The sequence below is a fragment of the Chenopodium album genome, chromosome 8 (assembly GCF_948465745.1).
Source record: "Chenopodium album chromosome 8, dcCheAlbu1.1, whole genome shotgun sequence".
In the NCBI taxonomy this organism is placed as follows: domain Eukaryota; kingdom Viridiplantae; phylum Streptophyta; class Magnoliopsida; order Caryophyllales; family Amaranthaceae; genus Chenopodium; species Chenopodium album.
This window is the reverse complement of record NC_137841.1, coordinates 61,504,154-61,576,242: the sequence shown is the minus strand read 5'-3', so window position 1 is coordinate 61,576,242 and position 72,089 is coordinate 61,504,154. Positions and strand designations below refer to the sequence as shown.

At 34.9% G+C, this 72,089-nt stretch overlaps 1 protein-coding gene, 1 long non-coding RNA gene and 1 pseudogene across 3 annotated transcripts; all 3 read left to right on the top strand.

Annotated features, from left to right (window-relative positions):
* Window positions 1–15,634: 15,634 nt before the first annotated feature.
* LOC145643123 (protein IQ-DOMAIN 2-like) lies at window positions 15,635–18,433 on the top strand (annotated as a pseudogene). Its single transcript, XR_014115742.1, has 4 exons — window positions 15,635–15,649; window positions 16,424–16,653; window positions 16,962–17,081; window positions 17,352–18,433. The product of XR_014115742.1 is annotated as a protein IQ-DOMAIN 2-like (transcript).
* An 8,287-nt stretch (window positions 18,434–26,720) lies between these two features.
* LOC145641927 (uncharacterized) lies at window positions 26,721–35,713 on the top strand. The gene is made up of 5 exons (XR_014115590.1): window positions 26,721–26,964; window positions 28,493–28,658; window positions 32,338–32,419; window positions 32,881–33,001; window positions 34,050–35,713. It is a non-coding gene; the product is annotated as an uncharacterized LOC145641927 (long non-coding RNA).
* Window positions 35,714–41,017: 5,304 nt separating this feature from the next.
* LOC145641926 (calcium-dependent mitochondrial ATP-magnesium/phosphate carrier protein 1-like) lies at window positions 41,018–51,074 on the top strand. Its single transcript, XM_081692958.1, has 8 exons — window positions 41,018–41,296; window positions 41,432–42,958; window positions 46,640–47,057; window positions 47,784–47,928; window positions 48,118–48,233; window positions 48,318–48,396; window positions 49,877–50,110; window positions 50,438–51,074. The coding sequence occupies exons 2-8, from the start codon at window positions 41,785–41,787 to the stop codon at window positions 50,777–50,779; spliced, it is 2,508 nt and encodes an 835-aa protein (XP_081549084.1). The 5' UTR covers window positions 41,018–41,296; window positions 41,432–41,784; the 3' UTR covers window positions 50,780–51,074.
* Window positions 51,075–72,089: the final 21,015 nt, after the last annotated feature.

The window sequence follows — 72,089 nt, the reverse complement described above, 5'->3', positions numbered from 1 at the left end:
TCTACCTGGAGTACCTTGCCTGATACAAATGAAAGTTCAGTACCTTCTCTGATACAAATTGCAAAGTTTAGTACTCTGTAGTGTATATCACTCAATTTAAAAACTGCAAACGTCAACAAAATGTCAATCCTACGTGGATAAACATGGATCCACAATTCTTGTTTTTGCTCATTTGATTTTGTCTGAAAATTTCTTGGAATCCCAAATTCTTATCATCATAATATCCTCACCACTTTATCTAGTAATAAGTACTTCTCTTTCTTCTCCTTTAATACATTAGATAAAAAATATGATAATTTGTAATAATTAGTGTTCTTCAATTTGCTGGAATTAATAGTTGGATTTAAGCTATACCCTTTTGTTTTTCTTGAATTTCAGGTGTACCCATTTGTTAATTTGTCAACAAAAGTTGATTTTTGCAGTTATAAAGCATTATTTCTCGGTAAAAATGGAAGTTTTTTGTTCATAGGATCCAAGTAATCTGTTACATTTAGATTGAATTGCATAAATTTCTTCAATCTTTGCTGAAATTAATTGGGTTTTTGCTATTTTGTTTGTTTTCTGCTGGGAAGATCTCATTTTGTATTTGATGTTGAAAAGTGTTTGCTGATTGAAGTTATTTATTGATTTGTGAAGGGTTTGTAACTTGTGATTGTTGAATTTTAAGAAAATTGGGTATGCAAAATGAAAATACATATTTTATTATGATTAATAATTTTTATAAATATCAAATTTCATAAAACATTGAAATTACATTCCCGTAACTCTTGTTGAAATAATTACACCAGCCGAACCATTCAAACCAAGTATCCAACCAATCAATTAAATTTTTTTCCTCAAATTTTGTAATATTTGAATGAAAGTAGTTATACATTTTAAGAAAAATAATTTAATACAAATAAGAGAACTTGATGAATAAAGTCATGTATGCACCATTCAAAAAAAAAAAGGGTATGCAAAGAGAATTATAAATAATTAGATAAATTCCCGTTGAAAATTGAAGAGTAAAAAGACCATTTATTTTAGTTTTCATATTCAATTGAATTGAGAAAGAGAATGAATTTAACTAACTGAAAATTGTAATGAGATACATTTTGAAAAATAAAATTACCAAAAACGGGGATACAATTTAAATTAATGACATTTTTTTTTGTTAATCAAATTCGCTTAGGAAAGTGAATAATTTGGGCAAAAAATTAGGGAAGAAATACGTTGACCAAAAATGTCATTTGATATTTTGGAATTCTACTGCACTATTGTAGTGTTGTACAGTACACACTTCTTGTTTTCTTTATTTCTTTTTTCTTAAAAATATATATACATAGTATTATTTAGTACGAAGTATATTTTTCTGGGGCCTTGTATTGTATTAAAGCTAGACTTTTTAACAAGGGGCCCAGGGCAGCCGCCCTAGCTGCCCTCCCCTTGCTACGGCCCTGAATAGAGGGGATTAAAGATTTAGGGTTTTAGGGATGGTGTCTCATGTCTGGGAATGACCCTGTTGAATCATTACTTAATTCAATTCAAGTTGTTAAAGATGCTTTTTCGCCGCTAAAAGCGGGTTTTAGAAAGGCTACTAAGGAGTTTGAGTTAACTTGGTTGGGAAAGAATGGCAATCGAAATGCTGAACTTTTAGGGCAGTTGAATGGTTCTAGCAGTACTGGTGTCAGTAGTAAGAACAGCAAACTTCATTCATCTGTGTCAAAGAAGAAAATTACCCCTTCCCATGGTAGTTCTAATGAGGATAAGAGAAAAGGAAAATCGATAAAGCTACCAATAAAGAGTATATTGGGCATGTTTTCGCCAAATTGTGCCAATGCTGATCCTAAGGTCAATATGTTAAATGAAAAGCAAAAAGAAAGGGAGTGGGGAAAAAAGGAAGGTTCGTGCTTGAACTGTTTGCAGTTTGCTATGACATGGTCGATGTTTCTCAATGGTTTTGCACAGGCATTTCCCACGCCTTTTAAATTAGGACAGAAATGGTGCTCAAAGACAAGTGATGAGGGAAAGGGTTCGTGTGTCCGTTCGTCAAAATCATCAGATTTATGTGACTTAAAGACAAATGAGCCAAAAAAAGGGTATGTTTGTTATGATGTTGCCAAGAGAGGAAACAAAGTGCAATAAAGGGAAGCATTTAAGCTTCGAGCTGGTGGTAGCTCTCATTTTTTATCAGATAACACAGAGTCTGCAAAAGCTTGATCATGCTGCTAAACAAAATGAGGAAAGGTTTTATGAACCGTCATCACCCCCACCACAATTCCCCTCTCACTTGGATCACTAGAAGACAGTGACTAGTATCTTAGAGGGTAAGAAGGCAAATATGAATGTCTTTTTAGGAAATTTAAAGTTTGCAAGAGTAGGTGGAGGCGTGGAGCATCATCTACCCTTGTTGGAGTTACATCTCCAGTGAAAGAAGATGGGGATGATAGTGTGTCTACTACTACTAGTGAGGAATCATGAGGCTTAACAGCTCAAAAATTAGCCAGTGGGCTGCTTAATATCCCTCTTTCCAATGTCAAGCGCTTGAAATCAACACTGTCAACCATTTCAATTTCAGAACTCATCGAGTTGGTGCCTCATCTTGGACGCTCTTCTAAAGACATTCCTGACAAGAAAAAGTTGTTTTCTGTGCAGGACTTCTTCAGGTACACTGAGGCTGCAGGTATGTTCAAATTATCTATTTACTGCTTCAATTATCAGCCACACATTAAATCCTTTTGCATTTTATTTTTGTTTCCCCATTGGTGCACGAAGGGTTAAACTATAGTTTGTGACAGTCATAGATGCATTTGAGCTCTTATTTTTCATGTTTGGATCTAGTACATACAAACCCACACAAAAATCTTAGTTACATCAATGAGAAAGGATGATGCTTAAGTTGGTCTTATTACAAGTTTTGTTGCCTCGTTTGGTGATTTCCTCTCTACGACGAGGGAAGGAGCAAATATGAAACTATGAAAGTACACTTAAATGCTTTGGTATCACTTGGACAAGGTTATGGATCATGAAGATTGTGAAACTAGGTAAAGGCGATTTAATAAGTGTTATTACTGCTACTATTGTTTTTGTAGGTGTCAATGAATTTTCTGCCTAGGTAGTGGGCCTCTATTGGCTTGTGGTGGTTTTTTTTTTTTAATTTTGTGATCTAGAAGGGGCACATCAGGGTTGTCATTTATATGAAGCATGGGGATTCCTCATTGGTTCCTATCCAATGATTTGGAGGAATTTCAAATTAGTTTTGTAGTTTTTCAAATCATCGAGTTCATCTATATGCCTAGATTACTCTAAATGAATAGAGTGTTGTTGATATTGATGTATAGTAATTTGAAAACTGTGATTACTATCAAAATTTTTGCTATCTTGGCAGATTGTGAGTTTTCTTAATGCTTTCCCAGTGTGAGGTCTGTTTAAGATATAATACTTGTAGAAGGTTCTTATATGGTTTTTGAAGTCATGGAAGTATATTGTTCGTTAAGTGAGTGGAAATGGGCGTACATATTGTTGGTGGGACCATGATATACTTGTTCAGTCTTGCTTGCTCAGTATCCCTTTTGCACCACTCATTGTAGTTTATAGTGAGTGGAAAATCATGAGGTTTGTATAAAGGGTGGGGAACCTATGGCAGATTGTTTGGTAAATTTGGATCTAATCTGTAGGCTTGTTTCTCTTTAGGCTCGAGGAATGAGATCTAGATATCACAACTTTAGGAGATTGTGTTTGAATTCTTTGAAAACATCTCTGTAGCTCTGTGGGATTCCTTGTGATTGGGAACTAGGGAGCTCACATAATTAATGGATGTCTAGTAGTCTTACTCGTTTGTTGACATTTCATATCATACATATTGGATTAGAATTTATTTTATGCCTTCTCCTCCAAACCTTATACGAGTATAAACTATAATGACTTTGTGAACTACTTAAAATGCTCACTGATTTCTAGTTACTAATCTTTTATTGAAATCAAAGGTTTTTGAAATGGTAAAGGCTTATGAGGGGTTGGGGGAACTATGTTAGTTATAGATGTTCTCAATTTTAGTATAAAATTGTTGTTATTGATAGGCCAAGCAAATCTTTTCTCCAATAAGCATGTTGTGTATAGCTGGTGGAAAGACTATTGAGGAAATGGTTAAATTCCAATAAGTATGTCATAGATTACCTGTACTTTATGTTGCAACTTGCAAGTTTGCATCTTTCATGTATAAAAACGGCTATTTGAGGTGGTGACTGCATGTTAAACTTCCTCTGATTTTTTAGCTGTACCATATGGGCTTTTTTCACTATTTAGATTCACCATCTTTGATTATTTATATTTAGGGAAATATTGTCATGTGGGATTTTATTGAATTCGTCTCAATAGAAGTCCAAAACCAACAAGAAATTCAGTGAGGAAAGTAAGAACTCTGAGGTTGTTATTTCGTCTGAGCAAGTTACTGCTCCTCCTCCATCTGTACCTCTGAAAGTGCAGCTGGTACTCAAGAAGGGGGGGGGGGGGTTGAATTGAGTACAGGGCAGTGTTAAGAATTATTGGATTTTCTTCTCTATTTATGTAGGGGGACCAGGTGATGAACTGGTCCTGCAGCGGAAACAGAAAATTCAATAAATAATCAACACAAAGATTTAACGAGGTTCAGCTCAACTCTGAGCCTACGTCCTCCACTACCCTAATTACTTTTATTAATCAACTCTGAAAAACAAAAGCAATTACAAATGATCACACTCGTGATCCCCACACCTAACTCTAGGTGTCACTTCGCACTTGAACTCACAAGCACTTGCACTCACACTCGTAAATGCTACCCAATCACTAACCTCTTAGTGATTCAATACAAACCCTTTGTTTCCCTCTAAATGCTTCCACTCAAAGCTTACAAGAGATAATTACAAAACAATTCTTACTGTGTGCATAAATAGTTTGTAAGAGATGAACTAACTATTTCCCTTAGAGTGTATTTCGAGCTTTCAAAGATAGAGAAGTTTTTCAGAAAAGCTCACTCGAAATTCTGATCGAGTTTATGCTTTTATAAGGTTGGGAGATGAATTCTTTCGTGATCTTTTCAGATCATAACTTAGGTAAATAGAATATCTTTTATTTTGTAAATAAGAGATATTCTAAGATATTATTCTACTTTCCATAAATGGGTAGAATAATATATTCTAAGTTATATGCGAAATAATTCATCTCCAACTCTGCATAAACTGAATCAATTAGTTTAGTAAATATTCTCTAAGGATAGGAAATATATATTCCAGAAAATATTTACTGAACTAATGTCCAGGTTCATGAAACAAGCTACGAAGCAGCTGTTTCCTAACCTGTTAGTGTCCTAGAGATCAGGTCAACTTTTCCTGATCTCTACAACACTAAATATTCTAAGTAAGGGATACAGATAGCTCACGTACAAACATCCATGCACACTTAACATTATAAAGACTACAAAGATCAACTATCCTAATCTGAGAGACTTCATAATCTTCAAGTCTTGACGGCCTTCCTTGATAGAACATTCTGATACATATTTCTTGAATGCTTTGATTCAAAAGGACTTCATATTGCCTCAAGTACTTGGGATAGCTGTTCCTGTTCAAAATGTCAGTTGATATGATATAAAACCAACAAGAACCAGCTAGTCAGCTGTTTGTCATCACTCAAAACCTTAAGTGACTCAACAAATTCCCCCTTTTTGATGATGACAAACACTTTGAAGTTTCCTGCACCTGCACGTTAGTGAGAAACAGCAAAGTAAAGAAAGTTCTAATCTACACTTAAGAAGACAAGACTTTCTACTAGACTTTCTACACAAGGGATATCTTGTGTAAAAGACTTATGACACTGATGACTGACCAGGATAGCCATCTTTATTTAAAAGAAACAACTTGTTTTTGGATTTTTGGAAAAAGACACTGAAACAGTTAGTTAATCTAACTGTTCCCTCTATTTTAACTTGTTTTTGTGATTAACTGACTCAAGGAAATAAAAGACTCAATCTAATTGTCTAACAAGGCCTTTTCAGAAACTTCAACCTGCTTTTCCCCCTTTTGGCATCATTAAAAAGCATTCAAAAAATAGAATTGCACACCAAAATATCGCAAGGAAGCCAAAAATCAGTAGTTTCAACCACTGATCAATCTCAATGCTGCAGGTTAGCACAAACAGGTTATTCAATCACATAAAACAGAAAAAGCTTAAAACTGTTCAGGATTACACACCAGAAGGTTAGAAACATAATAGAAACCACACTGCATGAAAAACAGTCTAGCAGTGTGGGGGAACATCAAATATTATGGCAGTTAATGGAAGGGGAGGGGGAGACTGAAGTGATCATTCATCATCATCTTCATCCTCTTCTTCATCCTCTGGGTTGATCTCCTCCTCGAAGTCAGAACCTTCCTCAGCTGTCTTTTCTTCTTCCTTCTTCTCCTTTTCCTCTGTCTCTTCTTCTTCTTCCTCATCAGATTCATTTTCCTCTTCTTCAGAACCCTCTCCTTTTTCAGCATCAGGACCCCTCTCACTAGAGGATTCCTCATCATCCGTCTCAATGATCCTACAGTGTGTAGAGTCAAACTGCATCCCAGACTCTGGGGGCAACAGGTGATCAATCACCCTGCAAATAGTGAGGAATTTCCTGTTGTTCATAAGCTTATCAAGCTTCCTTTCTTCTTCAGCCTGCACTAGACTGGTAGCCAACTTTATGATCCTCTCATCCTGCCTTTCCAACTTGGCAAGAAGCATTGCCACATCCTCAGGAGTGATTTCCTCCTGGTTCCCTGCATCCCTTGGGCTACTTTCTTGACCTACAAAAGTCAGCCTCTTTCCAGAGTAGTCAATCTTCTTTTGAGTGAGTACTTTCTTGGAGAACAACTGAAGACTCACCACCTCACCAGAAAAAGAAAACTTGGGATTCTGCTCCTTGATGATTTTGCAGATAAAGGAACCATAAGGCAGGGAGTTGTGGGATGAAGCATGGCAGTACAACATGTGCTCCATCATTAGAGCTGGCAGATTAACCTTAACCTTTTTCAGGATCAGATAGATCAGGACCATGTCCATGATCCTAACAGTACCTCTGCCTTGACCCTTGGGCAGAAAGACCTTCAAACACATGGAGTGCAGAACCAACATAATTGCCTCCCTAAAGTCACTAGGGGAACCAGCTTCTTCCTTCTTTCCAAACAAAAACTGAGTAACCTCCTCAGGTGTTACTCCTCCCATTTGGGGCCACCCATCACTGCTATATCTACCAAAACCATCTCTAGGTATACCCAGCAACTCAGATAAAACAGACTCAGAAACATGGACAATACTACCAGAAACAGTTGATGCCACAGACATATCAATGTTTTGCTTCAGATTAACAAAGAACTGACGAACAGGACCAACAAAAGCATCATTTAAATCATTAAACAGAGACATCCATCCTTGGAACTCAAGAAGTTCCTTAACTTGACTCAAAGCAGGAATATCAAAATATTCATTCTCAACACCACAACCAGATAACACAGTCCTAGAACTTAAAGAAGTTGCACCAGTACTGGGGTTAACAGGTTGTTTACCTTTAGCAGCCTTGGAGATACGGGAAACAGATGATGTTGCTTTCCTTTTCTCTCCTCTCTTAGGCTCAGATGGTGTAGTCTCCTTCTCTTCTGAGCCCTTAATGACCTTTGAAGCAGCCCTAGTCTGCCTTTTCCTTACAGAACCAGTAGTGGTACCAGCAACCACCTTGGTCACCACTACATCTAGATCCTCCTCCATCTTCTTGTCCTCCTTCTCCTCATCCAATCCTTCATCAGCCAGTTCCTCTAACTGTTTTTCAAGTTTCTTGGCTATCTTTTTAACAGGTTCCCCCTCAGAAGGTGATTTGGGGTTTGAAGAAACGGTTTCAGTTATTTGAGTGAGGGTTCCGATGGATTTCTCTTTTGGGGCCTTTTTGGATTTGGATTTTTGTGGAGAAGGGGTTAAAGTTTTAGTCTTTGATGGTGAAGCAGGTTTTTCCTTCAAGACATTCTCGTTTGAAGGAGTTTGTCTCAAGGGAACGGCCTTGATGGGTTCAGAGGGGTTGATTTCTGGTGTTGCTTGTGAAGGAGTCTGCTCAGAGACGTTCATAAGAACATCCTTGATTGTTTCTTGAGATTTTGACGAGGGGGAACTAGCCAAACTTGCTTTGGAACCTCCTTTCCTTCCTCCTTTCCTTCCAGTTCCAGCCTTTCTCACCATTGTTGCTTGTCTAAGCTTCGAAGAATTGATCTTGTAGAGAGAGAAGTTGAGAATTTTTGATGAATGATGAATAATCACGGAGCAAGGAAAGGGAAGCAAATATATAGCAAGAGGAATTATAGAGACAATCAGAAATAAAATCAGAGGATCAGAAGATATTTGGAAGTTATTTTAATTTGGAAATAACTTCCATAAATGAACAACTGCCCATAATTGCAACTGTCAGAACAAATTGCCGTTGGAGGAAAATAACTGCCATATTTAAAAGATTTTAAAATCAAATAAGAATATAAAAAAATATTTTCTCACGGTTTAATTTGAAATTAATTTCAAAATTAATCCGTTTGTATTTGCTGCTGTTTCCTCTGCTGGTAGGGTTACTGAAACAGTTGCTTATCTGTTCAATATGGCCTTCAATCCTGAAAGTGATTAGCTGCAATATTGCTCACATAGAGATAAGCAATTAACATTGAGATAATAGACAGATTGCAAATGTATGATGCACGCACACATTTAAAGAATACTTAATTAGCCAATCATTGGGGAAAACAGCTGAGAGAGGTCTCTTAGTTTGACCTAGTCAGACCTAACATGACTCTAAACTTGTAGAAAGACTCTTTACCCAATGGCTTAGTGAAGATATCTGCAATTTGTTCTTCACTGTTGCAAAAACTCAGCTCTACAAGACCTTTCTCAACATTATCTCTTAGGAAATGATGTCTTATCTCAATATGCTTTGTCCTGGAATGCTGCACAGGATTCTTAGAAATGTTAATAGCACTTGTATTATCACATAAAATAGGTACATTTTCATAGAAAATACCAAAATCTTTCAACTGGTTTCTTATCCACAACAGCTGGGAGCAGCAAGCTGCAGCAGCTATGTATTCAGATTCTGCTGTGGATAAAGCAACAGAATTTTGTTTCTTTGATCCCCATGAAATCAAGCAGGGACCTAAGAAATGTGCCATACCAGATGTGCTCTTTCTGTCTACTAGGAATCCAGCATAATCTGCATCTGTGTATCCTAATAGTTCAATTGAACCACCTTTGGGGTACCACAAGTACAGATCATCTGTTCCTACTAAGTATTCTCTTGACAGCCTTTAAGTGAGATTCTTTGGGATTGCTTTGAAAACGTGCACACAATCCCACAGAAAACACTATATCTGGCCTACTAGCTGTCAAGTAGAGAAGAGAACCAATCATACCTCTAAACAGTGTAGCTTCCACACTCTCTCCTTTATCATCACTGTCTAGCTTTGCATTTGTAGGTATTGGAGTTGCATATGATTTACTGTCTTGCAATCCATACTTCTTGATTAGTTCCTTTAGATACTTCTGTTGATGTATCATGATCCCATCAACTGTTTGCTTGATCTGCAATCCTAGGAAGAATCCTAGTTCTCCCATCATGCTCATCTCAAATTCACTTTGCATCAGATCTGCAAACTCACTACACAAAATTTGATTAGTAGCACCAAATATTATATCATCTACATATATCTGTACTACAATCAAATCAAAATTCCTGGTTTTGATAAAGAGGGTCTTATCAACCGTTCCCCTTCTATAGTCATGTTCCATCAGAAAGTTGGACAGCCTTTCATACCAAGCTCTAGGAGCTTGTTTAAGACCATAGAGTGCCTTGTCCAGCTTATATACATGATTTGGGAATTGACTATCAGCAAAGCCAGGGGGCTGCTCAACATATACTTCTTCTTTCAAATAACCATTAAGAAATGCTGTCTTAACATCCATTTGAAAGAGCTTAATGTTCTTATGAGCAGCAAAGGCAATCAAGATCCTTATTGCCTCAAGTCTAGCTACTGGTGCAAAGGTTTCATCATAATCAATGCCTTCTTGCTGATTATAACCTTGCACGACCAGTCTAGCTTTGTTTCTGACTATAGTACCCAGATCATCCAATTTGTTTCTGAAGACCCACCTGGTACCTATGACTGACCTGTTCTCAGGTCTTGGCTCAAGATGCCACACTTTATTTCTTTCAAATTGATTTAATTCATCTTGCATAGCCAAAACCCAATCAGGATCTTTTAAAGCCATCTTGTAGTCAGTTGGTTCTATATTGGATAAAAATGAGAAAAATGCACAAAAGTTTTCATAAACTGCTCTCCTAGTCTGAATGCCTTTACTGATATCACTCAGAATTTGTTCAGTAGGATGAGAAGATTTATATTTAAAAATGCTAGATCTAGGTGCATTCTCATTTAATCCATCAGAACCATCATGCATCCCTGGTTCATTTGTGCCATCAAATTGGTTTTGCACAGATGGACCAGTATGCTGAGATGTTCCCCCTACCTCTCTTACCTGGGTGGAAAACTTGTCCTGAAAGTTTTCTGTTCCCCCTGAGGTGTTGCTTTCTCCATTTACTTGGGGACCTTCATCTCCATCCTCATGAGTATCTACTTGTTGAGGATCTCCTTCATTGTGACCAAGTCCTTCACCAGCAGCATCTGGTGAACCAGTATGTGAACCTGGTTTTTCTAAGGAAACATCAGTTGATTCTCCTGTAAAATACAAAAGTCCTATCTCATCTAAGTCATCAACCTGCACATTCTCACAACACATATTAAATTCATCAAAGACTACATGAACACTTTCTTCAACACACAAAGTTTTCTTATTGAATACTTTATATGCCTTACTGTGAGAAGAATAACCAAGGAAAACAGCTTCATCACTTCTTGGATCAAATTTATCCAAGCTGTTCTTACCATTATTATGCACATAACACTTACAACCAAAGGTTCTGAAGTATGCTATGTTTGGTTTCCTTCCTCTAAGAAGTTCGTATGGAGTCTTCTTCATTTGAGGCCTTAACATCAACCTATTTAACATGTGACAAGCTGTATTTACAGCTTCTGCCCAAAAAGACTTGGGGAGACAACTCTCAATGAGCATTGTTCTTGCCATTTCTTCCAAAGTCCTGTTCTTCCTCTCAACTACTCCATTTTGTTGAGGAGTTCTTGGGGCAGAGAAATTGTGAGAAACTCCATGTTCCCTGCAGAACTCTATGAAGCTAGAGTTATCAAACTCTGATCCATGATCAGATCTTATGGCAGCCAGTTGATGATTGATCTTGTTCTGAACCTGCTTTACTAATACAATAAACTCATCAAAAGTTTCATCTTTAGAAGACAGAAATAGAGTCCATGTGTATCTGGAATAATCATCAACAATGACACACACATATCTAGAACCATTTCTACTTTGGACTCTCATGGGTCCACATAAATCAATATGAATAAGTTCTAGAGGTCTGCTGGTACTGATAGTTTTTTTTGGCTTAAAAAAGGATTTGACTTGTTTCCCTTTAGCACATTCTTCACAAACTCTATCTGCTTCAAACTTGATGTTAGGCAGGCCTATCACCAATTCTTGAGACCTGAGTTTGTTAAGAAGTCTAAAGCTGACATGTCCCATCCTTTTATGCCAAAGCCACTGGTCCCTATCAGAAACATCACTCAAACAGATGGACTTGTTCTCAGGGATTTGGTTTAAATAAGTAATGTAAACGTTTTCATGTCTGAATCCCCGGCAGACAAGTTCATTTGTTTGCAAATTCACTATGTGACAAAGGTTGTCTTTGAACTCAACTTTATTACCTTTATCACATAATTGTGAAATACTCAAGAGATTATGTTGTAAACCATCAACATAATATACATCACTAATAGCATGGGAAAGTGACTTACCAACCTTACCAATTCCAAGAATGGTACCTTTGCTGTTATCACCAAAAGTCACCTTTCCCCCTTCATGAGCTGTAAGTGAGAGAAACTGTTTCCTATCCCCTGACATGTGTCTTGAGCAGCCACTGTCCAAATACCAGTAGGTATTGTCTCTCACTTCAGCCTGCACAGGAAAAATTCAAACGTTAGTTTTAGGAACCCAAATCTTTTTGGGTCCCTTTCCAACAACAGATTCAAGCAAGTCTTTTCTAACCCAAATCTGTTTAACATTTTTCTCATTTTTATCCAATCTACTTTTCCTGTCTTTACACTCATATTTCTTATGGCCATTCTTGCCACAATGATAGCACACATGCATGTCTTTTGCTAAGACATACTTACCTTTCTTATACTCCTGTAACCATGTAGTATCTCTGGGAGACCAGTTCCTCCTGTTCCCCTTCCCAGTATAACCAAGTCCCCTTCTACCACTGTTTCCAGCAGTTAAGGTTAACTGGTTCAATGAGTTCTGGGATTGGAGGACTTTATCCATTCTCTTCTTAAATTCTATGAACTCTCTGTCCTTTAAGTTCATTTTCTCATGCAGGGATAAATTCTGGTCAACAACCATCTCAAAGTCAAGCTTAGCTCTTTCAAGCTCAGCTTGCAATTTTGAAATACTTGAATCATGCAAAACTACAGAATCACATGAATTAGTCTTTCTAAGCTGGGCTAACTCAACCTGCAAGCTACAAATTTTAGCTTCACATTCATCATGCATATTACTAGAAACAGTTTCAGAACCAGTACTTTTGCTGTCCTTAACTAGGACATATGCTTTATATAGTTTCTCTACATCATCAACTAACAAGTTGAATCCTTCTAACAGTTTAGACCTATTTAGAGCACTTGCCCTAGATTTTATACTATCAAAGTCGTACAAGTCATCATCACTATAATCAAGCACGTTAATGACACAACTTGTAAACTGTTTCTCACATTCATCATCACTGTCATCACACAAACCCATATCAGATTTTATTCTCTGAATTTCAAGTTTGCTTTGATCTAAAGCAATCTCTAGTTCAGCCACTTCCTGCTTCAAGTTAGCACAGACACTTTCCAACAAATCACAACTTGAATTAGCAATATCATATTCTTTAGACTTTTCTTTAAACTTTCTCTTAAAATCATGATAAGCAATTCCAAGTTCTAAACATTGATCTAAAGCACTACTAGCACATTCCATCAAGTTTTCTCTATCATAAAAGAGCATATCCTTTTTGATCTGATCAATGTTTACCTGATGTTGATCCAAGGGGTGCTTCTTTGCCATGAGGCAGTGGACATCTGAGCTGGTTCCTCTGCTGTTCCTGGTACCTTCTTCTGAACTTTGATTCAGTATTGCTGTCATACATACATCTGACTGACTTGAATCATCTCCCTCTTCATCACTGTCTGTATCTCCCCAGACAGCAGCAACCATGGCCTTTTTGTAGGCCATCTTGTCTGCTTCCTTGGACTGGTTGTCCTTCCATTGAGGACAATTCTTCACAAGGTGTCCCTTCTCACCACACTTAAAGCATCCTGTTGCAGAGAAGTTGTTAGATTTTTTATTTGATGCATTATTAAACTTACCCTTGATGAATTTTCCCTTCTGGTTTCTGAAACTTCTTTCAAACCTTCTAGCCATCATTCCTATCTCATCATCCTCATCTTCGACTGTTCCCTTTAGAGCAATTCCTTTTGCTGGTACCTTCTCTGACTTAGATCCAACCAGCATTTCATGGGTCATGAGGGAACCTATCAACTGTTCAACTGAAAGAATTGAAAGATCCTTTGCTTCATAAATGGTTGTAACCTTGGGAGTCCATTCACCTGTCAAACTTCTCAAAATCTTTCTAACAAGATCTTCATCAGTAAAGCTTTTACCAAGAGATTTTAAATCATTTACAATAGTCATGAATCTACCAAAACAAGTATTAATATCTTCATCCTTAAACATATTAAAAGATTCATATTTTGACATAAGTAAATCAATTTTAGACCTCTTTACCTCACTGGTACCCTCAAAGGCAAGTTCAAGGGTATCCCAGATCTCCTTGGCAGTGGTGCATGCTGAGATCCTGTTTGTCTCATTCTCAGCAATGGCCTGTTGCAGTATCGACATAGCCTTAGCATTTTTCTCCAGCTTTTTGTAATCAGTGGAGATGTATTCATCTTCAGTCTTTGGGACTAGCTTCCCTTCTGGATCAGACTTCTCAATGGTCAAGGGACCATTCTTAACAACCAACCAGCATTCATAATCAATGCCAATGATGATGTTCTTGATTCTGTTCTTCCACCATGCATAGTTCTTCCCATTGAACTTTGGTGTCTTGTTTTCATATCCCATAGCATTCATTTCCTGAGTACTCATGATCTACTTCTCTAGGTGTTACCCTTACAAGAAGCCGAGGCTCTGATACCAATTGAAAGTGCAGCTGGTACTCAAGAAGGGGGGGTTGAATTGAGTACAGGGCAGTGTTAAGAATTATTGGATTTTCTTCTCTATTTATGTAGGGGGACCAGGTGATGAACTGGTCCTGCAGCGGAAACAGAAAATTCAATAAATAATCAACACAAAGATTTAACGAGGTTCAGCTCAACTCTGAGCCTACGTCCTCCACTACCCTAATTACTTTTATTAATCAACTCTGAAAAGCAAAAGCAATTACAAATGATCACACTCGTGATCCCCACACCTAACTCTAGGTGTCACTTCGCACTTGAACTCACAAGCACTTGCACTCACACTCGTAAATGCTACCCAATCACTAACCTCTTAGTGATTCAATACAAACCCTTTGTTTCCCTCTAAATGCTTCCACTCAAAGCTTACAAGAGATAATTACAAAACAATTCTTACTGTGTGCATAAATAGTTTGTAAGAGATGAACTAACTATTTCCCTTAGAGTGTATTTCGAGCTTTCAAAGATAGAGAAGTTTTTCAGAAAAGCTCACTCGAAATTCTGATCGAGTTTATGCTTTTATAAGGTTGGGAGATGAATTCTTTCGTGATCTTTTCAGATCATAACTTAGGTAAATAGAATATCTTTTATTTTGTAAATAAGAGATATTCTAAGATATTATTCTACTTTCCATAAATGGGTAGAATAATATATTCTAAGTTATATGCGAAATAATTCATCTCCAACTCTGCATAAACTGAATCAATTAGTTTAGTAAATATTCTCTAAGGATAGGAAATATATATTCCAGAAAATATTTACTGAACTAATGTCCAGGTTCATGAAACAAGCTACGAAGCAGCTGTTTCCTAACCTGTTAGTGTCCTAGAGATCAGGTCAACTTTTCCTGATCTCTACAACACTAAATATTCTAAGTAAGGGATACAGATAGCTCACGTACAAACATCCATGCACACTTAACATTATAAAGACTACAAAGATCAACTATCCTAATCTGAGAGACTTCATAATCTTCAAGTCTTGACGGCCTTCCTTGATAGAACATTCTGATACATATTTCTTGAATGCTTTGATTCAAAAGGACTTCATATTGCCTCAAGTACTTGGGATAGTTGTTCCTGTTCAAAATGTCAGTTGATATGATATAAAACCAACAAGAACCAGCTAGTCAGCTGTTTGTCATCACTCAAAACCTTAAGTGACTCAACAACCTCCCCCTCCTCCTTTGCCTTCAACTGTTGAGACTAAATCAAATGAAATCGACGATGGTAATGATCAGAACAAGCATGCTTATTCAGTTGTAGTTGCCACAGCTGTTGCTGAAGAGGAACTGTTGCAGCAGCCCAAGCTGCTGCTGAGGTTGTTCGTTTAACTAATATACCCCACTTTGTGGGAAAATCAAAAGAGGAAATTGCCGCTATTAAATTCAAACTGCCTTCCGAGGATATCTGGTATAACTTATTTTCTTGTGCATCTCATATTCTGCCCTTGTTATCTTTATGGTGTTTAATCTTTTAGCCCTGGCCTGCCTCTATGTTTCAACTTTACCAAATTATTGGAAGATGTATCATTTATGGGTTTCATCTGTTTATGGCGCGAACATGTGTTTATTAAAAGTGGATGCTTTCAGTGATTGTGGTGTGCATCTAGGATACTATTGAGACTTCGTCATATGTTTTAACTTCATGATGGATTATAATTGAGATCACCTTACAAAAGTAAGGATGTGTTAGTAATGTAGGATTTTAGCTTGGAAGGTTTGTTGAATTAACCTGGAAATATTGTTTCCAATAGATGCATGAAGAGTAAGTGATATGATTGTTATTATTTGTGTGATTCACCAAGTTTACTGCTTTGTGTGATTGAGAATTTATTTCGAAGAAAATATGCTCTTCCTATCATATTATTTGTTTCGAGCAATGTGTAGAATGGGGCATTTCACATTTTAATTTGGTGAAACTAAATGTGGAAATTATGTGCATCAAATGCATGTGTTGATATTCAGTATTTAGTCTTATCTGATCAAAAGAGCTTGTGACCAGGCAAGGAGAGCACTACAGGCTTTAAGAGGGTTGGTGAGGCTTAAATCATTGATCGAAGGGCAGTCTGTGAAGAGACAAGATGCAAGCATGCAACAACCCTAAGGTGCATGCAGACGCTTGCCCATGTGCAATACCAAATTCGTGCAAGGAGGATGAGGACGTCTGAGGAGAACCAGGCTCTTCAACGGCAACTGCAGCAGAAGCATGAGAAAGAGCTTGAGAAATTGCGAGTAAGTCTGTTTATATTATTAATTTACTACGGAGTAAGATAACAGGAAATCTGTGCACCTTAAGGATTCAAATTTCATGCACAAAAATAAATGAAGTTTGAAGTTCAAACTTCTCCACACTAAAAAAATAATAAGTATGGTTGAGGTCATAAAAATGTTCCAAATTCTTTACGACGAGTTTGACATGTATTTTACATTAGCAAGAGTTGTGTCCTTCAAGGAAAGAATTTATGAAGTTACATGAAAGTCAGACAAGTAAATTTTTTTTGATGAGGCTTGGAAGTCAACTAACTTATATCTCATTTCAGATGGATGAAATATGGGATGATAGCACTCAGTCTAAAGAGCAGCTTGAAGCCAGTATACAGAGCAAGCAGGAGGCTACTATGCGAAGAGAAAGAGCATTAGCTTACGCATTCACTCATCAGGTATTATAATGTATTCAAGATTATGTTTCAATTGTTTGGATGTTAAATTTTGTCTTGTTTTATTTTTTGGGAGAAAAAAAATGGAAAAGCATTGATGTCTAGGCATGTCATGTAAGATGTATGAATTTAGTCTTGGTGGATTTGAATGCATTTTGATTTAGATAGAAACATAGTCCTCCTAAAACTCCTAATTCTTTTGTTCTACATGTTTAGAAGTCTACTAAATTGTTTTGGTTTAATTGACTCAATTGGATTTTCTACTTTTGGCAGCAACTGAAGAAAAACAACAAAAATTCAAACCCAACATTCATGGACCCAAACAATCCTCAATGGGGCTGGAGTTGGTTGGAACAGTGGATGGTTGCCCGACCATAGGAGGCAAGAAGTACAACATTGGATAAGGAAACTGACTAAGGCTCTGTGAAGAGCTTCCGTACACTCTCTGTTGCAGGTGAAATAAACCGAGTATATGCTTTCGAGACCTTAGTGTCGACAAGCCTTCCCTAACTGGTCAAAGGTCAAGCCGGCCTCCTAGCCGCCAGTCTCCTTCAACCACTGGGCGTGCCCCATCTTCAGGCCCAGGATCCAGAAAACCAAGACCCGAGAGCCCAAGGGCAAATGGATGGGCCCCAGAAGACGACACGAAGAGCGTGATGAGCATCCATTCAGAACAATACAGGAGGCATAGCATTTCTGGCTCATCAGTGAGGGATGATGAGAGCCTTGCAAGCTCTCCTGCAGTTCCGAGCTACATGGCACCAACAAAATCCGCTAAGGCCAAGACAGCTTCCAAGTCCCTTGTGGATAATTGAAAGTAATGGTACCCCACCCGATTCAAAGTCGATATCTGTGGTTGGGGGGTCTGCCAAGAAGAGGTTGTCTTTCCTTGCCTCTCCAGGTCCTCGGAGGCATTCAGTCCCTGGGAAATTCAAGAGCACACCAATGATTCATACTGAGATAGCTGTCGGTAATGGTGAGAGCCGATAGGATAATTACATCAGGATCAAGACATCACAGTGAATTCGGCTGTTACCACAACGTAGGTTCTCTAAATTGTTATCTTCTGAGTTTGAAGTGCAAAAAGGAAGGAAGATTGAATAAGAAAAGGACTGCTGTAGGGGATTGTTTTGGCAATTATTTTTATTTGTTGTTGATTTGTTGTTCTTTCTACACACATAAGAAGAGATCTTTCCACTAGTGTCTTATATTTCTCATCATTAGGGAGTTTCATCTAATTTAGTCAAAATTTGTATTGTAATAATTTATATAAATTTGTTTCTTTTCACATTTTGTCCTGAACCACAATTTGTTGTTTATTCGATGTATGTTGTAACTGCAAATTTTTATGGAAGATAACTCAAATTGCGCTTCTTGAAAGGATGTACCCTGAAATATATGTATGTCTTGCTTATGGCTTTCAGTAGCATGCAGTAGCTTTGCACAAACAAAGCATTTCACCACAACTTGTGTGACGGTCTCTGGTTAGGAGTGTACATAAACTGCCCGGACTAGAAACCGGACCAGAATATTCAAGTCTGGTTTCGGTCCTATAAAATGGTCCTGTCTGGTTTTTGGTCCGGTTTGAGTTTTAGCCGGATTTTTCTAGTCCAGACCATAAAACTTTTTTTTTTTTTTGGGTATCTAGTTGTGTGTGTGCGCGCAACGCGCACACCCCCCAATTGTGCAAATTTTATTTAGTAAAATGATGTTGTTGTAGATTTATTATGTATTAATTAATTAGTTTATGATTATTATAAGTTATATATGCTAAACAATTACTATACGATTAATTTTTAACTAACATAAAATCATAAATAGGTTGTTCTTGAATTATTTTACGAAAGAACTTTAGGCCCTTTTTGGTTGGGAGGTATTTAGGGAGGAAAAGTAAAGAAAGCTAAAATATGAATTCTTATGTTTGGTTTTAAAAAATTGGATTTGATAGGAATTGATGGAGAATAGAAGGAAAATTTCCTTTATAAAATCTTCCCTTTTATTTCTTTCCAAAATTGAAGGAATTTGAGAGGAAAGAAAGAATTTAAATCTATTAAATTTAAAATTAGTTTTTCCTTCCCTTTCCTCCCTTTATTAATGTCATACCTAACAATAGATTCCTCTCAATTTCCTTATTCTATTAATATAAAACCAAACATTGGATGATACAATTTCTTTCATTCCTTTCCTTTCCCTTCTCTTCCCTTTTTTTCCATTCTGTTTCTTTCCCTTTCTTTCCTTTACTAATATTGAACCAAACAAAGCCTTAAGGGACTTACCAGTAGACTAAGTTGAAATCTGACCTAGCTAGTTAGCTAAATATGCTATTCTAAAAGTACATGAAATGCAAGAAAATGCTCTTTTCTTTTCAACGAATACTCACTCGTGGTTTGCAAATTTCTACCTCCATAGAGTTTCACAGGTATGAGAAAACATATATATCTCAATCTCATGATATGATGTACCCTCTCCATCTTTTTATCTTATTTCTCGGTCCAACAAAAGGCAAAAAACACAACTTTAAATTGTTTTCAGCTTTATAACAAAAATGTTTACTTTCAATAACAAATTGTTTAAAATCGAAGACGGTATAAACGTATTAAATTAGCGAATGAAACATATTAATTAATGAAATTATGAGAAAAAAAAAACATGAAAAAGACTATTATACTCATAAGCAATTTTGGCGATGGCACAGTCTTCTCTAGCATAGTTATTATTTATGTATACATAACACATTTATTCCAAAAGATGAATCAACCATAATATAGTCTGGTGTAGAAAGTATGTTAAGCAAGGACATGAAAATAGGTTTGTAATAGATAACTCGTATAGGTAGCTCGACTTTAGGGATAAACATGGTTAAAGGAAAAATGATTAAAAATTGTCGTGTATCCTGGCCTCTCTTTCAAATTCCTTCCTTTTACTTTACTTGCATAATTGTTTTGTTGATAAGAAAAATTATGTCGTAATTGAATGCTTAAATCTATTAAAGGAAGAAAAAACATAACATTTTATTAACTGATTTCTTTACTGTAGTTAAATGCAAAGGTTTGCATAAGATATCATGCATTTTCAAAGCCAACACACCATTAACTAATACAACAAAAGCATTATGAGTGCAAAATGGGAATTGCAGTCATAGAGTTATAGTTCTAGAATCTACAACAGAGTTCTTAAAGAGCACCTGAGCTAAAATCCATCTAATAAACCAACCAAAGTGACTTCTACGGTTAGAGATCAGAAGAGTGTGTTCGTATTCACTTTCAAAATAATACTATATAAATGAAGCTTATCCTCAAAAAGTAATTTAACGAAATGCTAGACATTACACACATAAATACAAATTGTTACAGTAAAAGAATGAAATTTTCATGTAAAAAGCTTAACTTGTTGGAGCAAGGACAACAAACTAATAACAATTACTATGTACATCATGTACATATAAGATATGCAAAGATATAACTTGTACAACCACATTAAGAAAAAAGTAATCCCAAGTTACGAATGACATAGATTTTCTAAAATTGTGTTCTTTCATTCTTTAATAATCCCTCCGTCCTTTTATCACATGTCTGTATTTCTTTTTTGGGTCATCAAAATTAAGTGCATGTTTCTATTTATAGGTTGTACTTTTTTACAATATTATTCTCTTTTTGATGATTTATCACCTTTTTTCTTTTTCTTTTTTATACTTTAACATCAATTCCCAATACTTTTACTCTCCTAATTCCCAACCACTTTTTCTTTCTCTCTATCTTTCTCTAACTCCACATGCATATTTATACTCCTAATTATTAGTTTTAAGAAATCTTTATTTTTCTTGATTACCGTGCAAAATGAAAAATAGGCATTTAATAAAGGAACGGAGGGAGTACAAGTTATGAAATACCTACAAGTTATGAAACATAAAAAAGAAGAGCAAAGTGAAAAGAGACAGAGATTGATGTATCCATTTTATATAGTATTTTACCCCCGTCCCTTGGTCATAATTAGTAGTGTTTTTGGCTCTTTAGAGCCACTTTTATTACTAATTGGTGTTTTCTAGTGTTTTCGTAGGTTTGGTTGACTTTTGCAGGGATTTATGCTTTTGGAGTATTTTCCCGAGATATTTAGGAGCAATCACGAGCATTGGAAAAGCACGACCAGATTTTATAGCCCAGGGCCGGTTAGAGTCATCGAACCGGTGATTAAGGGCTCGGTAGAGGTGATACCGGGGCATTTGGACCGAGTATTCAAGACCCAAAGAGGAAACCCAGATTGGCCCGAAGAATTGGAGCCCAATCGAAGTCCTAATAGTGGCCCAAATGATCCGCCCGGCCAAAAAGGCTGGCGCCCGGAGGCGCGCCCGGTGACGCGCCCGGCCGGGCGCGAGATTAGCTATTAGAGATAGGCGCGCCCGATCGGGCGGTGCCTCGCCCGATCGGGCGCGTGTATATTTAGGGGACGATTAGCGTCGTTTTAATTTGTTTTAGTTTAGGATTTTTGTACGGAGTATAAATACTCCTCCGTAATACGATTTGAGGACCTCTTCTTTTTCTCTTAATCCTTTCTCTTAGACTTTCTCTCTCTACTTAGACTTTTCTCTCTAAACTTTCTCTCTAAACCTTTGTTATTATTTCTTTGATTAATTTCAGATTTATTTTGGTAACGATTTCTCTTCCCTTAATCTTAGTTATTTATTTTATTCCTTTGATCATGATTTATTTTATTCCTCTGTTTAGTTTATATTTAATAATGTGTGAGTAGTTTAATTTCTAGGGTTCTTGGGGATCTAATAAATAATATGAAGGGGTAAATTATTGTTGATGATTATCAATGCTAGATTAATTTCCTATTGATTGATTTAATGCTCTGTGACTAGATTAGGCCTATCTTTTATGCATGAGTTTGACAATATTGATTCAAGAATCGAGAGATGAGAATTAATGTTTAGGTCTAGTTTCAATAGGCGAGTTAATTTATAAATGGTTAAGTCAAGAATCGAGAGATGAGATTTAATACCGATAAATTAATTGTGTGATTGTAATAAGTAGCGAGAGCCCTTTACAATTTGGTTAATTGATGCATTGATGATTGACTATTATTGATTGTTGGTATTGCATGATGATTTCTTATTGGATTTTTTTAATGTTTTACAATTGCGGCTTGTAAAAGTATAGCAATATTAAATTGATGAATCGAGCAGATGTTAATTTGATATTAAAGGCTATTTTCAATAAGAACTTAGATCTAGTAAATTGCGAGAGCCTATTAGATCTATGTTGGTTAATAAATTGCGAGAGCCTGTTAATCATGTTATTTATGCAATGTCAATGATTGATTACCCTATTTTATCCCGGAGTATTATTTATTGGTGAACCTATGCCCTAGATCCCTTTATATATTATTTTCTCCCTATTCTTACTCTTTTTAGTTTAGTTTCTTATTCATTCATAAATATTGGTTACTTAAATAATTTAGATTATAATATTTAATTAGGAGTAAAAAGACTTGTTTCCCTGTGGAGATCGACCCTACTTCCCTATCTACTTTAGTTAGTGATTTAGGTAATTATTTTTGATTAGGGGATACGACTTTACCCTGTCAGAGATCGAGGTAGAGAAAGGGAGAGTTTTGGAAGGCGAAAAAATTAAGAAACATAATTAAGAATTAAGGAATCCTATTCCCATTTGATAGGTGAAACATCCATCAAAATATATTTTTGTCTATTTAAATAAGAACAAAACTTATAAATTGAGGAACATTACACATTTCCACCAAAGAAATTAAAGCAAATCTCCTAGACTTCATTGGTACTGTCAATCAGTTCTCTTCATATAGCAATAACTTCCAACAATAAATATCTTATGTCATGACTCGAGTAATCTTTTCCCTATTCCTACGCATAGAACACCTGCTTAGTATGATGCTCCCTCTCACACTATTAAGGTTGATTACTACTTTGTGAAAGTGGTCGTTTGGGTGGACATAGAAAGGGTGGTGATTGTTTTTTATGAAGCTAATTGGCTAACGTTTAACTCTGTATTATATAATTAGGACGTTCTAGTGATTAAGAGTTCACGACTTTTGAAATAAGCACATGTTTTTAAAGAAAGACATAAACCTTTGTTAGTAGAAGTTGTTTTGTTATTATTTTTAGGGGAAAGAATTGTGGAAGGGTTAGGAGCTTTACTAAATTATGTAATCAAGATTTGTCAAATTGAACATTATTTAAATTAAAGAAAAATTTGTACCTGTTAAATTCAGGTTAAGTAGGATATATAACTTTCGGATAAACAAAATAGAAATGTGATTTTATCGAGGTCAAAGAAAGTATCTTAAATGTTGACACTTAATTCATTTTATATTACTTGCAACTTAAGTCTTGACCATGAATTTTGAGAAAGAAATTAGGAAGGCAAATTGACACTTGTAAAAATGGTTTATTGGATTTCTTCATTTACTATCTCATACTCCATATCGCTTTCTCAACATGTGTGGAATAGAGCTTCATAAAGTATTAGAATATAAACATTAAAAAAATAAAAATAAAAAGGTTAAATACTTGTATTGTCATGCATTTTTTACATTACATATTTAGAAATGAATTTAATGGTTAAACACATCAGTTAGTGTTAGGGCTGTAAGTGAGCTGATACGTTTGTGAACAACTCGCGAACAAGCTCGGTCAAAACTTGTTTATTAAGTATTGAATGAGCCTGAACAAAAATATGAGGCTCGTTAAGTAAACGAGCCCAACTCGAACACCTTCGTGCTCGGCTTGTTAATGTTCACAAATACTCGTTCATAGCTCGTTAAAAACTCGTACATATGATCGTTCATATGCTCATTTATAACTCGTTCAAGATCGAAACAATTAATTTCACTGTTTTATTTATTCTTAAAATAATACAATTTTAATATAGAACCAAATCAATTATAATCAATTATCGTATATAATCAAATTAGCCATGTTAATAATACGGAGTATCATATAAAATTAAAATATATGGAGTATTATTGTTAAGAAAATGAATAGTATATTTGCTCAAATTTCTCATTTATAATATCAAATACTTATTACTGCCTATCTTGTTGTTATGATGAATATCATCAAACGACTTTTCTGATTGAAGTATACTTATAATTTTTCGAAGTTGATTAATATTAGCTTAATTGAGCTCGTTCACGTTCGAGCCCGTTCACATTAGAGCTTGTTCAAGCTCGAGCTCGAATCACAAACGAAAAAGCTCAAGCCGAGCTCGAACAAGGCAAAACCTTAATGAACAAAGCTCGAACACAAAATTATGAAGCTTGTTCAAGCTCGAGCATGTCCGAACACTTGAAATCTTTATCAAGCTTAGCTCGAACAAGTAAAAACTCGACTCGGCTCGGATCGTTTGCAGCCCTAGTTAGTGTTGCATATAAAACTTAAGATGTTTTTTGGACTCTAGTTACCACGATGATATTAATATGGTATCACACATTTATATACCCATTCAAGATGCATAAAAGTTGTTTAATCCCTCCATATAAGAATAAGTGCAATAATTTGTCTTATATGTTACTTCGTATTTGGTATGTAAATGTGTATTTTCATAATATCAATTTTATTTATAATTTTCTCCAATAAACAATAAATAATATAGAGTACATCAAGTAATGACTTATTTTTCATACATTAACCGACACTTCATACATAACAGTTAAACTATTGCACTTATTCCAGAACGAGTAAGGGTAAGAGAACAGACCCCGAGAACTATTTTCTTAAATGAGCCCGGAAGGCCAAGAAAGGGATTTCAGGGCCCTGAAAGAGCAATAGGTCTAAGATGCATCCATGTGCACCTATTTTAGATGCAACATCAACCCACAAGCCCAATTTCAAACGTGCCCCATTAAAAAAGCCCCAAACCAAAATGAGCCCACCCAAAAAATGAACATATGTTATTACAGCCCACTCAACCATCACTTTCAACGGCTATTAATTTTTTTTAAAAAAAAACGTCACTCTTAAATTTAAATTTCTGAAATTTATTATTCATCTCTTTGATTTTCTCCCTCTAACAATCAAACACAATTCACTCTCTCTTCAAAACAACCATGAATATTTGTGATGAGATGAAAAATCAAACAAATTCTCCCTAAAAAGGCAATTTAATGTAAATTTTACTTAATTTTGTTTGAATTTATATGTTTATCACTTAATTTTAAATTTTACTTAATTTTGTTTGAATTTATATGTTTATCACTTAATTTTGTTTGGATATTGTTTTTTTTTTTTTTTGAAACCTGTTTGGATATTGTTCGATACTCTATTGTTCGAAATATTCTTATGTTCATATTTTGAATACTTATGTTCACTTTCTGAAATACATATGTTCATATTTTTTATGCGTATGTTCACTTTCTTAGATGTTTATGTTCATATTTTGAATCCTTGTAATCTTTCTGAAATGCATATATTCACTTTCTAAATCCATATGTTCATATTTTTTATGTATATGTTCACTTTCTAAAATGCTTAATTATGTTCATACGCATTCAAAAATGAACCAATGCATATGTCACATTTAATACTTATGATGCATATGTTTCATAATCATATTATTTTTTATTTCTTCAATTTTTTATGTTCATAATTAAATGCCTTATATTCATAATAATATTTTATTTGTTCATGATGTAAATATTCATAGTAAATATTTGTTGTTCATGAAATATTCTCATTAAATCTGTTTATGCATATGTTTTCTTTATTAAATACATATGTTTATATTATTTACGCATATATTCACCTTTTAAATGCTTATATTCACTTTAAGGAAACAAATGCTTACGTTCATATTTTGAATTGTTATGTTTACTTTATGAAATACAAATGTTCATATTTTTTATGCCTATATTCCCTTTTTGAAAAGGTAATATTCACATTTAAGGGAACCTATGCATATGTTCATATTTTGCATGATTATGTTCATTGATAAAAAAAAAATGTAGAAAATCATATGAAATTAATCAAAATTAATCAGCTCATAAGAAATAGAAATTTATACATAATACATCAAATTGATCGAACATAACCAACAATCAGATGAAATTGAATAACCGATCAATCGAAACTAATCGAAGCTAACCTAAAATCATACAAAACACAATTACAATTGAAACTAACAAAAAAATCTAATTACAAATCGCAAAATCAAGCAACTAACCTGCATTGACGATGCCTTCGTCGAGAACAACCAATTCCATATTTATCCAATCGAAACAGATGCAATCGCAAAACAGAGGATAATTTTTCCAGAAAAAAACAGAGGAAAAAGAAATTAAAGAAGGAGAATAAATGTAGATTAAATTTTCCATGAAAAAAACAGAGAACAAACTATAATAATGAAAATTTTTATGGAAAACTTTGATGAGAATTAGGAAATATAGGAGAAGAGAGAGAATTGGAAAAGAAGAAACCAAATTTTTTTAAAAGGAAACTAAGAAACTTGAGCGGGAAGAAACATTAGAGAACACTAAATAGGTGGGCTGCGTTTCACATAGTTTCTCCTGCGTTTTGAGCAGTGACATCTATTTCTAGGTGTAGGAGGTTACACCTAAGAATATGAGGTGTAGGAGGTTACACCTAAGAATATGTGCTGAAAGAGATCTTAATAATTTTTTTGGGCCACACTACTCACGATTGTCACAAATTTAATTGATGCCCATCAAACAGACATTGGTAGTTTGACAATTGACATTGAACTTTCTAGCACAAAACTCGAAAAATAAAATCAAATTTTAGGCCTAATTCTGTTTCCCAGAAACACAATATATGAATTTTACGGAGTACAATTTTACAAACCAAAGACTGCAAATCCAAAGCTTTTGTTTGAATAGATTCATCATAAACTAAATGGTTAGTAATCCCTTTTCATTTAATCCTTTTCTTTTTTTTGTTAAATTTTTTAGCTGCTTTTGTTGCAATTTGAATTGTTCGTTCAATCAATTGGTAATGAATTATGATAGATAAATTTGCAGCTGTTTGATAAATTGTTGTGATTGTAAGTTAAAATTAATGGGTTCTTCATGAATTTAACTTCTGCAGAAGATTTGTGGAGGGTTTTGTGTAGTATTTTAACTGTTTGTTGCTTTGTTTTGTAGGGTTTTTGTTAAAAACATCGTTTTTTTAGGGGTTATAAGAATTTGGTTGATTTGTTTGTGGAAGTTTTATATTGGGATTGTTCTTCTTCTGTTGATTTGGGTATTTTTTCTCGGTTTTCAATTGGTGTCAACTTGTTCTGTTTTTGTTGATGTGGGGTTTGGGGTTTCCCTTCCCATTTTGGGTTGAATTTGGAATAATTAGTTTTGTGCCTGCAACTCATGTGTAATTTATGAGAATATTATGTAAATTGTACACTTATTTTGATCTTGTCGATGTTATAAGCTGTAAATTTAGCTGTAAACCTCGGATTTTCTGTTGAAGTAGTTGAGGTTTGAGTTGAATGAATTGTGAGCTTCTGCTCTAATAGCATCAACCACATCAAGTACAATCTCCACCTCACTACGTTCGATCAGGTAGTGAGGGGTATGCAATATTAGTTTTGGGAGAGGGGTATGGCATCAGTGGATTCGGGTCGGTCAGGTTGGACCGTGAAGGGAATAGAAATCATACCCATAACCAATTCTTAAACAAATGGAGAGAATAAGAAAGAAGGACAAATCTTGTGAAAGGCATTATAGGCTGTATGATTCTACAATTGCTATGGGTTTTACTACTTTATAATCATTTTTATTTGGGTTCAAGGACATAGGAACGAATTGTATACTTGCTGTCTTGATTAGCTTAGTACATATTCAGTATATCTGTTCATTGCAAAGTAACCAAAAACTTTGATCGCTGGTTATATCTGCTTAGCAGTATGGTTACTGAACATCTTGTGCTACATTCCCTATTTTGTGATGAAGATATTGATTTTTACTTGAAAGACACTTCGACGAAATAGATTATTGAATATTCAGTGTAAGAGAACCTATTTTAAATATAACAATTGTTGTTGTTTGATAAAAGTAAGGGTTTCTTGCATTATATAGATCTTTCTGAGTCTTGGGTTTTTAAAAGTAATGTTTTCCTTTTTTGTTCTTATATCATGCTATTAGCATTTTGAAATTTTGTGCTTTCATGTGTGAAGTTTCAAAGCATGCTCCCGAAATTGTTGTATACTATTTATATAGTTTGAAGATTGAACTTGTTGAGCGACTGTGTTGATTAGAATATATGTGTCTGTCATGGATTCTTTGGCAGCTGGGACTTGTGTACTCTTGAAAATTCCATCGTAATGTGAACCTTTTGGACATTGGTTGTTTGAGATTTGAAGTTATTGCCCCTCGAGAAGCATTCTTATTGTGAACTTTAGAGTTTGATATTAAATGCTGAATGTTTCCAGGCAGCTCCTTTAATTGCTGGGATGACTGTTGCCGCTGCTGCTCTTGCTGGTAGATATGGAATTCAAGCTTGGCAAGCATACAAGGCACGTCCATCAAGACCTCGAAAGTTTTTTGAAGGTGGTTTTCAACCCAAGATGACCAGGAGGGAAGCGGCTCTTGTATAAGGTAGTTGTGATAACTTTTAGATTATTATGCTATTAAAGGTTTGCTTGCATGGGCTAATAAGTTTCTATCACAAATTTTATAATTAAGCAATGGTGCTAAGGTCTGTGCACATTTAGTTAGCTGAACATTAAATCTAATGCAAGTTTAAAAATTAGCTGAAAGACTGAAAACGTACCAGTAAGCTAGATTATTGTAAAAATTACATTGCTAACTAATTGTCTAATGTTATTTACCCTATTTTTCTTTTTTTTTTCCCCTTTCACATTGTGAAGTTTTTAACTAAGCAATGGTGCATTGGTACTAAGGTCTATGCATGACTAGTTAGCTAAAAATCTAGTACAAGTAGAAAAATTAACTAAGCAATGGTGCATTGTCTAAGTTAATGTACTTTGCAAAACTAATTTGTCTAATGTTATTGTAAGCTAGGTTATTGTAAAAGCTACTGTACTTTGCAAAACTAATTGTCTAATATTAACTTAACCTAAAATGTAGGGTCCAAAAGGGGCAATAAATTAATTTGCTGCTAGCTTAGTCTAGTTTTGAACTCCCTAGATCAAAGCTTTGCTTTATACTCCCTTCGTCCCATAATATAGTTTTTGTTTTCCTATTTTGGAGAACCAAAATGTTGTTCTTGTTTCTATTTTTGGATAGTTTGTAAAGACTATTATGCCATCACCTTTTTTTTTTTTTTAACTTTATTCATTGTACTTCCTAATTTACCTTTAAATTTTACACATGCCTTGTACTTTTTCCCACTTTGTCTCTCTAACTTTTGTCTATGATGGTACTTTTCACATTTATTAATGTACTTTATCCACTTTCTTCTCCTATTTCTTAAATACTTTGAAAAACACAAACAAGAACTATATTATGGGATGGAGGGAGTACTTTTTAATATCTACTAGCAGAGCTCAATTCAATAAATTAAAAAAAAAATCTTTAATTTAGCTATGTCATCATTTTACCTCATTTTATATGAGCTCTTGTTACATTGTGAAGTATATTTAGGTTTCTCAAAGCTCTATTCAAAGTTCACTATAAGCTAAGTTCGGATAGGAGAAGTTTAGAGTTGATACTTAATAAGTTCAGAAAAAATAAGTTTGTATAACTTCAGATAATATAAGTTTAGGGCTGATAAGTTTAGAGAAGATAAATTTAGTGAAATTCAGGTGAAGGAGACATTGCTTTAAGTTATAACAGCATGACTTATCATCATATAGAATTATAGATGTAGAAGATAATGTTGTCAATATAGTCCTTTTATTCATTAATTCTTGCAACAATTTAACTACCACACATACACTCCTTTCTATAAATTTATGCAACTGTATATTAATTAAAACTATAAGCAACATTGATATTAGAAAGTCATGTATTGAGTGAGATTAGTCTAACAACATATTTCACAATAATATTTGGTTTTTAATTATATCTATATTAGTAAGAAAATGTAATCAAAAGTTAAACTATTGTAAGTATCTAAGTATACAGGGGGATAGTGTTAGTTATGTACTAAGAATATTCTAATAAATTCACAGGATTGCTATTCCCCCCCCCCCCTTCTCTTTTTCTTTTTCTTTTTTTTTTTTTTCCCTTTTCCCGAAAGTCAAAATGTTCTTCCAATTTATTTTAGGACTGGGTTATTATCCCATAAGTATCCATGTTGTTTCAAAGAATACTACAAGAAGGGGGGGTTGAATTGTAGTATGAGAGTTTAGCCAAACTTTTTGCGGAATTAAAACTAAGTAAGCTAAAGGAACAGAAAGATTAACTGAAGGAACTAAAAGATGCAAGAGAGATTTTTACATGGAAAACTCCTTGGCCCTAACAAGGAGAAAAACCACGACCACTTGGGATTTTGGGAAAAGAATCTTCACTAGAATAGGGCAAATGGTCCTATTACAAACTAAAGACTCAAACTTCAAGTTCCTCTACGAACTTGAAACCCCGAGGAACAAGTCACCCAACTTGTCACTCTTCTCTTCTCTTTCTCTGTTCTCTATTCTCTTTCTCACTTCTCCTTCTTACTTCTCTTTCTCATACACAAAAGTTCACTCAAACTTTCCCATTCCCCAAATTACAACTCGAAAGAAAAAAAAACTCTAGTATAAGAACATTAAGAACACTCTAATTAACTTGTGTGGAATTGACACTTGACTCGAATAAAAGCTAGAAAACTTGTGTGAGCAAGGTTGAGATTTTTCAACAGAAATCAATAGCTATTTATAGATTGCAAACGCCTTGGAAAATCATCTTTGTGCAGCAACACCACTACGCCACTACTCCAACCCACTAAGAAGATCATGTCCCTTAAATTAAGGAACCATGAACTCCTTAATGTGCAAGGCCATGCCTTGAAGAAGAACATGGGGAGTAAGCCGCAAGATAAGGAAAACATGGTGATTTTATTTTACAAAAGATATTTTCGAAAATAATAAAATCCTTTTGCACAAGATATTTTCGAAAATCAGAAAATAAAATAAAATCTTTTTAGTTGAGAAAAGATAGACGTTTAACACTTTAACCAATTTCCTAATTTCTAGCATGCACAATATTTTCTCCTAAGACCAATTCCACACAGAATTTTTTAGTGTAATTAATTTCTTATACTTACACATATCCTAAAATATAAAAATATATTTAGTCTTCATGTCTTCTGATGAAGCTTCTACTCCGATGCTTCCTGTTCCTTGGAAGGAACTTCTCTTCTCTGATGAAGCTTCTTCTCTGAAGCTTCTGTTCCTTAAGGGGAACCTTCTTTTCTCAAGTCTTCATTTCTGAAGCACCAGTTAGTTCCTGCAAAGGAACTCTTCTTTATGGATAGCCTGTTCTGGTCTTCTTGTTCCTCATGGTATCTTTACAAGACGCTTAATTCTCCTGGTCTTTACAACTGAGTACACACTTAAACAATCAAGCACTTATTAGTTTGTAAGTAAGTGAGGTTGTGTCATCATCAAAATTATTAAGTCCAACAATCCATCACTAATTTGAGTTTTACATTTCAACCATTAAGGTAATGTGGCCGGCTTGGTTTTAAAAAGCGCGCCTCGGGCCCTCTGGGAAATGGGCTTTAGCTAGTCGAGGCTCAGACACCTACGGAAGGCGCGCGTCTCGTGCGCCTTGGGTAAGGTGCGCCTTTGCGCCTCGAGGAAAATAACTAAGGTTTAAGTTATATTTTGAAGAATGGTGGACGTTTTTTCAAATTCAGACTACCTTAGATATACATATATCATTATTTAATTTATTATGAATCTTTTTAATTGGTATCAAGTACAATCAAAGTAAAATATAATTTGAAATAAATATATAAATACATGCGCCTTGCATACAAAAGGCGCGCGCCTTCGCCTTGCGCCTCGCGCCTCGCGCCTTCGCCTTGCGCCTCGCGCCTAGGCTGCAAGGACCATTTGCGCCTTGGTGCGCCTTGCGCCTTTTAAAACTAAGAATGTGGGTAGATCCAAAATTTAACGGTTTAAGTAGTTTGTGGCCTAGTATGTTGAGAGGTGTGAATTTGAAATGTTCCGATTGTTCCCCTGCTTGCCTATCCTTTTGTGCTATTTTATTTTGTCAGCTTGTTTCGTCTTATATAGAAATTCTCCAGAATTTTTTCATTCTTTTGGAGCTCTCAAGAATGATTCAACATCTGATCATTTATTAATTTTTTCATTATATGTGACAGTTTCCCTGGCCAAGCTGCCTGTGTGAGATTTTCTTCCCAGGGAGCTCCAGCTGCATCTGCTGCTCCTGCTGAGGAAAACAAGGTTTGTTCTTGAATTTATTTGCACTTCTTTAGTTGTCTTTGAAACAAAGATGGTTGTAACATGTGATGCACTAGGGTAAGAAATGGTACTAATTATACTTGCTATGGCTGTTGACAAAAACAAATAACTTTGTATAATTTACTGTTTACTCATCAAAATCCTGTGAGATTCAATTAGTCACTAAATAAAGAACCTGCATGATCTATAGAATTCAAATGATAACAAATGAGCAATATGAATGAAATTACACGTATGATTTTGTATATGTTCTCTTCTTTCATGATTAAAAGAAAGTTAAAAAAAATGGCTTTAAATAAAATTGTTTATAAGATAACTGGTTTTAATCTGAAAGTGCTGCAATCTCAATGTCATTTTTTTATGGCCTATGGTTTTTTCCCCTTTGTCACTGTTTGATAGTATTATGGTTCTCTTATGAAACCCTTTTTTTTGTAAATTTGCAGGAAGCAATGGCTGAAGATGATGACGATGATATGGTTCTCTTTGGTGATGAAACCGAGGAAGAGAAGAAGGCTGCAGATGAGAGAGAGACAGCTAAGAAGGCATCTGAAAAGAAGAAAGAAAGTAAGATTTGTCTTTCGAATTGTACCTAAATTGTCTTAGATTTTTGTGCTTTGCTGAAGAGACGAATCATGTGCATTCTATCAGCATTAAATTTTCGAGCGTTACACCTGGATAATGGGTGTTATGCATGATCTAATGCTAAAGTAATATCCTTCTCCTGAGACTTTTATCCTATAGCGGAAGAACTATAGTCTTTCCCTTTAGAGATGGGAAAATTGTCTTTTTTATTTTTATTTTTTTTTATGTCATATATATGCAGAATTAATCTTTAGATAATGCTTTATAACACAGAGGTTGGTTTATCAAACTTTTTATCTGGAAAATACTGTGATCGGATAATAATTGAATCTAATTGCAGAAGAGATTATGACCATATGAGTAATACTGTTTGGGAGTTCATCCAGATTTTTTTCTGCTGGACATACATAATCCATGAAATATAGGTATAGCTGAGAGCCTGAGACCATGGACATACATAATTCATACACATTCAAGTTCTGTCTTATAATTTAATTGATTCTTATTATTTTATAGTTCAATATTTTGAACTTGTTAGTGCTGACTTAGTGAAATCCAAGATCTTAATTAGCACATAAGTTACTGAAGTTTACATGGGAATATGGGATGGTATTCATTATGGTGATTTGCTAGAAAACATTTAACTTCAAACCTGTCTTCAATCAAAGTGTTTCATTAGTCCAATGAACTTAAATTATTTTCAATAGCTTTTAAATCAATACGAAACGACTGCCCTTGTGCCTCTCAATTTCAACTCAGGGCATACAGCTTGCCTGGTAGTAAATACAAGAAGTCTCTGATCTGGAATAACCTATGCTTTTTATAAATTAGAATAGAAAATTATCTGATAAAGGCTATTGTTTCGTATAAGGTGTAAAACAACATACGAAGTATATCATATTATGCACTACTAGGTACTACAACAAGAAAATTCCATCAAATGTCATGAAGTTGTGTAAGCATAGTAATGTCGGCAGATGATATGCTTATGTAATTTAGCTATTACATATTCCATGACATATACATACAGGAAGCTTCTGGGCATTCTCTTCTATTGGTGCCATTGAAGGAATCAACGCGATCAATAAGAAAGAACTCATCACTCAGAGCAGGAGCTTGTAGATTAAGACAAGGATGATGATAGTTGTGATGGGGGTTACATGGACAACGCGTTCAAGCGGGTCATAAACAATGGTTGGTGGTGAAGCTAATTACCCTTACAGTGGAAGTGGTTCTACCTGTACTACCAAGTACCAACAAGGTCCTACTCAGTTTTCATCACGTTCATGCGATGTTAATGTCAATGATGTGAGTTTTTTGCTAGCAAGCTACATTACTCAAACTTGGGTACCCATGTCAGACATGAGTATCCAAGGGTTAGCTCGCTATATAATTAGAAGTTTGTAGGATATTGGTCCCAAATGAAAAAAGAGAAATATAGAGGGATAGGGTCTAGGGTCTAAAGTATAAGGTCTAAGGGAGAGTAGGAAGAGACATGCCTGGGAAGAGAGTAGGTTTGGTGGACTGGTGCAGGGACGCAGACAGCCTTTCTTTGATTGGGTTATGCAGTGTGTAAAGCCATTGAGCGAGGAAGATAAGAAATGGGTTATGGTAATTTCCCAAGCTACTTGGGGAGCTCGAAACCATGGGGTTTATTAGAATGATTGGACTGATCCAAAGGAGATTGTTCAATGTATATGCTTGGTTTAAGCTGGTTTGGTTTGGTTTAAGATGGCTACAAAAGGTTAAGCCTGTCATCCAAGAATGCATTGAGAAGTACTCGAATGAGAAGTAAATGAGAAGTTAAAAGGTCCTTTATCATTGAGAAGTTGAGAAGTACCCAAGTGAAAACTTGGGTTAAGCCTGTATATTGTGGAGCTTAAGAAGTAAATGAGAAGTTTAGAGGGTTTTTTTTTTTTTTTTTTTTGGACAAAATGAGAAGTTGAGAGTGGATTTTACAGCAGAATCAGGAACAACATGGGTACCGGAAACACCATACTTGAAGAACTTAACAGGATGCCAGAAAACAGGAACTTTGAATTAGTCTATATATATGCACGGTTTAAGCTGGTTTGGTTTACTTGCAGTGGAAAGTTTAATTTGGTTATGGGAGATGAGAAATCAACGATAATTGTGATGTAGAATAATTATTAAATTATGGGTAGAGAGAGAACTATTCATACCAGGGGAGTAGTAAATATTGTTCGATCTATGTAAATTTAGTTTAGCTTTCTTAATTAATTTAATAATTTTCTTATATGCACTAAATTTTCTGCAAACAAAAGGGTAAATTGCATAATGGAACATTATCAGCCACAACTAATCACCATCATGGAAGAGAAGAAGACAAGACTAAGCTGGATTCTCATTCATACTGTTAAAAACTTTTATAATGCATTTTAATGATTGAGATTTTGTGTTCTTTCTTGTGCAATGAATTTGAGTTAAGGTGTCATAACTATGATGAAAGCATATTAATCTTGACCGAAGGGGACCAGTGTCTCTACTCTTACACCACATGGAGGAGCTGCATGTAGTGACATGCAAGGGATGAGGGATGTTGTGAACGGTGCGAGGTCATAGTATTCTATCTATTCATAGAGTGATCGTATTTATTCGTACGATAGATACAGGATATGTACTCTCTTTTTATTCTATATATAGTTAATAAAGAAGGGTGACTTTGGTTTGTTACATGTACAGATATACTTGTATGTATTTGTTGGGAGTTATGTCTATGTAATTTTTCTTTGATCTCATATATATTTATTTACGGAGTACTTAACTTGTAGATTTTTTTAATGACGGAACTTAAATTGTAGTTATTGAATTAGCAATTTAATGTTTACTCTTGGTCTCTTGGAGTTACGGTTTCTGAGTGAATCAGTTTGTCTATAATGAAATATTAACTGAGATAGTTAACATGTCCTTTGGATTACTTTTATGACATTATTGATTTGCAAGAAATGACATTTCTTTTATACAAGTATCAAATATAGATTTTCAATTCGTTTTTAAGCTTAAAAAAAATCCTTTCAGACTTGATCGTTTCTAAGGTTTAATTCTTGAGGTGGGTCACTTTGTGATGGGCTAAAAATACTTCTAATACATGATCATTTGGGCTTAATGAAGATATGTTGCTGTTATTTATTTTATATTGGGTCTAACCGATTTTTAATCCAAGGTATGATTACTAATATTGGCTTTCCGTTATAATTACGAGTTAAAAAAACACATTTTTGGTTTCGGATTATCATTTTTTTTTACCCATTTTATATCCTCAGTCATTAGAAATTAATCATAAAGTCTCATTTATATATTCATATTTATAAAAATATATAATTGCTAAATGTTTAATAACCAAGTGCGCATAAACTTACTCATGAAATTTACTCTAATTTTAAATGCAATTCAATTTATCAACATGTACGTTCACTAATTAATCTACATTTTTTCATAATTAACTAAATAAACTTACAAATTAGCCAAAAGAAGACACACTTCCGATCTCACACACTAGCAACACTACATTACTTCGCGTGCGTTGAGCGCGTAGAACCGCCCTAGTTTCCTAAAAGTTTTCACTAATTTAGTAATTTTATTTTTTATTTTTTATTTTTATTTTTTTGAAAAATTGTTAATTATTCCTTCTGTCCTTATTTTTTTGTTGGGTCAACTTTACAAACTTTGCGCATAAATTCTCATTAATCTATAAGGCTATAAGATATAATAGCCAAGTGGGGTCTTGTTGGATTCGTCGCATTATATATTTATGTATGTATATTTTTTTATACATATAGAAATTGAGTTACATACACTTTAAGACACGTCTTAAAGGTTGTAAAAACTCAAATGGAGCAAAAAAAAAAAAGACGAAGGGAGTATTACTTAAATAATGACCCATGTCAATTACAAATTACAAAATTACTACCCTTAAAACTGATAAATTATTACGATTGCTACCCCTAATACGGAGTATTTAATTAACATGTACTCATATAGTCATATGACCACATTTAATCTTATGTATAATAAAGCGCAAACATTGGTCAAAGTGGTGCATAAGCGGAACACTTAAATAAGGGGAGGGAGTATCATGTTATTATTATTATTATTATTATTATTATTATTATTATTATTATTATTATTATTATTATTATTATTATTATTATTATTATTACTATTACTACTATTATTACTACTATTATTATTATTATTATTTATTTATTTATACACATATAAAGGATGTTTTTGGCTTTGGGTCTATTCACATTTACTGAATTGAGCTGAATTGAACTGATTGAAACTGAACTGAACTGAACTGAAGTGAATATTTTATGAGAGAGGGAAATTAGGAGCTGAATTGAACGGAACTGAACTGAAATTAAGTAAATGTGAACAGAACTTTAGGCCCCGTTGTTAGAGCTGCTCTGCTCTGCTCTACTCTGCTCAAATAAAATCTAATCTGTTATGCTCTGCTCAAAAGAAATCTGCTCTACTCGGCTCTGTTCTGCTCTGCTCGGCTCTGCTCTGCTCTATTTTCAAAAAATAATTAATAATAACAACAATAATAATTAATATTAAATAATAATAATTAATAAATTATATCATCAATACAATATTAATTATTATTATTGAATATTAATTATTATGGTTGTTATTAATAATTATAATACTTATTAATATTAAAAAAAATAATTTTAATAAATATTAATATTAATAATAATTAATATTTATTAATCATAATAATAATTAATCATAATAATAATTATCAATAATAATATTTAATAATTCAAACTATTAAGAATTCATATTTAATAATATTATTAATTAATAATTTCTATTAATTATAATAATTCTTTCAAAAAAATAAATAATAATAATAATAACAATTTCTTTTATAAACATTTGATGTTAGAATCACATTGTTTATGTGGGTATTGATTGTTAGTTTATTGAATTGAATTATTTTTCAAATCTTTTCATACATTTTAAGATTTTAAACAGAAAAGAGGTTGTTTTCAAGTAGTACCTTGTATATTATTATTATTTTTTGTAGTAGGAGTAGGAGCAGCAGTAGTAGTAGTAGTAGTAGCAACAGTAGTAGTAGTCGCAACAGTAGTAGTAGTAGCAGCAGTAGCAGTAGTAGTAGTAGGAGGAGGAGGAGTAGCAGTAGCAGGAGCAGCAGTAGTAGGAGCAGGAGTAGCAGCAGCAGCAGCGGCGCAGCAATAGTAGCAGTAGCAACAACAGCAGTAGCAGCAGTAGTAGTAGCAGTAGTAGTAGCAGTAGTAGTAGCAATAGTAGTAGCAGTAGCAGTAGCAGTAGCAGTAGCAGTAGCAGTAGCATAGTAGTAGTAGTATTTAACAACATTAATAATAGTATTTAATCTGCTCTGCTATCTTGAAATCTGCTCTGCTCTGCTCAGCTCGGCTTGGCTCTGCTATACTGAAATCTGCTCTGCTGACCCCTGCTCTGCTCTGCCCTGCCCTGCCCAGAAGCTCAAAAGAATTAGGCCTTAGTCTTGAAAGGGATTTTCAAAATGTTAATTTTGTAGGATCTTTTACTTAAACTATATTGTACTCCCTCTATCACTTTATTTTTGCCCTATTTGACTTTGTGCGGTGTCCAAGATACATGTTAAAATGTTTATATCTCCATTTTCATATGCGTAAAAATTACTACCTCCGATTTTTATTAGTTGCAACTTTGGGGTATTATTTGTGAGAGTTTTTTTCACCATATAATCCTGAGTTTTTTGTTTATTCACCATATACCCATGAAAATTCAAATTCACCATGTACCCCTAAGTTGTTACAATAATTCACTATATACCCCTAATAAAAATAAGATAAGTGGAATTTAGTTAAATGTACCTCGAAACCACCTTAGATCTCTCCCCCTCATCCCAAAACCACTCATCTCCTTTTTCCAGCTCCCGAAACCAGTCCAAATCTCTATAACTATATCCGTCCATATCGACCATATGATTGATTTTGAGGATAAGTAAAGGAAATTTAGGGTGGTTTTGGGGGTGGGAAAAAGAATGTGGGTGGTTTCGGGGGTTGGGGAATGTACTTAAGGTGGCTTCGATTAATAATTAACTTTAATGATTGACCAAATTGACAATCATTAGTCATTAAGGGTATATGGTGTATTTTTGTGAAAACTCAAGGGCATATGATGAATTTAAAAAAGTTCAAGGGTATATGGTGAGTAAATAAAAAACTTTGGGGCATATGGTGAAAAAACCCGTAAAATATTCCAAAGTTGTAACTAAAAAAATCGGAGGTAGTGTAAAAAGTTGATATTAATTAACTTTACAATGAGACGAACCAAACAAAATCCCACATGACTAAATTTCCTTCTATTGAACAACGGGAATTTGTGGTAAAAGTTTTTAAAGTTTGACTCACATTTTGGCAATGGAGCAAAAAACTAATATATAAAGCTAAACTTTTAGCCAGGTGACGAGACAACGACACTTGACGTTCCAATTTTTCGCCAAGTATCGCGCCACGCATGATAGAGTTATATAGAATTAAATTTGTAGGATAAAAAAGTTAGTTTAGAATTCTATTAAATTTTAAGATAAAATTTTCGATAAAATACCAATATTTCATATGTACAAATTGAATTATAATTTTATTCAAAAAATAATTAGATTTTAACGCTCATAAATTATCATATAATTTTTTTTTTGTATCATAATATTTTTTTGGAGCGAAGGAATTAGTTCAAAATGTACCACACCCATCATTTATAATATATTCTAATCAATTAAAATAATATACTTCAGAATCTAATGTAATTTTATTACTGTGTGTAGACCTGTCAATCGGGTCGGGTCACGAGTCATTTCGGACATGGTCAAAAAATATTTTTCACCAATATTATTATTATTAGTCCTACTACATTACACATCAATTCCTCAGTAATTTTGTATCAATGATATGTTTTAAAATTTGACATATAGATTAAAAATTTATCTTAAAATTCAATAAACAACTCGGGCATCGCACGGGCACAAAACTAGTATATATATATGTAATCAAACATGTGCATTGAAACCAATAAAAGTAGAAAAAACAATTTTTGGACAACAATAGAATGAGTCATTGTGTGGTTGTCATAATTAAAGTTGTCAAAAATTGGTCAAACCGACATGATACGAAACCTAGCTGAATAAACCTCAATTTAAATCTCGATTTGTAAGATACAATAATTTAGCATGATTTAAATGTGAAATAGATTCAATCTAACCCGACTTGATCGAACTTGATTCAAACAACCGAATTGACACTGACCAATCCGAATTGGACCCATTACAAATTCTTAAATGGATCTGGTTCACACTAATTTATTGTGGACCACTAACATTAGAGAAAGTATGGTTGTTTTATTAATAAAAAAAGGGTCACTATAATTAAAAAAAAGTCACTGTATTGAAATAAAAATCATTTTGGTAATATATAGGCCTAAGTGGTTATTTTTGTAATGAAATATTTTATATATTGATCAATATGAATAATAAAGGCCACTATGTTAAAATTAGGGTAATAACGTCGTATTTCAAGTTCACAATATTATTAAACGTTGTAGTAGTTTTAATAAAGATTACTAGGTTAAAAATAAGGTTACTATGTTAAAAATAATGATCACTATGTTTAATATAAAGTCAGTTGCGTACTTGCGTGTGTATAGAACTCGGGTCCACAATAAATAATATTATTGAGGACTAGGTCCGCGCAAGTCTTTTGGACCTATAGTCCCTTATTAGTTATTACATGTCTTATCAAATTATGGATCAATCACACAATGGATAAACATGGAGCCATGGAGGTTAGAGTGCTGCTGAGAATTAAAAAACTGCAAACGTATAAAATATTTACACTTTCATGTCAATCCTACGTGTCATCTCTTCATGTTTACACTTTCATGTCTATCCAATTATCCATAAATATAAAATATTTTTCATGCTGGAATTAATTGGGTTTTTGCTATTTTGATTTATTCCAGCATGAAAATTGAAAAATAGCAAAAGAAAGGTGGAGAAAAATAGAATTGAAAAAATAAAATAATATTTCCTTCAAAAAAAAAAAAGAAAGAAATAAAAATAAAAAATAAAAACAAATTAACGCCCAAAAAAGGGCTAATCTCTCTCACTCCCAGCCACCACAATTCTTGTTTTTGCTTGTTTGATTTTGTCTGAAAATTTCTGGGAAATCCCAAATTCTTATCATCATAAGATATTCTCTCTCATATCTTCAACTTTATCTAGTAAGTACTTCTCTTTCTCTCTCCTTTAACACAGTAGATAAAAAAATTGATAATTTGTAATAATTTGCGTTCTTCAATTTGCTGTAATTAATAGTTGGATTTAAGCTATACCCTTTTGTTTTTGTTGAATTTCAGGTGTACCCATTTTGTTGATTTGTCAACAGAAGTTGGTTTTTGCAGTTCTAGAGCATTATTTATCGGTAAAAATGGAAGTTTTTTGTTTATGGATCCCAGTAGTCTGTTACATTGAGATTGAATTGCATTAATTTCTTCGACCATTGCTGGAATTAATTGGGTTTTTGCTATTTTGTTTGATTTTTGCTGGGAAGATCTCATTTCTTGTATTTGGATGTTGATGTTGAAAAGTATTTACTGATTGAAGTTCATTAATTTATTGATTTGTGAAGGGTTTGTAACTTGTGATTGTTGAATTTGTAATTTCTGAATTCTGGATTAATAGAGGGGATTAAAGATTTAGGGTTTTAGGGATGGTGTCTGGGAACGACCCTGTTGAATCATTACTTAATTCAATTCAAGTTGTTAAGGATGCTTTTTCGCCGCTAGAAGCGGGTTTTAGAAAGGCAACTAAGGAGTTTGAGTTAACTTGGTTGGGCAAGAATGGCAATCGAAATGCTGAACTTTTAGGGCAGTTGAATGGTTCTAGCAATGCTGGTGTTAGTAGTAAGAACAGTAAACTTCATTCATCTGTGTCAAAGAAGAAAAGTACCCCTTCCCACGGTAGTTCTAATGAGGATAAGAGAAAAGGACCATCGATAAAGCTACCGATAAAGAGTATATTGGGCATGTTTTCGCCAAATTGTGCCAATGCTGATCCTAAAGTCAATGTGTTAAAGGAAAAGCCAAAAGAAAGGGAGTGGGGAAAAAAGGACGGATCGTGCTTGAACTGTTTGCAGTTTGCTATGACATGGTCGATGTTTCTCAATGGTTTTGCACAGGCATTTCCCACGCCTTTTAAATTAGGAAAGAAACGGTGCTCAAAGACAAGTGATGAGGGAAAGGGTTCGTGTGTCCGTTCGTCAAAATCATCAGATTTATGTGACTTTAAGACAAATGAACCGAAAAAGGGTATGTTTGTTATGATGTTGCCAAGAGAGGAAACAAAGTGCAATGAAGGGAAGCATTTAAGCCTCGAGCTGGTGGTAGCTCTCATTTTTGATCAGATAACACAGAGTCTGCAAAAGCTTGATCATGCTGCTAAACAAAATGAGGAAAGGTTTTATGAATCGTCATCACCCCCACCTCAATTCCCCTCTCACTTGGATCACTGGAAGACAGTGACTAGTATCTTAGAGGGTAAGAGGGCAGATATGAATGTCTTTTTAGGAAATTTAAAGTTTGCAAGAGTAGGTGGAGCACCATCTACCCTTGTTGGAGTTACATCTCCAGTGAAAGAAGATGGGGATGATAGTGTGTCTACTACTAATAGTGAGGATTCAGGAGGCTTAACAGCTCAAAAACTAGCCAGTGGGCTGCTTAATATCCCTCTTTCCAATGTCGAGCGCTTGAAATCAACACTGTCAACCATTTCGATTTCAGAACTTATCGAGCTGGTGCCTCATCTTGGACGCTCTTCTAAAGACATTCCTGACAAGAAAAAGTTGTTTTCTGTGCAAGACTTCTTCAGGTACACTGAGGCTGAAGGTATGTTTAAATTATCTATTTACTGCTTCAATTATCAGCCACACGTTAAATCCTTTTGCTTTTCTTTTTTTGTTGTTTTTTGTTTCCCCATCGGTGTACGAAGGGTTAAACTATAGTATGTGACAGTCATAGATGCATAGTTGCATATGAGCTCTTATTTTTCATGTTTGGATCTAGTACATACAAACCTGCACAAAAATCTTAGTTACCTCAATGAGAAAGGATGATGCTTAAGTTGGTCTTATTTACAAGTTTTGTTGCCTCGTTTGGTGATTTCCTCTCTTCGATGAGGGAAGGAGCAAATATGAAACTATGATAGTACACTTAAGTGCTTTGGTATCACTTGGACAAGGTTATGGATCATGAAGGTTGTGAAACTAGGTAAAGGCGATTTAATTAGTGTTATTACTGCTACTATTGTTTTTTTAGGTGTCAATGAATTGTCTGCCTGGGTAGTGGGCCTCTATTGGCATGTGGTGATTTTTTTTTTTGAATTTTGTGATCTTGAAGGGGCAGATCAGGGTTGTCATTTATATGAAGCATGGGGATTCCTCATTTGTTCCTATCCAATGATTTGGAGGAATTTCAAATTAGTTTTGTAGTTTTTCAAATCATCTAGTTCATATTCATCTATATGCCTAGATAACTCTAAATGAATACAGTGTTGTCCATATTGATGTAATTTGAAAGCTATGATTACTATCAAAATTTTTTGCTGTCTTGGCAGATTGTGAGGTTTCTTAATGCTTTCTCAGTGTGAGGTCTGTTTAAGATATAATACTTGTAGAAGCTTCTTCTATGGTTTTTGAAGTCATGGAAGTATATTGTTTGTTAAGTGAGTGGAAATGGGCGTACATATTGTTGGTGGGACCATGATATACTTGTTCAATCTTGCTTGCTCAGTATCCCTTCTGCACCACTCATTGTAGTTTATAGAGGGTGGAAAATCATGAGGTTTGTATAAAGGGTGGGGAACCTATGGCAGATTGTTTGGTGAATTTGGATCTAATCTGTAGGCCTATTGCTGTTTAGGCTCGAGGAATGAGATCTAGATATCAAGACTTTAGGAGATTGTGTCTGAATTCTTTGAAAACATCTCTGTAGCTCTGTGGGATTCCTTTTGATTAAGAACTAGGGAGCTCACATAATTAATGGATGTCTAGTAGTCTTACTCGTTTGTAGACATTTCATATCATACATATTGGATGAGGATTTATTTTATGCCTTATCCTCCAAACCTTATATAAGTTATAATGACTTTGTGAACTACTAAAAATGCTCGCTGATTTCTACTTACTAATCTTTTATTGAAATCAAAGGTTTTTGAAAGGGTAAAGGCTTATGAGGGGTTGGTGGAACTATGTCAGTTATAAACGTTCTCAATTTTAGTATAAAATTGCTGTTATTGATAGGCCAAGCAAATCTTTTCTCCAATAAGCATGTTGTGTATAGCTGGTGGAAAGACTATTTGAGGAAATGGTTAACTTCCAATAAGCATGTCATAGATTACCTGTACTTTATGTTGCAACTTGCAAGTTTGCATCTTTCATGCATAAAAACGGCTATTTGAGGTGGTGGTGTAATGCACTGCATGTTAAACTTCCTCCGATTTTTGTAGCTGTACCATATGGGCTTTTTTCACTACTTATATTCACCATCTTTGATTATTTATATTAAGGGAAATATTGCCATGTGGGATTTTATTGAACTCGTCTCAATTTATATATTAACAATGTCAACTTTAAAAATATTTTTTTACCTTATAGACAAATATGCCAAGTCAATATGGTACAACTAAAAATAATAGAGGAAGTTCACAACATTATCTAGATATAAAAGGAGGAAAGTCCTTTGGTAGTAGGCATGTATACTTTAAATTTGGGGGTGTTGTGGACATGTGAAGAGAGCATTCGGCAGACTCTTCCCAGAGTAGAGTTTTTTTTTTTTTTTTTTGGATGCCCTGTGTGGTAGGTCTGCCTTCTTGTTCTCTTTTGAGTTTCGCACTCTGGTGCCCTTTCCTGGTCGATCTATCTCAATTGCGTAATGCCAATGGTTAATTTTTATGTGTATGTCTTTGTTGGGCTCTAGTTTTCTTTGTTGTAATGTTCTTATTCTTCATTTGTGAAATTTTGTATTGATGTCCTAATTCTTAAAAAGAACAACTAAGAGAGTAAAAGGGTATAGAATGAAAGGAAGTATGGCCAGTATAAGAAAAAAGGAACAGTTATATGCCTGCTGCCTTACTCCATGTATCATGGTGGAGAGAGAGATATCATAAATTTAGACACTTGAAAAATACAGCCGAATTAGGAAAGTGTTACACTTGCACATAAAAAAACAAAAAAAAAAGGAGGGTGTATCTGTGTCGTCAGTATAGTAACATAAATATGTTGGAAATGTGTTCATTTTCTGGATCTTCTGGGTATGCAAATGAAGAAATCAACATGTTTTTGTAACTTTTTTCTTTCCTCTTTTTTTTTTTTATTTTATTTATTTTTTTTATTTTTTTATTTTAAGATTTAGTGTTGTGCCTTTGTGCATGTAATGCATACAAGTTAATTCAAGTCCACCAATGACCTTACAGTCTTGTTAGAAAGCAAAATACTAATATAGTTGTCAAAAGATAGTGACTGACATGGAAGAACAGTCCCTGTATTTCTATCACTCCTTAAGCATCAACACTCGTGGTATAATTTTATACCACGGTGTAAAATCTCATCAAAAACCTGCAATTTTTTACTACAATGGTGGTATAAAACTATACCATTTGATGGTATATACCATCCCCTGGTAAACATTTGCTTTGGTCCCCGTGAAACATGAACCAACCAGCCGGTTATCATGTATCTTTTATTATTTTTTTTTTCAATTGCATTTTAAGAAAAAATTATAAAGTAAAAAAAATTATGAAAAAATTACCATTGTTCATAATTTTTCAAGATCTACACATAGACACCCATATTGATATAGTTTTATATACTTTTTCGAATTTGCTTTTTACTACCTAAATTGCTTATTTTATTTAATTAACTTTACAAACATTAATTAGTTATTTCTAATAATAAAATGAAATATAATTATAATTAAATTAAGTGTATTATTAATACAAATAGGAGAGAGAAAGTGTGGTGGTAAACTTTTTTTATACCATGAGTTAGATGAATTTTGGAGAAAGTATATTGTATTGTGGTATAGATGATGTGGAGGAGTGAGAAAGTGGTAGAGAGAGAGAGGGATGGTATAAATTTTTATACCATGAGTGATGATGGTCTTAGTCTCCACTTAAGATCAAGTGATGCATGTTTATATTTCAGGCTCTGTTTTAGTCAGCAAGGTATGTAGAAGTCAGCAAAGTATATGTATACTTAGGGGTAATAACTATTGTGAGTGTATCATTTCTTCTATTATAATGTGGCTCTGTCTACCCTTTTATGTGCAAATATGTAATATAATTGAATAACTAAACAATAATTATGCCTCTTCTGGTTATTGTTGCTTATATTACACAACTTCATTTGTTTTATTTGTTTTATGTGTTTTATACAGAGTCCTTATTTGCATTTCCTACCATAATAGAGCAGCTATTCTTTTTTTTTTTTTTTTTTTTTTTTTGGGATGGGGTTGGGGGGGGGGGGGGGGGTGGGTTGTAATTGTAAGCTAAATTTCATGAACTTTTTACAGGAAGGAGATTTTTTGAGGAGTTGGACAGGGATGGGGATGGCCAGGTAAACCTAGAAGATCTTGAGATAGCAATGAGGAAAAGAAAACTACCACGCAGATATGCGAGAGAATTTCTGCGACGTGCTAGAAGTCACTTATTTGCAAAATCTTTTGGCTGGAAGCAGTTTTCGACGTTGATGGAACAGAGGGAAGCAACTATTCTTCGTGCTTATACCTCTTTATGCCTGAGCAAGTCTGGCACACTTCAGAAAAGTGAAATTTTAGCATCTTTAAATAATGCTGGGCTTCCTGCAAATGAGGATAATGCAGATGCTATGATGAGATTTTTGAATGCAGACACAGGAGGGTCCATATCTTATGGTCATTTTCGCAATTTTATGATGTTGCTACCTTCTGATCGTTTGCAAGATGATCCACGGTGAGAGAGCCAATCATTATTGTAGTTACTTGTTGCATATGGAGGTCTGATTTGGTTATTTTTTTTAGCTGTTCATAAATAACTATAATGGAAGCATGGATATGCTGATACCTTATGTGATTTTTCTTTACGATAGATGTGATCTATTGGCTGTAACTCTGTAAGAGACTTTATGTGGCCATCTACATTTTTGTCCCTTATTTATTTACTACCTCCGTTTGTTTAGATGCATCACTTTCTATAATTGGAAATTTCAATTTAGATACATCACTTTCTATAATTGGAAGTTTCAATTTAGATGCATCACTTTCCTTTTTACCTATTAAATTCTCTTTATATTTCTCAGGTCACACGGGCCCTCTTTACTCTCTCTTTCTCTCTCTCTTTCTACTCTAACAGTTGTCTAGGATTCCGTAGCTTCAAAAGTGGGGTGTGTGTGTGTGTGTGTGGGGGGGGGGGGGGGGGGGGTTGCGTGTGCGCATGTGTGTGTGTGTGTTGGGGAGCTGATTAAAAGTTGGTTTGATATTCTGCTATTTCAAACAGTTTAGGTTTAAGACTTTTTGCTGATCGATTTCTTTGGTTGAGTGTTTTTTGGGATTTCCCACTTGAAGTTAGTAGAGTCCATGAATTACCCTAGCCAATTTTTGATTTTTTTTTTTTTTTTTCCAAAAATTATGTGTAATTGAGTTGGAGAAACTCATTATGTTCTTCGTGTGGGCTATGCAGGAATGTTTGGTTTGAAGCTGCAACTGTAGTTCCTGTTGCACCACCTGTGGAAATCCCTACTGGTAGTGTTTTACGATCTGCTTTAGCGGGTGGCCTTGCCTCTGGGCTCTCAACATCCTTATTACATCCAGTTGACACCATAAAGGCAATTATCCATATTTGAACTTTGAATTGTTGTCTTCTCTCTCTGTCCTTTAGTTTGCCTGCTCGGCTGCTCCTAACTAGTCATAAATTTTTTGTAACCTAAAGATGGGGGAAAAAATTAGTTTTACATTTTTCAGAAATTTTGTCTTTGCTGAACTCACTGTGTCTAACAATGTTTTACTGGTTTCAGACTCGTGTGCAAACATCATCTTTCTCTTTTCCCGAAGTTATATCAAGAGTTCCAGAAATTGGAGTTCGAGGCTTATATCGGGGTTCCATCCCAGCAATTCTTGGGCAGTTTACTAGGTTACTACTGCTTGCTTGTCAGTTGTCACCCTTATCCCTTCCATTTATTTGCTACATCCTCTGATTTTACTTCTTGTATTGCAGCCATGGACTAAGAACTGGAACGTTTGAAGCTACTAAGCTTGTGTTAATAAATGTCGCTCCAAATCTGCCTGAACTGCAGGTGCTAATGTTATCCTAGGCATCACATGCTGCACAATATAGACTATTTTTTTTTTCTTCTAACAACCACCATATAGACAGTTGGAGGCTAAACTTAACTCTAATATTTCCAAGTAAACAGTTGTCATGCTATGTTTTGTTATTGAAGTGTGCTTATCATGGATATAGAATTGATATATTTTCTGTTGATTTGTGTATATATATACATTTTCTTTGAATGACAGAATTGAGTCGTAGAGTGTTTATTGGTAATTGTGGTATTACCTCAGTCACCAGGTACCTTTTGTGTATATTTTAACTTTACAACCTGTAACCAGTGTTTGAGTCTAACCATGTGAGGATAAGAGACAAACAACCTTTATGGAGTTATGGACAACCACTCTTTTTTTTTTTGGTTGCATGAGAGGCATCTTAGCAATAAAAGTCTTTAAATTTAGTATTTGGATGCTACAAATCTTGGACCGTGAAAGAAGGACAATAGAGACTCTTGAGTTATCATGGTCCAGTCCACCACTTCCAAGAAATACATGACAAACATTCCTCTCGTTCACGCACTTCAACATCTTTTTGTGTATGATTATTTTCCTTTGTGATTTGTTGGAAGGTTGGTCTTTTTCCTCTCCTTGTTGCATAATTTTTGGACTTGCTTATCTCATTTGTATAATTAACTCTATTCTATTCTCAATTCCAAGATCTCTAACTTACACATTCATGACTTATGACCTCTCCTTCACACAGTCCAACTTTGTGGTAAACTTGAATTGTATCCAACTTCCATTTTGTTCCTAAGTGTCATTTTACTGGGAGACATTGAATTATTGATGATGCATGATTTGTTTTTACAAGGGAAATTTTGGGAGAATTATGGGTGAATTTGGAGTTTTGTTGAGGAGCATAGTTGTTCAAATGAAGGGGAGGAAAAAAAAGTGGAGGCCAAGGTTTGAAAAACAAAGAAACTGGCTGTTTTGTGGGCCCCCGGGTCGGAAATTTGGCCGGAATCAGAGGAAGAGTGGTGATGTCTAACCTTTTATTTTTTTATTTTATATGTTAGGATGATTTTCTTAATATTGAAAAAAGGGGTGGTCAGTTCTAAATAGTGTGTTTTGAAGGGGTGTTATTTACAAAACTTCCCAAAAAAAAAATAAAAAAATAAAAAAATCAGGGGAAGCATCTGACAATGAAAATGGGGCATTGATGTTGGAAACATCTGTTATTTAGGATTAAGGGTTCCAGCTTGTGGTCCGTTTTACCTATTCACAGCTCTTGGTTCTGCTGTTTGTGACTTAATATTCTTTCTAATTGCAAGACTGCAAGTATGCATATTATCCAATTGTAGCCTATGTCTTGGATTGATGTCACATGCCACAAAACAGTACTTGCAAGAAAAATGTCAGCAAGTAGCCTTTCAGCAATACATCATCACAAAATTTAGAAATCTTCTTTCGGATGGTTTCTGACCTATCTTATTTCCCCTTGTTCAGATCCAATCATTAGCATCATTCTGTAGCACAATCCTCGGCACTGCAACTAGAATACCATGTGAGGTACTGAAGCAGCGTTTACAGGCTGGGCTTTTTAACAATGTTGGGGAGGCCATTGTGGGTACTTGGCAACAGGATGGTCTCAAGGGATTTTTTCGTGGGACAGGTGTAACCCTTTGCCGAGAGGTTCCGCTATATGTAGCTGGCATGGGGCTATATGCAGAGTCCAAAAAGGTATCTACCCTCTTCTATAAGCAATTAAAATATTATATATCTATATGAAATGCTAAGCATTCACAATTGTTAATGGGCATCTTATGGGTAGTACATACTAATATTATATATGCACAGCTGAAAAGATATAGAGAACTTTTTAAATCTCATTGGATAATGTTGTGACAAAGCTTACCTGAACAGATCACAAACTATATGATGATAAATCCGTGTTGCATATGGACTTTTCACACTGATGACTCAGTATTTGGTCATATTCAGAATTTACTCTCTTATATATTTCTGTTATATCTTATCAAATGCTGAATTGTTTCTGTTACTCAATAGCTTGCTCAGCATGTCCTGGGTCGGGAATTAGAGGCATGGGAGACGATCACAGTCGGGGCACTATCTGGAGGGATTGCTGCTGTTGTCACAACACCATTTGATGTGCTAAAGACTAGAATGATGACGGCGCCTCATGGCCTACCAGTATCAACTTCAATGATTGCATTTTCTATTCTTCGCCATGAAGGCCCCCTTGGATTCTTTAAAGGAGCACTACCAAGGTTTTTCTGGGTTGCTCCCCTAGGTGCAATGAATTTCGCAGGTTATGAGCTTGCAAAGAATGCCATGATTAAAAGTGAAGAAACATCATCGACAACAGTGGATGAAATTCCACAGAAGTAGCTAACAAAGTAACGTTCTACTTAAAACAACACTGGACCGCCTTCCTTTTGTTGTTAAGCTGGTTCTATTTAGTACAGCTGCAGGCTCTTTTGTTTTCCTATAGAGATAGCATGTAATTGCTGCTGGAAAAATTTTGAGGTTTTTTTTCCTGTCCGAAAATGGCAGCATGTGTTTTAGATTTAATGTGGCAGATCTTTGTTTGCCTGATGTTCATATTTGTAGCTTTTGGTTGTTTAGTTACAAACAAAATGCACATATGTTTTTGTTATTTTACGCAGTCTAGTTCATTTGGACACGTTTGTACTGTAATGTTACTACTGTATTCGAGTAGTGATTCATACAGACCAAATTTGATAAAATATGGTGCAGATCAAAAGCCAAAAGATATGTTCATTAAAAAGTTTCTTGATCTTGAAACGTATAGGCCATCTTAATCCTATTCAGTTCTCTCTTAAACTTCATAGTCTTTTTTTACATCTATTATGGAGGTTCACCTGAAAGCACATTTGTTTTGTTAGAAATGTCTGCTTGTATTTCCATTACGGAGTTATAGTCTTAGTAATTTCCTGATCGTTAAGAGCAGCATCATTAAACAAGTGCTGCTCACTGCTTGGATTGTGCTAGAATGAATTTCCCTTAATCTGGCATTAAGATGAATTAGTTAAGGATGAAATCTTCTGGGTCCTGATGAATAAGTCATACTATAATCACGGCGGAGTTCATCTTTCTAGGTTGAGCCAGGGTCCATACCAACAATGAACAAAATCAGAATCCGAAAGGGTAGAAAGTCTTAGAAACTCACCGGTCATTTATTATACAGTCTAGTTCGAGCTTGATTGTCACAGGCTTCCACAATGGACTGTCGCCTCTGTCGGTACTTTGCTCCTAAGTCTTTAGTCTGTCCTTGCTTAGACAAATAGGCCTTAATTTCAAGACAGTGAAACTTCATTAGTAATAAATGGTTTTGCTCCATTAAATAACTTGCTAAGATCCTCAAGTTTTGCACATTGTAATGTCAATGTAACATTACATGCTAATTCCAAACAATTTATGCTCTTTCTCCTAGTTGCTGCTTTTGCCTATTTGTCAGCCTCTGTCTTTGCTTCATCCCTTAGGTATTTAAAAAATGGTAACAATATGCAAGGTGAATAGTATGTTGAGATTATTCCAGTAAAATTATATGTTTTGCGGACTTACTCTAAGATCTTTTCCCTATGCTAATTTGGCCTTGGAGTCTGACTTGATGACAATGGGGTTTTTAAGAAAATTTTAACTTTTACCACCTAAAAATAACCACCATACTAAAAATAAAAAGTTTACTTTTGTTTAAAAGTTTTATTTTACCAACACATAAAAATTCAAGTGGGTTTTTTTTTATCATTGATCACTCTCAAGTCCCGAACTAACGGATTCCGTGCATGAATTAGTTAGTGACTAGGCCTACTATGTACATGTGTCACCATATTATTGAGTAAAAATTTTTAAAACTTTTTTATTAAAAATCAAACAATATATATATATATATATATATATATATATATATATATATATATATATATATATATATATATATATATATATATATATATATATATATATATATATATATATATATATATAGAAACAAAACAACCCAGCCACCAACTAGCAACACCTCCACCGCTGGACCGACTCCCAGCAACCCAAAACAAAAGTTGGGATTAGATGCAATGGCTTACAAAAACATTCTAACTCCACTTGAGAACTAATCAATCCTTTAAACTTTAATTTAATATGAAAAACATTATATTACGGTTGCTTTTATATGATGATACAACATTTAAATTTCTGTTTTTTTTTTTTTTTTTTTTTTTTTTTTTTTTTTTTTTTTTTGACAAAAGCAACTAAACCGAAATTACATCAAGAAACTAATTAGATTACTTCGACACCTACCCGCAATATTATGCGCCATAGATAGTTATTTAATGGAGCAAAACCATTTAATATCATTCAATTTAGTTTACGTTATATATGCTAGAATTGAATTTTGCAACAACCAAAGTAATGAAACCTAATTGATTGATAACATCTAATCTGTTGTGTTCAAGACTCACTACTAACACTAGTAGGATAGCTTGTAGAATAAGACAAACAATTAGTAGTGTGTTGAGTAAGCCAAGTGTTGACTTGGTTGCTTTTGTGGTAGTGGGCTTTGTACACTTTGTAGTTGGCTTGTAGAATAAGCCAAGTTTGGTAGTGTGTTATATAAGTTTTAGCATACTACTTGTATAAATAGCACAAGTAGGAGTGGGAGAATCATATACTTACTCTTAAGGTTTTGAGTGAAAACATAAGAGAGTGGGTAGTTGTTAGTAGCTTGTGAGTGCAAATACTAGAGAGCTTGTGAGCTCATTAAGAGTGTTTGTAATTGTGGTTTTGTAGCTCAAATTCAATAGTGAGATTGTCTTTGAGAAGGGTAATAAAGTTACCCATAAATTGCTTGTGTTGTTTTTATTGTTCTTTGGCATTGTTGTTTATTATTGCTTGTTTTTGGTCCCGAATTCATAACAAATTGGTATCAGAGCAGAGGTCGTTTCGGGGGCGATTTGAAGGTCAAAGACACATTCTTTGAGGTAGAGAAGGTGTAGGAAAGTTGTGGTAAACTTAGGTATTGAAAAATGGGTGATTTGTCAAAGTTTTCAATTCCTTTGTTTGATGGAAAGATGAATTTTCAAGTGTGGAAAAGTTCGGTTGAAGACTTGTTGGTGCAACAAGGCCTTAATGATGCTCTTGAAGAAGACAAGCCCACTAACATGGAGGATGCTAAGTGGGCATCAAAGAAGAAGAAGACAGTGAGTACAATTCGACTTGCGATTGCGCCGGAAATCAAGTACAACTACCTTAGTGAGACGAATTCTAAGGCGTTGTTGGAGAAGCTACAAGCGGTGTATGCTTCGAAGTCTTTGACAAACAAGCTTTGTCTAAGGCGGGAGTTGTATCAACTCATGAAGGAGGAGGATACAAGTATGCAAGATCACATTAATATGTTTAATCAATTAGTGTGTCAATTGTTGAATGCCGATGAGAAGATTTCGGATAAAGAGCAAGCTTTGTTGTTGTTAGCATCTCTTCCTAAAGAGTATAGAACAATTGTTCAAACTATGCTAGTTGGAAGAAGTGAGATTACTCTTGATCAAGCTTTTGCGGTGGTAAGAGAAAATGAGAGATTGATGACCAAAATTGATGGTGAGAAGAAGTCATTGGAGTTTGGGCTAGTTGTGGAAGGTTCTTATCGGGGAAGAGCTTAAGAGAGGAACAAGGATGGCCAACGAGGAAGGTCTAAATCTCAACCAAGGAAAGACTATAGTGACTTGGAGTGTTACTATTGTCACAAGAAGCGCCACATTCAATTTTCTTGCAAGGCCATGAAGGAAGACCTCAAGAAATTGAAATCATTGAAGATGAAGGAGACCGAGAAGGAGGGGAGGCATCTTTTGCTCATAGCGATGGGGAAGAAGATGATGAAGATGATGAACAAATCTTCTTGCTAGAAGAATAGGGGAGTTGTAATGAAGGCAAATGGATCATGGATACGGGTTGCTCATACCATGTATGCCATGACAAGAAGAAGTTCAAGAAGTTTGAAGCTTGTGAGGATGTTTTGGTGCTTCCAAATGAAGAGAAGGTGCAAGTTGAAGGCATTGGAGAGTTGGAGGTTGTGACACATGATGGTGTCAAAAGAAAGCTTTGAGGTGTGAGGTATGCTCCTAAGGTTGGTAGGAACTTGATCTCACTTGGTAGGCTTGAGGCAAGAAGTTGTTCCATCAAAGCAATTGATGGACAAATGAAGATTGGTAGAGGAAATTTAGTGGTCATGAGAGGATCACGAAATAGAAGGAACTTGTATAAATTGCAAGAGTGGAATGGGAAGGCTATATCCAACCATGAAGTTGAAGTGAAGAAGTCATCAAAGAGGGTGACATTCATGAAAGGTTCACATAGAGAAAAGTGGTTTTGGTAGTGGTCTTGAGGGGGAGATTTGTTGTGTTCAAGACTCACTACTAACACTAGTAGGATAGCTTGTAGAATAAGACAAGCAATTAGTAGTATGTTGAGTAAGCCAAGTGTTAACTTGGTTGCTTTTGTAGTAGTGTGCTTTGTACACTTTGTAGTTGGCTTGTAGAATAAGCCAAGTTTGGTAGTGTGTTATATAAGTTTTAGCATACTACTTGTATAAATAGCACAAGTAGGAGTTGGAGAATCATATACTTACTCTAAGGTTTTGAGTGAAAACATAAGAGAGTGAGTAGTTGTTAGTAGCTTGTGAGTGCAAATACTAGAGAGCTTGTGAGCTCATTAAGAGTGTTTGTAATTGTGGTTTTGTAGCTCAAATACAATAGTGAGATTGTTTTGAGAAGGGTAACAAAGTTACCCATAAATTGCTTGTGTTGTTTTTATTGTTCTTTAGCATTGTTGTTTATTATTGCTTGTTTTCAGTCCCAAATTCCTAACATAATCTAATCACACGAGTTTACACTACTCTAACCTTCTTTAAATATAGAAAGCTATGTGTCAGGAAATGATTTTCCGTAGTTTGTATTAGAGTATGAGTAGTGTATATATACAAGAGATTAGGGCTCATGAACTAGGCCCGTTATCTATATAATCTACACCCTAAATATAGGCCCTAACACCCCCCTCAAGTTGGAGCATGCAAATCACAAATGCCCAACTTGCCAAGTAAATACATGAATTGGCTTTAACTCAAAGCCTTTGTGAATATATCAGCTAGTTGATCAGTTATCTTCACATAAGATGGACTAATAATACCGTCCTGAATCGCATCGCGAACATAATAACAATCAACCTCAATGTGTTTAGTACGCTCATGGAAGACGGATTCAGCGCAATATACAATGCAGATTGACTATCACAAAATAAACTCATTACGCGGGGATGCGAGACTCCCAAAATCATAAGTAGAGCCTTCAACCACTTCAACTCATCAGTGGTTTTAGACATTGAACGGAACTCGGCCTCTGCAGAAGACTTAGCCACAATTTCCTACTTCTTAGTCTTCCAAGATATAGGGGAAGCACCAAGAAACACTAACCAACCAGAAATAGATCGCCTTGTCAAAGGGCAACTAACCCAATTCGAATCACACCAACCTGTAATATGTAAATCACAATTTGAACTAAATAAGATCCTCTGACCAGGACATCCTTTCAAGTATCGCACCGTACGAAGGGCGGCCTCCCAATGATCCTGTCGCGGTTGTTGCATAAATTGAGATAAGATATGCACCGCATAAGCCAAATCAGGTCGAGTAAAAGACAAATAAATCAAACGACCCATAAGTCGCTGATACATTTCCGGATCAGAAAGAATAGAGGACTCGGATTTGGCTAGAGTATGATTCTGCTCAATAGGAGTACCTGCCGGACGTGCCCCTAGCAAGCCAGGCTCTGCAATAATATCAAGTGTGTACTTCCGTTGACATAAAAATATGCCTTCGGGACTCCGTGCAACCTCAATGCCAAGAAAATACTTCAACACACCAAAATCTTTCATATGAAAACAATCACTCAAATAAGATTTGAATGTTGCAATTGCAGAAGAATCATTGCCAGATATTATTAAGTCATCAACATACACCAGAACACTAAGTTGAATAGACCCAGTTTGCAGAGTAAAAAGAGAGTAATCAGAGTACGATTGCAAAAATCCATACCTTTTCAGAGATGTGGATAACTTAGAGAACCAACAACGCGGTTCCTGACAAAGTCCGTACAATGACTTTCGAAGGCGACATACCATACCAGGTTGAGAGCCATGAAACCTATGGGGGAGGCTCCATATAAACTTCCTCATCAAGATCACCATGAAGGAATGCATTGTGGACATCCATCTGATGCAATTCCGAATACTTTGCAGCAGCAACAGCAAGAAAAGCACGAACTGTTACCATTTTGGTAAATGGAGCAAAAGTCTCTGTATAATCAATACCCTCAACCTGATGATTACCAAATATAACCAGACGAGCCTTCAATCGCTCAAGTGTGCCGTCAGAGTTAAGCTTGACCTTGTAAACCCATCTACATCCAAGAACTTTCTTACCCGGAGGTAATTTTTCAAGCACCCATGTACCATAATTTTCCAATGCATCAATTTCTTTTTGCATTGCCTCTTTCCACCCCTCATCTTGCATTGCCTCTTTAAAATTACGCGGCTCAACCACCATATCAATAGCTGCAATAAACACACGGTGTCGCACATAAAATTTATCACAATTTACAAAATGTGCTAAAGGATAGGGAGTACCTGAGGAGCTCGGATGAGGAGGTGAACTTGGAGTGATAGATGGACTCGGAACAGATATAGTATTTGCAACATAGTCACGATGCCAACCCGAAGGATGTCGATCACGCTGACCATGACCCAAGTTAATAGAAAAAGAAGAAGAAGAAGAAGAGAGGCTCAAACCAGCCACGGGGCTGCTGTCCGAGGCAGCACTAGCAGCAGCAGTGCTGACAGTAGGGTTGTGCAGAAATGGACCTAGACCGGAAAACCGCCCGGACCGGTTGATTTCGGTCCGGTCTTCGGTCCTCACAAATTGGGGATTCCGGGTTTCCGGTCCGGGTAAAAACCGAAATATACTGGAATGGACCGGAATGTGTATTTTTGTAATTTTTTGGGTGAAATTTTTAAATTTCTAAAAATTTAGGTACAAACTTGTAATTTTTAAATTGTAGGTGTAAAATAGGAAACACGCAAACAAAAACAAGACGTTAAAAATGTATGTATATATTAAGATATTAAAACGAAAAAATAATGTAACCGGTCCATTTTGGTCCAAAACCGGACCGGACCGGAATAAACAGGTCTGGACCGGAACCCGGACCGGTTGATTACGGCCCGGTCCCCAAAAAAATTCGATTCCGGGTTCCGGTCCGGTCCGGTTTTGGACCGGTGCACAGCCCTAGCTGGCAGCAACTCCAGCAGTGCTGGCAGAGGTGGGGGCAGCTGCGGCAGAGGTGCAGGCAGTAGCGGAAGCGGTGGCAGAGGTGCAGGCAGAAGCAGAAATAGGGGCAGCCGCAGCATGGTTGCGATCAGTGGCAGACACCGCAGGTGGGCTGCGGTCTAACCTGCTAGAAGTAGCATTGGTAGCGTCTAATTGAGCATTAGGGATGGGAGATTGTTCTTGAGAAATATCGTGGTCAAGGGAGGTCTCACCCACCTCCAAAACATGCTCCAAGTCATCCAAGAAATCCGAATCAATCTCCACATTATTGTGTTCTGTATTTTCGGACTGCTTTTTTGTATCAAATGGAAATTCTGTCTCATGAAATTGCACATCACGCGACACAAAAATATCACCCGTCTCAAGATCATATAATTTCCACCCCTTTTTCCCATGTGGATAGGCAAGAAAAACACACTTTCGACTCCTAGGAGCAAACTTGTCACCATTTGCTTTTTGTTTATGAGCAAAACAAAGGCACCCAAAGACACGTAATTCATCATAATGAAGCTCTTTGCCAAAGAAAATTTTAAATGGAGTTTGATTGGCAAGTAAACGAGATGGAGAGCGGTTAATTAAATACACCGCACTAAGAACACATTCACCCCAAACCTCAATCGGCAAATTCCCTTGAAACATCAATGCTCTACTCACATTCAAAATATGTTGATGCTTACGCTCTACCCGACCATTTTGTTGAGGTGTGCCGACACAATAGGTTTGGAAAAAGAATGCCATTTTCAGTAAAATATGGGATCATGGGTTTGAATTCTGTGCCATTGTCACTCCGCACACATTTAACGTTGACATAAAATTGACATTTAACCATAGCACAGAAAGAGAAAAAAGAAGAATAAACTTCAGTTTAGTCATTTAATAAGTAAACCCAAACACCACGGGAAAAATCATCAACAATCGTCAAAAAATAATGAGCACCACAAGTAGAAGCCGTCTTATACGGTCCCCACAAATCACAATGTATCATTTCAAGAATACGACTAGCACGACTATCACTATCAGGAAAACTGTCTTAGGTTTGTTTAGCTAGAGGACAAATTTCACAAGCTTTATGTAAACACTTAGTACCAGTACTACCTCGAATAGCAGGAAGCAATTTGACAATTTTCTCCGACGGATGCCCCAAACGACGATGCCACAACTTAAATGTAGAGACCTCCGAACTCGTGATAGCACATACTTTTGGGAGACGCCGGAAATAGTAGAGTCCATCTATTTGTTCACCGCCACCAATCAGGCTCCCCGAAATTTGATCATGTATAGCACATAAAGAATTAGTGAATCATACATAACAAAGAGAGTCATCAATTAATTTTGAGACTGATATCAAATTGCAATGTAATTGAGGAACATATAACACATGTTCAAGAATAATTCCATCCGCTAGGAAAACACGACCCTCCTTTATAGAAACGGCTTGAGCTCCGTCGAGAAGACCAACGGGGCATGGATGAATAGATTGAATGTCAATTAGAGAGGACTCGTCACCCGTTACATGATGAGAGGCACCTGTGTCAATAATCCAAGATGAAGAACAATAATCACCAACCCTCATGGGTGGCGAGGAAGTAGTGGAGAAAGTTGCTGCCATAGCATGAGCCGGGACAACAGCAGGCACCACATTAGTGTAGGCAGTAGCATACGGGGCACAAGAATGGGTGGCAGAACCACCACCACCAGCAGAGACAGAAGCCGAGGAAGAATCAGCTGCAGGAGACGAGCCATCAGGCTGTATAATAGCACCAGGCAGGGCAGAAGGCAGAGCAAGCACAGCAGCAGGCAGCGCATTAGTAGCAGCGAGCAGAGGAGTAGAAGCAGAACCACAAGGCAAGACTTGCGACATAGAGGCAGCAGGTAGAGTAGAAGCATCAGATTTGGATTGGTTACCATATTTGTTCAGCCACCATTCGGGTAAGCCATGAACAAGAAAACAACCATCGTAATCGTAACCCGTACGATTACAACAAGTGCAATAGAGATTCGACTTGCGTTTAGGAGTAATAGAAGAAGTCATAGTAGTAGGGTAATTCACTAGTATCGATCAATGAGAAGCTAAGGAATTCGAAGCAGTAGAACATAAATTAGGGTCCAAAGAATACCACTCGAGGCCACCACAAAAAAAATTAGAGACTAGATGTTCGAAGCAAAAAATCGAATTAGAAATTCAAACTAGGAATTTTTAGAAATTGATGGGCTCCGATACCATGTGAGGAAATGATTTTCCGTAGTTTGTATTACAATATGAGTAGTGTATATATGCAAGAGATTAGAGCTCATGAACTAGGCCCGTTAGCTATATAATCTACACCTTAAATATAGGCCCTAACACTATGATAAAAGTAACTTGTATAATTTTGGTTATAAAACAAATAATATTAAAACTATTTGTATATTAACAAATTACGTCAAATCATTTGTATTGAACCTAAATTTTATTTGTTTATTTATTTATTTTCAAACTTGATAAATGATTTTGTTTTTAATATTCTCTTGTTATTTATTTTTATGTATGATAATTTTAGTTGGGTGAAATGTGCAAGAAGTATTACCACAAGGAGAGAGATTAAAACAATGAAACCAAGAGATTTCTCTTTCTACAGGTTTGAAGTGTCAGTGAGAAAAGTTCTATGAGAGGAAAATGTAAGTTACTTGAATCAAATGTAGCTATATTTGCTTACCCCTTCTATCTTAGCTACGTTAGCGTAATGTTTAGCTCCAAAAATGTTTTGACGGAATTGTATATAACATTATTCAAGTATGTACTATAATCTTCTTGGAACCTTAGCCACCAAATACTGCCAGTAGCTTCCGTGTTAGCATATAGAATGAATTATCTTAGCCCCATTTGTGGATAATGAGAGTCACCTCCATTTTTTTAGAAATTGCATTAATACTATAGTCCTTTGGTCTAGAATTTTTGGTGGTAATAAATTGGACAAGGACTTTAATTTAATTGTGTTATTTTTTTTCAATACAAATTGGGAGGGGTGTATTCAATATAATCTTTCTCACTCGGTTAATTGGAAAACTATTTTTGTTGTAACACTTTGGCATATTTGGAAAGGTAGATTTCATACTGTATTCCAATTGGTCATGCCTAATTCAATTGCTTTATTTAATGGCTATATGGTGGGATTGAAACAGAGGATGATGAGGGTGAGCTTGAACTTAGTGACTCAATTGAGGACAATGATGAAATTGAAGATGTAAACTATGAGATTGAAAATAGTAGTTGTAGTGATGATGAGGAACATGTTAAGTCTGTTAGAAAGTTAAGAGAGAGTAAGAGTGTAGACACCCATTTGTGTCTCCCCAAAACCAAACCCAGTGATGAGTACCTTTCGCGTCGAATCATAATCGAATGAAGTGAAAGTGTGGAAAGTTTAGTGTTGCGTATAGTTTTAATTTCTTTTCTCTTCTCTCTGTTTTTGAAAACTTATTTTTAAGAAAACAGCCAATCCAGTTTGGTTGGTCCATGATATGGGTCCAATAGTAGTGTAGTTGGATGGGGCTTGACAAGAGCTTTCCGACGATATATTATAAGCCCAATTCCGATGAATATTGAGGAAGTTATGGCCAAATTACTAAACTGGGCCCGGTTTGAGCCTTATATGCGGCCCAATGATCTAGGGGAGGGCCTAATATGATTTATCATTCCTAATGCAATTAGGAATGGTTTTAGTCTTCTAGATTCTTCTAAAAGGTTCTTTTCATTCCTAGTTCAATTAGCATTGATAAATTGACTTTTGTTGACTTTTTAGAGTTTTAATTAGAATCAAAGAACATTTTTTGAGGAAAATACGATTTTATCCTCCTGTACGGCAATTTCTATCTGATTTTAAGAAAGCGCGTGAATTTCTGAATCAGCGCCAAATGCCAGCTGTAGCGCCTGGCGCCTGGCGCTAGCATTGGCGCATGGCGCTAATGTTGGCGTCTGGCGCCAATAGCCAGCGTTGACGCTAATTCAATTTTATCTGCGCCAGAACTCTGTTTTGATATTTTATATTTTTGGATGATTTTCTTTATAAATAACGTCGTAAAAACTCCGTTTTGATCATCAATTCTTATTCTTATCTACAATCTACCAACTCTCATCAAGATTTTTTTATTTACTCTCTCTCTCTTTTCTAAACTAGCCTTCTCTCAAATATAAAAATTCCGCATTCATTAGCACTAGATACACCTAGCCATATTCGAAGTTGCCTTCGCCCTAGACGTGAAAGGTTTAATTTATGAGGGTTTGGTCCCAAATCTCTATTTTAATTATTTAATTTAATTGTTTTGTTTATTGTTTTCCTTGAAGTTACTAACGCGTGCATTTTGTTATTAGAAAGAGGTACGAGGAATCAAAGTAAGTACTTTAATGGTTTTTATTGATGTTATGATATAGAGTTCATGCTTAGGTTGTTATTATGATTCCAAGTATCATGTCTAGGGTAACTTTAATATCAAGTATGATTAAAAGTATGATGCCTTCTATTTTCTTTCCTAATATTTATGATGTTAGTATCATGTTAGGGCTAAATATATGATTTTTATTGCTTAGTGACATGCTAGGGTTTGTTATTAATCTTGTTAGTATCATGCCTAGGATCTTACTATTATTATGCTTTAACATGATTATTATGATTATGGTTATTATAATTGTTTTCCTTAATTGTTATTATGATTATGGTTATTTTGATTGTAATTTATTATTATTTATTATGTCTTGATTATATTTATTGTTATTGCTTGATCACACCTTTTATGCATGTTTAAAGGGAATTGGTATTTGTAATCACGCTTATATAAGATAATTAATAATTTTGTTTAGGGTTAATATGATTATAATTTAAGAGATCGCCAATAATAGATTTATTTGTGCATTAATATTCAACCAACATAGATAAACAGGTTTAAGGTTAATCCTATTGATTGCATGTTAGTCAGAAAGCGCACATGAATACGATCAGAATAAAGTAGAGGCCTATTATTAGGGCAGGTTCAATCTCTTTTAGGTTGGATTTGCACCTTCATCCCCGAACCCTATTTGGTTCAAGACCTTATGGAGTTGACGATCTCTTGGATCGTTAAGGGGTGTAACCTTCACCTCGTGAACGGTTTACAAGTTCCTAAAACTTGTTGGCGACTCTTTTGCTCTATCTTCTTTCCCTTTGGACGCCACCGTACTTTAGTGTATGATCACAGTGGGGTTCAAGCTAGGGGATTAACGCTTGAAATATTCCCTACAAAGAGTAAGAAGATTGATCATGTATCTAGTACTTCTAAAGTGAAAGATAACCTGAGCTTGCCTTTATCTTGTGGGTGGGAAAGTGATTATGATGATGATGATGATGATGATGATGATGATGATGATGAATATGATGATGTAATCCCTGATTCGAATGTGGAGAGTGACATGGATGAGGGTATTTTACAGTGGAATGTAACTAAGGTTGTAAACAACAACACGGATTTCAAAAGGCTTGTGTGGCAAGTTGGCATAAAATTCAATTCTCCTCAACACTTTTAGGACATGGTAAATAGATATGATGTGTATGCTAGTTATATATTTAGATGGATAAGATCTGAGAATAACAAGAAAGTAGAGGCTAAGTGCAAAAAAGGTTGTGATTGGAAGCTACATGCTTTTTGGGATGGTCAACGTAAATCTTTCCATGTAAAATCATGTAATCCTATCCACACGTGTAATAGAGCTGATTATGAAAACCTACAAGTTAAGGCAAGTTGGTTTGCTAGGGAATACTTGCAAAAGTACAAGGACAATCCAAACTGGCCAAGAACAGAGTTGGAGAAAGATGTGATGATGAGGTTTTTGTCAAAGTGGAACTGTTACAGGATGAAAACAATTGCTCATAGGCTATTGCATGGTAATTTGTTTGATCACTACTAAATGATATCATCATATCTTGGTGAGTTAAAGAGAAGTGATGACAATGTGAGGTTTGAGCTTTTATAGACTTTAGCTCCATTTGCAACTTTTACAGACTTTAACTTCATTTTATGCTTTTACAAACTTTAGCTCCATTTGCAGCTCCACAAGTTTTCTCCCATCTAAACCTTGAATGTCCTCTCCAACAATCAACTTGTTCTTCATTTGCTTCAATTGTGCTTCCAATTTTTCATTATTGTTGCTGTTGTTGTTTGCCTTTTTCCTAAACGATGAACATTAAGTTGAGCTCGAGCTTTTTAGGTTCGTGAACTTACCAGTATAAGGATGACGTTTGCGTGATTTCACTTCGATTGGATCTTTTTCTTCGCTTATCAATGGTGTTCTTCATCCATTTGAGGGTTTTTTTATTTTATATTATAATTGGGATGTATAACTGGATGTGGGTAGGTGTGGGAAGGTAGCTAAGTGAAATAATTGAGAAAGAAAGAAGCACGTGACTTCTCAGATACTAATTACATTGTTTTTATTTTTTTTTTTATTTTTTTTTTTTACAAAAAAGCCTATTATAATTGCATTTTGAAATTAATAAAAAAGAAAAATAATAAAATATTATATATGGGTTGTTTCTGGGGGAATCTCATTCTCATTTATGATGTTTCGTGCACTTTATGTGATATATCGTGCTGTTTGAGCTACTAGTCAAAGTTTGTCCTGCTGAGTGCAACTTACTACGTATTAAAAGTTCATGCTGTTGCAGCCAATTTTGCCTTATTTCATTGGGTACACAATAAGTCATGTAAGGCAGATGTACGTTTTTTTTTTTTAAATCACATATTTACGTTAAGTTTATTGTAAGACGGTTAGTTTGAGGGAAACTTTAACTTATTTAACTTATTTTATAGTAACTTTAACCTCTTAAAGGGTAACTTTTAATTTGTCGTTGGTTTACATTTTATTTAAGTTTTTTGCAATATTTTATAATGAATTATAATGTTAAATCAAAATTAACCAAAAAATAATCCTCATATATTTAAAAGAAATTGAAAAAGTTTTAATCTTAATTTATATCTAGAATTCAGCCAGATCAAAAAGTAAAATATATAAAATAATATTTTATACAATAAAAAGATATGGAAAATATGTGAATATTTTTTTAGGAAGTGAATACTACAAATATATGATTTGGTGAATATTCTTGTATGGAAGTGAATCACAATTATATAATTAGTGAAGATTTTATTAAGAAAATGAAAAAAAAGTTTTGAAGAGAAAAAACAGCACTTAGAAGTGACATGCGTCATTCTTGGTGTCTGTTTTAGTATAATACTATTGATATGTAATTCTTATATATTTATGATTACATACTATAAAAGCTAATATGATAATATAATGCAGTATAAGTTTTTGTACGAAAAATTTTATTATTTAAAAATATTAACTTTTGTAGTATAAAGGGTATCTTTAAATTCTTTTAAGATAACTTTAACTCGTCTTACAATAAATTAACGTACACCTGTCTTTTTGAAGAATTTGTGTTGGGTACATATAACTGTTAAATTCAAATTAAAAGATAGATAAGAATGATAGTTTATCTTGACCTAATTACAAAGAACCACCATCATTATCTATATTTTCAAACACAAATTCTTATACTTCGTATGTAATACCCCGTATTTTCATAGGTATTTTTATAATGACTTAATTATAATTTCCTAAAAAGGGTATTTTAGTATTTTAAATTACTATTTGAATTTTGGAGCCAAAATGATATTTGAATTTTGGCGCCAAAAGTATTTTGAAACTTAATTACTATTTTGGATAAGATTTATTATCCATTTATTTTAATTTAAAAACCGGATTATTTATATATTTTGGATACTTTAATTAATGAAAAAACTATATTTTATTATTTAATTAATGAGGTCCGAAATTCCTAACTAATTGACTAAGATTTTCATATTTTCTTATTGTGGAAAATTTGATTTTCTAGGTTTTTATTTAGTGAATAATCGGTATTTTATTAATTAATTATTTTATACAATAAATATTATTCACACAATTATTTTTAATTCCTTAAATCTAGTAAAATAAGTCCCTAAAATACACTAATGGGATCCGAAAATTTGAGCTATGGAAGCTCATTATTTTCGACCCTCATGGTCAAATATTGGGTGATTATTTTGGTAACTTGTATCTTAATTATCTCCCTAAAAATCTCTTATTTTACTTAATTTTATTTCTCCATCTCCTAAATATTTGATCATCTTATTTTCCTACCTTAGATCTTCCTTGATTATTTCCCAAGTAATCTCTTTTTCCATATTATTTTCATGACTAACACATTTTCCTAAATTCTATTATTCTTAATCACCTTAATATCAAACTTTTCATATTTCTTTATTCACTTCTCCAAGTAATTCCTTAATTCTTCCTACTTCCTACAATAATTTATGCATGAGCTAGCTTATAAATACCCTTTGATTCATGGCCAAACACTCACACCAAACTCTCTAATTCTCTCTAATTATCTTCTTCCTTTTCTGTTCTTCCTTGCACCAACCACCACCATCCACCTCCGGCGCCACCTGCCACTGATGCCGGCCACCTGCTGCCACCACCAGCTCTGGCAGCCACTAGCTGCTGCCCTTGCCGCCACCTCTTCTTCTCTTTTCCTTTGGTTTTCTACCTTTTCTTCTTCTCTTCTCTTATTCAATTATTATTATTATTATTATTATTATTATTATTATTATTATTATTATGGGGATTTATAAAAAAATTATTATGAGTAGTTTTAATTAAATAAAATCAGATTTCAATTATGTTTATGTGAAAACAATTTAAAAGGTTCATGCACATATATTTGGGGGTTTTTTAATTTATTTGTTGTGATTATTTGTTAACCTTAAGAGATTGGATTGAATAAGCATGTTTTGAATGATTTTATGATGATTGAATTGAATTGAATTATGGTTTATGAAATAACAGTATGTTTAAATAATTGGTTTTGATAAATAAATTTGAGTATTGATTTTATATCATGTTTGAATTATTAAAATTATTATTCATGTTTAAAGGTTTGATTTTGAAAGCATGAGGTATTAAACAAAAATGAGTTTTTAATTATATTGGAATTATTGGATTAAAAAGGATTTATTGAATTATTATTATTATTATTAAAGCTTTACAAGCATGTTGCTAGTAATCCCACTATCTGGATTTGGTTGATAAAATTTTGGACTTTGTATGACCGAATCTTTCTTCAAGAATAACCTTGTAATATAAGGAGACTAACTTGAAGGGCGTGCGCACTTGATGAGGCATTTGATTTTAAATGGAATTGGTTTATTAACTATTTTGAATATTGAATCATTGTGTAGACACCCAATTGTGTCTCCCCAAAACCAAACCCAGTGATGAATACCTTTCACGTCGAATGATAATCGAATGAAGTGAAAGTGTGAAAATTCTAGTGTTACGGTAGTTTTTATTAAAAATCTTTCTTTCTGTTTTCGAAAACTTTCTCTATTTATGAAAATAGCTAGTTCAATTTAGTTTGGTCCATGATAAGGTTCCAATAATAGTGTAGTTGAATAGGGCTCGAAAAAAGCTTTCCAACGATATATTATAAACCTAATTCCGATGAATAATGAGAAGTTATGGCCAAAATACTAAATTGGGCCTGATTTGTTTCTTACATGCGGCCCAGTGATCTAGAGGAGGGCCTATTATAATATATTATTCCTAAAGCTAGTAGGATTGATTATAGTCTTCTAGAATTATCTAGAAGGTTCCCTTAAATTCTAATGGAATTAGGATTGATAATTATTGTTTTAAGGAATTTTATTTGGAATAAAATAAATGTTTTATGATAAAACGGATTTTAAAACTGATAAACGAAGATTCTAATTACTTAATTATATTAGGAAAAAGATTACGTACAAGCGTGTTTTTATCTTTTAATCAGCGACAGGCGATGTCGCACGGCGACAACTTTGCGACATAACAAATTTTATTCTAATTTAAATTCTAACTCTTTTCTATCGGGTTCCGGACTATTTTCCTATAAATAGGGTCCTTGGACCTCCGTTTTGAATCAACCAATTCTCATTAAGAATTTACTAATCTCTCTTCTCTCTCTTGAGCAATATAGCTTTCTCTTCTCTCTCTTTCTAAACTAACCCTTTTGCAAACACAATACCGCATTCACAAGATCTAGACACACCTAGCCAAGTTCGAAGTTGCCTTCGCCCTAGACGTGAAAGGTTGATAATTTCTGAGAATTTGTCCCAAATCCAGTCTAAACTTTTTAACTCTTTTCAATTATTTAATTTAATTCTTTGATTTAATATTTTATTGAAGTTTATTAACGCGTGTATTTTGTTATTAGAAAGAGGTATGAGGCATCAAAGTAAGTAATTTGATTACTTAGCTATTATTTCGATGTAGAAAGCATGCTTAGATTGTTTTATTAATTCCTAGTATTATGTTAGGATATTTCTATTACTTTCTAGTATTATGTTTAGGGTGCTTCTTATACTTTCAAATATCATGTTAGTACCATGTTAGGGCTAAAGATATGATCTTTATTGTTTAGTGACATGCTAGGATTTGTTATTAATCTTGTTAGTATCATGCCTAGGATCTTGCTATTATTATTATGCTTTATTGTTAACATGGTGTAGACAACTAAAAATGTCTCCCCAAAACCAAACCCGTTGATGAACACCTTTCACTGCCATTATTGGTCGGGTTGAGTATTTAATCTTTGGAGTGCTTAAATCCATGTTCTATCTAATATATTTCATGAACTAATCCAATTTCTAGCTCATTTCCCTAAACCATAACCTATTTTCCACTTTTCGTGTCCACATCGCAAAACCGAGAGAAACTGATTTTATGAAATACAATTTTGATCCAATTATTATTTTGTTGGATAGGCCTTTAAATAAGCTTTCCAACCATCTATCATAATCCCAATTCCGAGCTATAACGAAAAAGATATGAGCAAAACACTAAACTCGGCCTAAAACCGACACCCTTCCACTAAAACGGACATATCTTAAAATCTACAAATTATTTCGACTTAATTATAATTGGGTTAGAAACTAGACTTGATAAGATTTCCAATGATATATTATATGCCTTATTCCGAGTTACGGATCAAAAGTTATGATTATTTTAAAAAACGGGTAAAAAACTGAAATTACCGCGCAGCAGCTAAAATGCCGCGACGCGGCAAATGCTGACGTGTCACGGAGCTTATTCCCGTGACACGATGCCCATTTTTGTAATTCTGCACAATTTTCTCCCGTGTCACGGGATTTTTCACCGTGTCACGATGCAATTTCCCGTGTCACGGTGCCCATTCCGTGACACGGGGATATTCCGTGTAATTTCCGCGTACTTTTTACACCGTGACACGGCATACTGTACTGTGCCATGGTGGACAATGCCGTATCACGACATTTCTTCCTGTGTCACGGTGCACATCCCGTGACACAAGATTGCTCCGTGTTTTCTCCGCGTAATCCCTAAACGCGTTTTCACTTCCCATAACCTAATTATTTCCCGCGTCACTCAGTTTTTCCCCGTGTCACGGGATCTTCCCCTGTCTGACGGTGCCTGTCACCGTGTCGCGGTGCTCTTTTCCGTGACATGGTATTATTTTTTAGGGTTTTTATCTTTTTAGGGTTCCGCGTGTTCCCTCTACTCATTTTCCCTATAAATAGATACCCCCTTTCTGCAGTTCGGGGCACCAATAATCATTCTCTCTCACCTTACACCAATAATCATTCTCTTCTCCCTCTTTAACCTAATTTCTAGCCTCCTTATTCTTCCATAATAATTCCCCTAAGCACTCTAAGGAGTCTATACTTAACCCGAGGTTCCGTCCTTAAACCAAGACGTGAAAGGTACAAATAACCGAGGGTTTGGACCAAATCAACTCTACTTTTTATTTAATTTAATTTAATTTTCATTTGCTTTATATTTTTTTTATTGAAGTTACTAACAATTTATTCATGATGTAGCAATTTAAAGGAACGTGCGAAATGTGAGTAATTAATTAATTTAATTACTGTTATTTTATTTTAATATTGCTAGTATCATGATTAGGGTTATTTTATATTTGATTTGACTAACGCCATTATTATTAAATTTATTCCAATATTAATGTTTATTCTATTATTATTGTTATGATCATTATGTTGCATGTTTAAAGGGAATATGTAATTGAAAATCACGCCTAATAAGATAATTTGGACAACCGGTTTAGGTTCCTTTTTAATCTTGTTATTTTATCAAGTGATCACAAATATTTTAGAATTATATGTTGCATTAATATTCAACCAATTTAGCATAATAATAGTTTGGAGCAAATTGAATCTTTGTTTGTATGCCTTTGAGATCGCAGGATTCACTTTTCACTATGAGAATCGAGTAGAGGCCAATACAGGCGAATGTGACTCCATGACTCACTTCGTACCATCATCCCCGATCCTCCTTTAGTGGTTCCGAACCATATGGAGTTAGTAATCTCATGGATTATGAATGGGGTGTAACCTTCACGGGTCAATCGTTGTTGCCTATCGTTGTCCCTTTATCTTGGTTGTCTTTTTATGATCCGTGAACGGTTTACAAGTTTCTTAAAAACTTGTTGGCGGCTCCCTACTTTCCTTGTCCCTAATCGTATATGTCAATTCCCACTTCCTATGAGTGCCAAGCATATTCACCACATGCTTTTACGTAGACGCACTTCGAACGACGCCTACACATGTATGTTATGATGATAATTGATATGTCATTTATTATTATGTTGCTTGATATATATTATTGTTATTGCTTGATCGTGCCTTTTATGCAGGTTTAAAGGGAATTTGTATTTGAAATCACGCCTAATAAGATAATTAATAATTTGGTTTAGGCTAATATGATTTTAATTTAAGTGATCGCCAATAATAGTTTTATTTGTGCATTAAGATTCAACCAACATAGATTAAACAGGTTTAGGGTTAACCTAATGATTGCATGTTAGTCAGAAAGCGCACATGAATACGAGTAGAATAAAGTAGAAGCCTATTATAGGGCAGGTTCATTCTCTTTTAGATTGGATTCGTACCCTCATCCCCGAATATCCAGTCTTGGTTCCAGACCTATTGGAGTTAACGATCTCATGGATCGTTAAGGGGTGTAACCTTAACCCTGTGAACGGTTTACAAGTTCCTAAAACTTGTTGGCGACTCTTTTGCTGTAGCTTTCTTCCCTTTGGACGCCACCATACTTTAGTGTATGATCACAGTGGAGATCAAGTTTGGGGTAATGCTTGAAATACATTCCCTACACATTGGAATTGATTTTGGAATAATGAGTTTGGAATTTATTGGATTAATTATTGGAATTGGATTTAAAAGCATGTTTGCAAATAAATTGAGTTTACTTATCTTGCACTTATCGTACTTAGCATATTTTTGCTAACCTGTACTTTCTTATTTGTTTTGGTTAGTGTTAACTAATTTCAGGTGGAGTCAATATATGAGCATGTGGAGTCCCGGAAATGTCTTCATCTAGATTAGGAATGTTGGTCCTTGTTTTAAATTATGAGTACTCATGACAATGGTTACTATTTATGGTTTTTATTGATAACGATAGAGTATTGAAGTTTCCATTGCAAAGTATTGGTGTTTGTTAGGTAGTTTTGTTAGCCTTGCGTAATCACGCGGCGGTAATATGCCTAAGTCTATCTCTACAATATAATTATATGTATTATACTAGTATTTTCGTAGAGGGAGATTCGAGGGTGTTACATCGTATGTGGCTAGCCACATGGTGTGTCAAATTCACATAATCATATAAGGCAATTAATTGAGTAATAGGGGTTACAATTAGAGTTGTCAATTCGGGTAAACGTCTGGGTCGGGTTAGTGTGGCTCAAGTCAATTTGGGTCAGGTCAATTTAGGTTAATGTCGTATCCTATACAGATCGGGTTGTGTCATGCTTGAGTCGGTTCATACATCTTATTGGGTTTGGGTCGGGTCAATAACATGTCGGGTTACATTCGGGGTTTAATTCGGGTTTTAATAGGTCAAAACAAGTTAGGGTCATTATTCTCGGGTTCGAGTCGGGTTCAGTTCAAGTCAATAATTTACGGGTTATAATCAGGTTGGGTCATTTTCAAGTCGGGTTATGTTTGGATTTGGGTCTAAAATATTGTGTTAATTTGGGTCTTAGGTTGATTTCAGGTTGGGTCATATCGAGTTCGGGTACATTTATCAAGTCGGTTTGTTAACAATTCATGTATTGACGTTAATAGGTTACGTTGAGTTCAAAATGTGTTAGGAACAAGTCGATTTGAATTCGGGTCGGGTCAATAAAAAGTCGAGTTGATTTTGGGTCG

Coding starts and splice junctions, on each gene's coding strand:
- LOC145641926 (XM_081692958.1), top strand. CDS start 41,785: ATGGTGTCTGGGAACGACCCTGTTGAATCATTACTTAATTCAATTCAA. Junction 47,929..48,117: donor ATCCAGTTGACACCATAAAG/GCAATTATCCAT, acceptor TACTGGTTTCAG/ACTCGTGTGCAAACATCATC. Junction 48,234..48,317: donor ATTCTTGGGCAGTTTACTAG/GTTACTACTGCT, acceptor CTTGTATTGCAG/CCATGGACTAAGAACTGGAA.